The sequence below is a fragment of the Arachis hypogaea genome, chromosome 13, assembly GCF_003086295.3.
Source record: "Arachis hypogaea cultivar Tifrunner chromosome 13, arahy.Tifrunner.gnm2.J5K5, whole genome shotgun sequence".
NCBI classification, from domain to species: domain Eukaryota; kingdom Viridiplantae; phylum Streptophyta; class Magnoliopsida; order Fabales; family Fabaceae; genus Arachis; species Arachis hypogaea.
The window spans coordinates 46,257,910-46,328,906 of NC_092048.1; the positions used below are offsets into that span (position 1 = coordinate 46,257,910).

General features: G+C 35.4%; 6 protein-coding genes, 2 long non-coding RNA genes and 1 other non-coding gene across 11 annotated transcripts; 2 read left to right on the forward strand and 7 right to left on the reverse strand.

Annotated features, from left to right (window-relative positions):
* Positions 1-16,514: 16,514 nt before the first annotated feature.
* On the forward strand, positions 16,515-25,988 carry LOC112738279 (uncharacterized). 2 transcript variants are annotated; one of them, XR_011869702.1, is made up of 4 exons: positions 16,515-16,762; positions 16,900-16,988; positions 25,259-25,497; positions 25,631-25,988. It is a non-coding gene; the product is annotated as an uncharacterized lncRNA (long non-coding RNA). The 2 variants fall into 2 exon arrangements; XR_003169339.3 differs by having other exon boundaries at positions 16,516-16,762; positions 25,259-25,558.
* LOC112738278 (oleosin G) lies at positions 23,138-24,136 on the reverse strand. The gene has a single exon (XM_025788650.3). The coding sequence runs from the start codon at positions 23,924-23,926 to the stop codon at positions 23,459-23,461; it is 468 nt and encodes a 155-aa protein (XP_025644435.1). The 5' UTR covers positions 23,927-24,136; the 3' UTR covers positions 23,138-23,458.
* Positions 25,989-26,234: 246 nt separating the features above from the next.
* LOC114925032 (uncharacterized) lies at positions 26,235-26,924 on the reverse strand. Its single transcript, XR_003812855.2, has 2 exons — positions 26,667-26,924; positions 26,235-26,579 (listed from the first exon to the last, which is right to left on the reverse strand). It is a non-coding gene; the product is annotated as an uncharacterized lncRNA (long non-coding RNA).
* A 643-nt stretch (positions 26,925-27,567) lies between these two features.
* LOC112738280 (zinc finger BED domain-containing protein DAYSLEEPER) lies at positions 27,568-31,279 on the reverse strand. The gene is made up of 5 exons (XM_025788651.3): positions 30,892-31,279; positions 30,690-30,757; positions 30,058-30,276; positions 28,811-29,751; positions 27,568-28,630 (listed from the first exon to the last, which is right to left on the reverse strand). Exons 2-5 carry the CDS (start codon positions 30,730-30,732, stop codon positions 27,710-27,712), a joined length of 2,124 nt encoding a protein of 707 aa, XP_025644436.1. The 5' UTR covers positions 30,733-30,757; positions 30,892-31,279; the 3' UTR covers positions 27,568-27,709.
* A 6,170-nt stretch (positions 31,280-37,449) lies between these two features.
* LOC112738281 (uncharacterized) lies at positions 37,450-41,256 on the reverse strand. Its single transcript, XM_025788652.3, has 4 exons — positions 40,725-41,256; positions 40,265-40,386; positions 38,221-38,394; positions 37,450-37,880 (listed from the first exon to the last, which is right to left on the reverse strand). The coding sequence occupies exons 1-4, from the start codon at positions 40,941-40,943 to the stop codon at positions 37,787-37,789; spliced, it is 609 nt and encodes a 202-aa protein (XP_025644437.1). The 5' UTR covers positions 40,944-41,256; the 3' UTR covers positions 37,450-37,786.
* A 3,015-nt stretch (positions 41,257-44,271) lies between these two features.
* Positions 44,272-46,924, reverse strand: LOC112738282 (single-stranded DNA-binding protein, mitochondrial). 2 transcript variants are annotated; one of them, XR_003169340.2, is made up of 5 exons: positions 46,526-46,924; positions 46,158-46,384; positions 45,962-46,062; positions 44,519-44,659; positions 44,272-44,406 (listed from the first exon to the last, which is right to left on the reverse strand). XR_003169340.2 is itself a non-coding variant. In XM_025788653.3 (4 exons), the coding sequence occupies exons 1-4, from the start codon at positions 46,763-46,765 to the stop codon at positions 44,577-44,579; spliced, it is 651 nt and encodes a 216-aa protein (XP_025644438.1). In that variant the 5' UTR covers positions 46,766-46,923; the 3' UTR covers positions 44,381-44,576. The 2 variants fall into 2 exon arrangements, 1 of the variants encoding a protein (XP_025644438.1); XM_025788653.3 differs by having other exon boundaries at positions 44,381-44,659; positions 46,526-46,923.
* TRNAS-GCU (transfer RNA serine (anticodon GCU)) lies at positions 46,886-46,967 on the reverse strand. Its single transcript has one exon. It is a non-coding gene; the product is annotated as a tRNA-Ser (tRNA).
* Positions 46,968-47,551: 584 nt separating this feature from the next.
* LOC112738285 (peptidyl-prolyl cis-trans isomerase CYP26-2, chloroplastic-like) lies at positions 47,552-48,924 on the forward strand. The gene is made up of 2 exons (XM_025788655.2): positions 47,552-48,661; positions 48,745-48,924. The coding sequence occupies exons 1-2, from the start codon at positions 47,757-47,759 to the stop codon at positions 48,845-48,847; spliced, it is 1,008 nt and encodes a 335-aa protein (XP_025644440.1). The 5' UTR covers positions 47,552-47,756; the 3' UTR covers positions 48,848-48,924.
* Positions 48,925-48,966: 42 nt separating this feature from the next.
* LOC112738284 (uncharacterized) lies at positions 48,967-53,521 on the reverse strand. The gene is made up of 8 exons (XM_025788654.3): positions 53,276-53,521; positions 52,427-52,646; positions 51,784-51,907; positions 51,370-51,701; positions 50,407-51,189; positions 50,038-50,134; positions 49,701-49,900; positions 48,967-49,329 (listed from the first exon to the last, which is right to left on the reverse strand). Exons 1-8 carry the CDS (start codon positions 53,347-53,349, stop codon positions 49,231-49,233), a joined length of 1,929 nt encoding a protein of 642 aa, XP_025644439.1. The 5' UTR covers positions 53,350-53,521; the 3' UTR covers positions 48,967-49,230.
* Positions 53,522-70,997: the final 17,476 nt, after the last annotated feature.

Below are 70,997 nucleotides of genomic sequence, written 5' to 3' on the forward strand. Positions count from 1 at the left end.
TTGAAATGTTCAAAATTTTTTGTAACAAAAACAAACAGGTAAAAGTATTAAGGTGCTTAGATCTGATAGAGGAAGAGAATATCTAAATGATAACTTTCTTGAGTACTTAAAGAAGAATGAGATTCTTTCTCAAATGGACACCTCCTGGTACTCCACAACACAATGGTGTTTTAGAAAGGAGGAATCGAACTTTATTATATATGGTTTGATTCATGATGGGTTTTACTGATCTTCCATTAAACTTATGGGCTATGATTTATAATCAGTGACATATTTGCTACATAAATTACCTACTAAGACAGTTCCTTTAACACCATATGAGATATGCAAAGGATACAAACCAAGTCTCAAACACATTAGAGTTTGGGGATGTCCAACATATGTTAAGAGAATGTAGAATAATAAACTTGATGCTAGGTCCGATAAATATAGATTCATTGGGTACCCTAAAAAAATGAGTTATTATTTCTATCACCCTTCTAACCACAAAGTGTTTGTGGCAAGAGGTGAAACTTTTTTAGAAAATGAATTTCTTTGTGAAGAAAGACAATGTGAAGAAATAGAACTTGATGAAACTTAAGAAACCAATATAAGCTCAAGAATATGAACTTATGGGGCTATGATTTAGAATTAGCTACATATTTGCTACTTAAAGTACCCACTAAGGCAGTTTTTATAACATCATATGAGATATGCAAAGGACGTAAACTAAGTCTCAAACACATTATAGTTTGGGGATGTCCAGCATATGTTAAGAGAATATATAGTAATAAACTTGATGTTAGGTCCGATAAATATAGATTCATTGGGCACCCTAAAAAAATGAGTTATTATTTCTATCACCTTTCTTACAACAAAGTGTTTGTGTCAAGAGGTGGAACCTTTTTAGAAAATGAATTTTTTTGTGAAGAAAGACAAGATGAAGAAATAGAACTTGATGAAGTTTAAGAAACCAATGAAAAAGTACAAGCTTTAAGAATATGAAATTCAAGTTGAGCAACCAATTTTGGATGTACTCAAACTAATACCAAATTTTTCATCTTCAACAGTTATGAATAAAGAATCAATAGTAATCCAAAGAGAGGTTAATGAACCAATCCTTATACTACCCTTAGAACCGATTTAGTAACCTCTGAATTTAGTACAAAAAAGTACCTCTTCGATTGTCCACAAGAGAATATTGTCCACCATTGAGGCTAAACCTAATGGTACAAGATGATGTGAAAAATGGAATCGATTATAATCTAAGACCTATGAAAAGGTAATGCAAAGTTTTAAAAGTCTAAAATGGCAGAATGCCATGAAATAAATGGAGTCCATGAGAATCAACAATGTTTGGACTTTAGTTAAACCCTCAAAGGATATAAAATCTATCGGTTGAAAATGGGTTTATAAGAAAAAGATTGAGCAGATGGTAAGATGGAGACCTATAAAGCTCATCTAGTTGCCAAGAGATATCGTCAAAAGGAAGGAATAGATTATGAAAACACATTTTCTCCTGTGGTAATGTTCAAATCTATTTAGATTCTACTTGTTATATCAACATACTATGATTATGAAATATAGAAAATGAATGTGAAAGTAGCTTTCTTTAATGGAGAACTCCAAGAAAATATGTACATGATACAATCTAAAGATTTCACACTCCAGTTTGATCATAGCAAAGTTTGTAAACTACAACGGGTCATTTATGGGCTAAAGCAAGCTTCTAGAAGTTGGAACATTTTCTTTAATGAGATGATCAAAAAGTTTCTTTTTGTTCAATATGAAGAGGATCTTTGCATCTACAAAAAATTTAGAGGGAGTACAGTCATTTTTTTAGTACTCTATGCTGATGATATATTGCTTATAGAAAATGATATCCCATTATTATAAAATACCAAGACTTAGCTATGTCAACAATTCTCCATGAAAGATTTGAGAGAAGCAACCTATATTCTTAGAATTATAATCTATATAGATAGATTTAAAAAGTTGTTCGAACTCTCATAATTTATGTACATTAATACCATATTGAAAATGTATAACATAAAAAATTTTAAAAAGAACTATTTACCAATAGGCACTAGAATTACTCTCAGCAGGAAGGATTGTTCTGAGACTCTTGAAGAGAGAGTATGCATTATTAAAGTATCATATGCTAGTGCAGTAGGAGCTATCATGTATACCATGACATGTACACGTTCCTGATGTCGCATATGTGCTAGTTGTAGCCAGTCGATATCAGGCAAATTCCGGTAAGGAACATTGAAAGGTGATTAAATCCATTCTTAAATACTTAAGAAGAACTAAAGACCAATTCTTTATCTATAAAGATTCTGAACTAACAACAAAAGAGTTTACTGATGCAAGTTTTGCCTCAAACAAAAATGATAACAAATCTACTTTAGATTATGTTTTCACCTTAAATTGTGGTGCAGTGAATTAGAAAAGTTCCAAACAAGCTACTGTAACTGATTCAACGACTGAAGCTAAGTAAATAGCAGTAAATGAGGTTGCTAAAGAAATTGTTTGGATGAAGAAGTTCATAATGAACTTGGTGCGGTGCTTTCAATTAAAGAACCATTTCTAATACTGTATGACAATAATGAAGTCATTGCTTAAGTAAAAGAGCCAAGATCACATCAAAAGTTTAAGCATATTTTAAGAAAGTATCATTTGATAAAAGAAATCGTTGAACATAGAGATATTGAAATTCAAAATATTGCTGAGAAGGATAATGCAGCGGACCAATTCACAATAAAAATATGAATTTAATACCCATGCATCGTTCATAAAAAAATGTTTTGCATATAAAGTAATTATAAATTAATATGTTAATAAAAATAATTATTTTTTTACATATATTATGTAAATAGTTATTAAAAAAATTAACTGAATATATAATTTGTGTTATATATAAATTATTTTATATTATGTATACATCAGAATTAAACTCATAAAATATTTATATATTACTAATATAACTAAATATAATAGGAAATGTTAATATTATATATTTTTGAAAAATACTAAACAATTTTTTTAACCAAGTTTAATAAAGTCAAATTTATGTACGAGCATTATATTTAATATATTTATACCTTCTTCTTCTTAAGAAGAATAAAAATAAGAAAAAGAGATAAAAAATTAAATAAAAAAGATGTTCAATGATATAAAGGTAATACTATTTAATTAGAAATGTACATAATTTTTTTGTGAATGACACAAAAAGTCTTTAGAAGACCACAAGTTAAGAAATTTTTTAATAATTTTTAATTTGTTAAGAAATTTTATGTGTTAGGATTAAAAAAATTTTTGTGTTAAGGTTAAGAAATTTCAATGCTATTTTGTTTTTGATAATTTCTAATTCGTTAAAAAAATTTTCATGTCATGCTTAAAAAATTTCTATATCAAAATTCAAAAATTTTTTGCATCACACATAAAAGATTTTAGTGCTTTTTTCCAATAAATATATACAATTTAAAACTCTCCTTTTTCTCTTTTTCATCATTATTATTATATTATCCTTCTTATTTTATCCTCTTAAAAAAATAAAAACCAAAAAAAGAAAAAAATGAATTAAAAAAAAGAAAAATATTGTAATAAGAAAGAGGAGGTGAAAAAAACAACAGCATTAATAAAAGAACAATAAAAAAAATACACAAATTAAAAAAAAAATTGTGAAACAAAAGAAATGCGTTATCTACACATATTGTAATTGGGATTTTTTATTTAAATAAATAAAATAAATGTAATAATTATCGAAATAAATAATTTTAAAAATATTTAACGATTTAAATTTTCTAGTCTTATCTCGTTTACACTGTAAACGAGATAAGACACATCAGCTGCAACGTGTCTATCTCGTTTGTACTGTAAATGATATATATATATATATATATATATATATATATATATATACTGTAAACGAGATAGAAATATAGTGTAAACGAGATATATAGAAGACAACCACAGCAACTATAAAAGAATGTGTAACTCCTTGGTATTCTTCACAAATTTTTTCTATCCTTTTTCTGTCTCGTATTTCTCACGAATACAAGGCATCAATGGTCAGTAATAATCCATACATAGTTGTGCTTGCATTGTTTATCCCAATTGTCGTATGAGAAATGGCGACAACGGGGTGACATTTGAGTGTGAGGATCCGATATTGTTTCGCACTCAGCGTGTGAATACGTTGTCGGATTTGAAGAGTTTGATATTGAGCAAGCTCGGTGGTACAGAAGTGAGAAAAATCGGAAGGGTGGCGTATAGGTGCTGGCACCCATGGGTAATGGAGTCTTCCGGTTTCGACTATTCTGACTTCAAGGGGACGAACATGTGCGACTGATGTTCGACATCCATGGGAGGATCATGGTGGAGCAGGTAATGGAGCTTTCCGCAGAGGTGGGATACAGTGGTGGTGGGACTTCCGTACACTCGACCTATGTACAGAACGACCGACCTTTTGCACCACCACCCATTCATGTCACCATTCCAGTGGATGAGTGGTGCGGAATTTATAACCCACAAACTAACCGGCAAGTGCACCGGGTCGTACTAAGTAATACCTCAGGTGAGTGAGGGTCGATCCCACGAGGATTAATGGACTAAACAACAATGGTTGATTAATTTACTTAGTTAGGCAAGCAGAAAAGAGTGTTTTAGTGTTCAAAGGCATTAAACAATAGACAGAATATTAAAGACAGGCAAGTAAATAAGTTGGGAATAAAGTATGGAGAAGGCAGTTAAGGCTTTAGAGTTATCTATTTTTTGGATTGACTTTTCTTATTAATTTATTTTAATCATGTAAAATTTAATTCATGGCAAACTATCTGTGACTAGACCCTAATTCCTTAGACCTTTCTAGTCTCCTCTAAAATTCATCAACCGCCAATTCCTTGGTCACTTAATTCCAATTAGAGGGTGAAGTTCAATTCTAGTTTATATGCCACAAAAACTCTAATCACCCAAATATAAAAGGATTATATGTCACGTATCCCATTAAATCCAGATAATTAAAATTTAAGAGAATTTGTTTTCAAGTTGTTGTTCAAGTAAAGAGCTTTTTCAAGTTATACAAGAACTTAATTAGAACATGGGTCATACTTCCGTTCCACCCAAATTCATAAAATAAAGAACGAAAACAATTCTTGAAATATAAATCAAAATATGAATTAAAATAGAGAAAACAATAAAATCAATCCATACAAATAGACAGAGCTCCTAACCTTAACAGTTGAGGTTTAGTTGCTCATGGTTCAGAGAGAAAAATAAGGATTCTGATAAAATGTATTTTGGTAGAGGTGGAATGGAATCCCCCTCAAAGGGAAGTTTCTTTTCCCTTTTATATATAATCCTAATAAATTTAAAATATATTTTCTAAAACTAAAAATAATATCTTTTCCTATTTTAAAATAAAATTTTAAATCAGAATTAATAGGAATCAGCGTTTTTTGCACTTCGCGCTTGTCACGCGTACGCATCGATGGCCTTCTTCACGTGTCACGCGTACGCGTCAGGTACGCGCACGTATCGCTCCTCGCTGATCATCTCCTTTAATTCTTGTGCTCCTTCCATTTGTGCAAGCTTCCTCTCCATCCTCTAAGCATTTCTGCCCTATATAGCCTTCTTCTCTTTTTCTGCGGAAGCTCCGTCAAATCTAACCAAATACTATCTAAAATAAACATAATTGCACAAGACTCAAAGTAGTATTCATAGTGGCTAAAAGATAATTAATTTTTGATTAAACTCAACAAATTGAATGCAAATTCACTAGGAAAAGATAGGAAAGATGCTCACGCATCACAACACCAAACTTGAATTGTTACTTGTCCTCAAGTAACCAAAATTAGTACATGATTAGATGTGAATTTGCATGAGAAGTGAGAGTTCAATTAAGCTCATGTCTCTTCTTGAAGTGGGGTTTACAACTGCAATTCTAAATAGTTTTAGCATCTCACTCTCCTTTGAACCAAAAGAATGTTACTGTCATTCGGAATTAGAATCCGGATAATATTATGAATTCTTTGATTTTTTTTGTAACTCAATTTAACCCTTGAACACAGCAATTTTTTTTTAGCTGTTTCTTTTGCTTCAAGGATTAAATTTTTGTTTATTTCAGAGAAATCATAATAATTCTCTAAATCCTTGTTCCTTGTACATCAATATTCTTTGATTCAATTTTAAATATGCACTGTTCATGTCATGCATTCAGAGTCACAGAAAATACCACCATATTTGATTAAATGAGACTACTCTAAAAAATAAACTCAATTTCTCATGCATTACATCCTCTTTTTCTTTCTTTTTGATTTCAAGCTCAGTGGGTAATACATGAGACACCTTTCAACATTAAAGCAAATAATAGAAAATTTTAAAATAGAAAAACTAAACTAAAACCTAGGAATCTAATTAATAAAAGATCATGCAATCAACAAAGCAAGATAGCAGAAAACCAGAACATAACATAGTAAGAGCGGGAAGGAATAAAGAATGAAAAGAAATCAACCACCTCAGTTATGTTGGTGCCCATCTTATTCCTCCGGCTATGCTCCTCAGTGAAGATGATTCGCCTCCCTTTGGTCCCATAGAAAAGCCATAAGCGAAGCGACAACACCAAACTTAAAGGTTTGCTTGTCCTCAAGCAAAGAAGAACTGAAAACAAAAACAAATAGTATGATGAAAGAATAATAAAAGGATAAAAGAACAAGAGAGAATTAGGATTGGGGGGGTAGATGATTTGAAATCAGGCGCTGAGGGGTTTAATTTGAGCGTCGCATGCGACGCGTATGCGTAAGGCACGCGTACACGTGGATCGCGCTAATTTCAAGCAGCGCGTACGCGTCTGGGACGCATACGCGTGGATGGCCAGGATTGGAAAACGACGCGCACACGTCACAGACGCGTACGCGTGATGGGGCTTATGCGCCCAGCACAGTTCCAGCCCCACTCCTGCTCAACTCTCTGTCCAATTTTATTTTTCACGCACACACATATGACGCGTACGCGTCAGTGACGCTTGCGCGTCGTGTGCACGTTTGTTTTTTTTTTTGTCGCCTGAAGTGTTCGGTTCCTGTTATAAAATAGCTGCATGATCAGAAAAATAGTAAAAACTCAATAAAAATCAAACAAGCAAGAAAACTACTACTATAAAAAATAACTAAGGATACGAAATTATCAGGTTGTCTTCCGACAAGTGCTTCTTTAATGTCACTAGCTTGATACTTGATTGTTAAATTTTCTTCTTCTTCTTCCAGTTGGTTAAAAGAAATGTCTCCAAGGGGGGAGAGGTGAAAATTAGTGCCCCCTGATATAACTCCTCCGAACAAGCCTTCTTTTATTGTGATTAACTTGATTCACCTTGCTTGTTGGTGTAGAGGTTGGATTATTTTTTCTGACCTTTTCTTTTTCATGGATATTTTCTTCTGTTTCTTGATCACAATCCATTTTTCAGTGCTTTCCTTGGTTTCCTTCACTTCTTTGATTTCAAAATTTGGGTGTTGTGTGATGGTTAGAGTGCACCCTTCATCAAGAACTTCTTGAATTGGTGGTTCAATAAACTCACTTTCTATTCCAGTCTCTACTTCATTAGAGTATAGATTCCCATAATTATTTTCATCCCTTACAACCTCCCTTGTTTGTGCATCTTCCTCCTTTGTTTTTGCATCTTCCTCTTCTTCTATGTGTGGGGTGGAAAGTTCTCTAATTCATTGGAGTATAAACTCCTTTGATTGATTTCCTCACTTTCTTCTATGGGATCTTGCATTATATCTCTTGGGAAAGAATTTGCTTGTTCCTCTTCTTGGGACTTGATAATCGACTGCACATGTTTCTCTACATTTTGACACTCGTCTTTATATCATGTAGGAATTCTTTCATGAGAAGCTCAATATCTGATGGTATTTGATATGAATGAGGAGATGGTGGCTCTTGATATGAATAAGAAGGAGATGATGATTCTTGATAAGAGTAAAAAGATGATGGTTTTTGGTATGAATAGGGAGATAGTGGCTCTTAATATGGGTAGAAAGATGATGGTTCTTGATATGGATAGAGAGGTGATAGTTCTTGATATGAATATGGAGATGGTGGTTCTTGATATGAATATGGGGATGGTGGTTCTTGATAGTTGGAACATGGAGCACTGAAGTTTCTTTGGTTTTGACTTTGCAACCAAAATTTGGGTAGTTCCCTCATTCTTAATAATATGAATCACTTTTTGGGTGTGAGTAGTAACCCATGTGATCTCTCTCCATTATTTTTCTTAGCACAAAACACCAAAAAGAATTAAACGCACCATGTGGTAAACAGGAAAGTAAAGAAAAAAGAACAAAAAGAAAATTTAAACTCAATAAATAAAATAACTAGGAAGAATAAAACAACTAAGGAGACACCAAACTTAATTTCAAAAATTAAGAAAAATATTAGTGCTAAATTTTTTTTATTTTTTTTCGAAAATACTAGAGCAAAAATTTAAATAAAATTAAAATTAAAACGCCTAATCTAAGCAACCAAACAACTAATAGTTGTTAACCACTATCAATTCTCGGTAACGGCACCAAAAACTTGGTGCGAAATTTATAACCCACAAACTAACTGGCAAGTGCACCGGGTCGTACCAAGTAATACCTCAGGTGAGTGAGGGTCGATCCCACGAGGATTGATGGACTAAGCAACAATGGTTGATTAATTTACTTAGTTAGGCAAGCAGAAAAGAGTGTTTTAGTATTCAAAGGCATTAAACAATAGACAGAATATTAAAGACATGCAAGTAAATAAGTTGGGAATAAAGTATGGAGAAGGCAGTTAAGGCTTCAGAGTTATCTATTTTCCGGATTGACTTTTCTTATTAATTTATTTTAATCATGTAAGATTTAATTCATGGCAAACTATCTGTGACTAGACCCTAATTCCTTAGACCTTTCTAGTCCCCTGTAAAATTCATCAATCGCCAATTCCTTGGTCACTTAATTCCAATTAGAGGGTAAGTTCAATTCTAGTTTATATGCCACAAAAACTCTAATCACCCAAATATAAAAGGATTATATGTCACGTATCCCGTTAAATTCAGATAACTAAAATTTAGGAGAATTTGTTTTCAAGCTGTTGTTCAAGTAAAGAGCTTTTCCAAGTTATATAAGAACTCAATTAGAACATGGGTCATACTTCTGTTCCACCCAAATTCATAAAATAAAGAACGAAAATAATTCTTGAAATATAAATCAAAACATGAATTAAAATAGAGAAAACAATAGAATCAATCCATACAAATAGACAGAGCTCCTAACCTTAACAGTGGAGGTTTAGTTGCTCATGGTTCAGAGAGAAAAATAAGGATTCTGATAAAATGTATTTTGGTAGAGGTGGAATGGAATCACCCTCAAAGGGAAGTTTCTTTTCCCTTTTATATCTAATCCTAATAAATTTAAAATCTATTTTCTAAAACTAAAAATAATATCTTTTCCTATTTTAAAATAAAAGTTTAAATTAGAATTAATAGGAATCAGCGTTTTCTGCACTTCGCGCTTGTCACGTGTACGCGTCAGTCACGCATACGCGTCGATGGCCTTCTTCGCGTGTCACGCGTACGCGTCAGGTATGCGCACGCGTCGCTGTGCAACTTCGCTTTTCACGTGTACGCGTCAGGTACGCGCACGCGTCGCTCTTTGTTGGTCATCTCCTTTAATTCTTGTGCTCCTTCCATTTGTGCAAGCTTCTTCTCCATCCTCTAAGCATTTCTGCCCTATATAGTCTTCTTCTCTTTTTCTGCAGAAGCTCCATCAAATCTAACCAAATACTATCTAAAATAAACAAAATTGCACAAGACTCAAAGTAGCATCCATAGTGGCTAAAAGATAATTAATTATTGATTAAACTCAACAAATTGAATGCAAATTTACTAGGAAAAGATAGGAAAGATGCTCACGCATCAATGAGGCAGACAATGGCAAGGAGGAGTCGGATGAGGATTACGTGGCGGACAGTGTGGACAGCGACTCGTCCGATGGTGGGGATAAGGATGAGTGTGTTCTAGAGACACCTGTCCAGACTGTGGCGCGCTATGTCCTGCCTCCACCTCACCCAATTCCGGCGCTAACAGCAGTGCCATCTCACTATCACAGTCTGGATCTGGACGCCATGCATGAGAGGATTCTGTTTTCTAACATTGGTGAAGAGGATTACAACCTAGATGGTGGTGTAGAGTTTCGGGTCGGCCACAGATTCAGAAGCCGATAGGCAGTGCTTCAGGGTGTGAAGAACTACAATATTCACAGGAGTGCGGAGTACCGGGTGATCGAATCGAACCGGTTAAAGTACCATGTGCAGTGTTGTCAAGCTGAGAATGGGTGTCAATGGAGCCTCCATGTGACCTTTCGACAGAACCTCGAATACTGGTAAGCTCAATTTTACTTGTGCTTTTCAGTACTTCTGTACGATATATTAAGTAGGTTTGAGACATGGCTAAAGTAATATTGTTTTGTTGTGTTCAGGAAGTTTTGGAGGGTTGGTGAAGTACACAATACGTGTAAACGAGATACATTAGTTGTCATCTCGTTTACACTGTAAACGAAATATAACTTGAGAATTCAAATCGATAAATATTTTTTAAATTATTTATTTCAGTAATTATTACAATTATTTTATTTATTTAAATAAAAAATTCATTGTAACTGTGGGAGTGTTTTTTTTAATTTATACTAAATTAAATTTAATTGATCAAAATACTTAAATGTACAACCGAAACCATACTTTTGGCATTATTGAGCAAGGTTTAATTATTGCAATACTAATACAAAGTGATGAGTGACTAAGGTGATAGTCATCAAAGCTTTTAAAGTATAGATGAAATAACATTAAATTCCCATCTGAAGTCGGTAGAAGATTAATGATAAAGATTGATGATTGAGAGTTTTAATTTGTCGTCCTAATCATCTTTTTAATATTTAAATATGTAAAAATTTAAATATATATTATTTTTAAAAATGTATAGTAAAAAATTTAATTTTTTATTTAAATAATTAAGAAAATAATTAAAACTTAGGAAGATGAATTGTGACTTCTAAATAACTTTTCTTATTATAATTTCGTCAATAACAAAGAGTGATAATTTAATATAAATTTGACTAATTTAAAAATAATATTATATTTTAAATTTATTTATGTCTATATTTCACCATAAATTGTAAAAATGCACTACCTCATAATAATAATAATAATAATAATAATAATAATAATAATAATAATAATAATAATAATAATAATATAGTTCTCAAAAATTAATTTGGATTGGTCGAGTGTTAGCTTATTCGTCTGCTTAAGTAAGTGTTGGGGGTTCAAAATCTACCTTGTCCATGCAACAATCCATTGGTCACTAGACTCTTAAACAGAGCTCTAATTCACGATGGATTAATCCTAAACCTGTCGGGTTAAAGGATACCGTAGACAATAAAAAATATATTGTTCTCAAACTAGAGAAGTTGGATTTATATATTTTGGATGAAATATTTATCCACTCATCAACATCGTCGATCTTAAGTAATATGTGAAATAATTCAGTTTTCAATTCAATAAAAAAAAAAAAAAGAAACATAAACATTTTAATTTTTTTTCCTAAGGACATAATTTAGGAAAAACAGGCCTAATATATAATTTAGGATGGGCAATTATAAAGAATATTATAGAAACATGCATTAAATATACTACCAAAATTAAGACAAATATTTCCTAAACTAACACAATAATATCTCCCCAGTATGTACATGGAGAGATGCGATGAAATCCTGGGATTGTGCCACAATTAATTTGAACATAAATAAATAAATAATGCCATTATTGAATCAAGCAAGCTAGGTGGGGATGACCTCTTAGCTTGTTATTAATTGACAGCAAAAAATATCAGCTAGGAGTAGTTTGGTGATGATGTTGCTTCAACCAATAATGAAGATAGAGACTCAATTGATCAGTTAGTTTATTTTATGCGGATTAATGTTTTTTAAAACCCGTAAACCCAACCAAATCCTTGTTTCGTCTATTAGATTGAGTTCATGTTTTTTAATATAATCTTCCTATCACTTATTTGATGTCAAGTATTTTGTTCTTTTAAATAACCAAATATATTTCTAGGGATAAATTCTAAGCTTCTTAAAGGTAAAATATGCGAGGGGTGGAAAAACACAAGATGGGGTAGAGTTAGGCACCTATGTAAAAAATTTGTGGGTTTGGAATCGAGAAAAGTATCAATATTTGAAAAGTGAATCATTTATAATTTTTGTAGACAATTTATCGGAAGATAGTTTGAAAAAATAATTGTTTCATTTGTTTAAGTGGACATGGTGAATAAACAATATATATCTGTCGTACAGGCAAAGGAATGAACGGATCCACTTGTTTGTTTTCATACGGTATACTACGAAAGGAGGGGCACTAAAAACAATACAAGAGATGGACCGAATGCGATTGCGGGGCATGGAGATCTTTGTGGAAGAGGCTAAGTATCGAAGGAGGCTTGATGTTAAGACGAAGCAAGTTAAGGAAGATGCTGCTACTACTGGATATATTCAGAAGGGTTTAATTGGCCGTGAGAACCACTAAGTGACTGCGGTGGCTGGATTGAACAACTTGAAGCAGACAGCAGAGTCAAGTGGATTAGTATGCAGACCAGAGTTGGAGTTTCGCGTATGTGCTATTGATACTGTAGCTGAAGGGAGGCTTGATTTGGAACACGAGTATAGCAAAGGAATTGAATCACGAGAGAAACCATTGAAGCTGGGGTGGGACATGGCGGCGGAGATTATGACACAGGTGACACTGGTGGAAGAATAGGACAAGGGTAGAAGGGTCATTTCCCTCGAGGAACTAGATGAATGGCTTATGGAAATTTTGGAAAATTCAAAAAAAGCAACAGATGCTCCTACAATTAGATCGACAGTTATGGGATTACACTTAACTAATGAAGACGTTGCTCCTGAAAAATGTGTATCTTGAAATTCTGGGAGGAATAGGTGCGAAGAGGCTGATTTGGGTAACTTAATCTATGACATGGGTGGGGTAAGAGGCCCAATAGCATAGATCAGTATACAAAGGAGAATATGTGTGATGTGGGCCAAAACCACATAAGCCTACATGAGCTAGCTGATCTTGGAGCATGGGCGGGTTGAGTAACCCTACCCGGATGCGGAACATGGGCTGTAATCTCAGGTAGGAGTGTGGTGCTGTGTGGTGATGGGAAGGGGTTTGGTGTTGATCACGCTTGTGTTGCTGCTAACGTAAGGTGCGACGATGACTTCATCGTGCTATGCTTTCATAAGGAGTTCTTGGCGGCTGCCGCGGGTGGTGGTATAGGGGGTACGTGAACTGGATGGTGCAAAGGGAGGAAGATCCTGGGTATCACACAGCTGTTATGGAGAACGTGAATCACAGCAGCGATGATGGGTATGGTGGACGAGCGGTAAGGATGGAAGATGGCCGGCAGAAGGTCAGTGGGGGCGCTAGCGATGATGTTTAGAAAGCGGTCGCTATCATGGCGAGTGACGTGTATAACGTTGATGGTGCCACTGTTGAACTGCTGCGTGCCATGAAGGAGCATGACGATGATGTAGGGCACAAGCCAGAGCCAGCGGTGGGGAACTCTATGATAAGGAAGAAAAATGGAGTAGGGATGAGGGAATTTTCTTGTGGGGGATGCTTCATGTAGTCAATGAATCTGTGATGGATGGCGGCAATTTAACGGATGGGGAGAAAGGGAGAAGAATAATAGGGAGCTTGAATGAAACTAATGACATATCAAACCCGGTTCATGTAAGTTTCGATGGGAGTTGAAGAAGAACACCGTTAGAAGGTTGGTAAGGGATGATGGAGCAGAGGAATCAGATTCAAGGGTTAAGAATACTTTGATGGAGGGAAGATGCTTTGAAGAGGAAGGGGTGGTCAAGAACTTGGAGGATTCTGGGGATTCTGAAAAGGATGTAGTCAGTGATCAGAATCTTGTAAAGCAAAGAAGAAGTTGGGATGAAGACTTGGTTGAAAATAGAGCCACTTGGGCCTTGGTAGTGGAATCAGGGGTTGTCTTATATGACAAGGAAGATGACATTATGGTTGCTCTCCAAGCTCAAAATGAAGTTCTTGCACAGAAACGAAGGCAAACAAAGCAAAAAGAGAAAGCAAGAAGGAGCCGGCCTAAAAACTGGAATAAGGTGTGTAATAATGTGCTTAAATGATTTATAGTTTTTGGAATACGAGGGGTGTCTGGGGTGTTGGAAAAGTGGGTATGGCAAAAAAATTTAAGAGAAAAAATAATGTGAATATGCTAGGATTGATAGAGACGAAGAAAAATGAGGTTACTAAGTTTGACGTAGTGCAAATTTGAAAAAATGATGCGGTGGATTGGGAATATGTAGATTCTGAAGGTGCTTCTGGAGGTCTATTGTTAATGTGGGACAAAATGATATTTAAGTTGGGTAATTGTTATAAAGGGGAGAGGTGGCTGTGTGTGAAAAGGGTGTTGATGAGCAATAATTTTCATTGTGCATTTTGCTTGGTGTATGGTGCGTATGCCAAAGAGGAGAAACTAATTGTGTGAAAAGAGTTGAGTTTTATAGTTGGAGTATGCCAAGTCCCAATTTGTTACATGGGTAATTTTAATGAGGTTGTGAGAGTGGAAGAAAGGAAAGGAGCTAATTCTTTAACAGCATCAGTGGAAGATTTTAAAGACTGGATACAGGATATGGAGTTAGTGGATTTAGAACTGAATGATCGCAAGTTTACATGGTTCAGAGGCCAATCTTGCAGTCGCATTAATAGAGTTTTGGTTAGCGTGGAATGGCTTGAACAGTTTCCTAAGACGCGGCTTAAAGGTGGGCCAAAAGGTTTATCTGATCATTGTCCTTTGATAATGGAGGACACTAGATTGAGAGGGGGGCCGAGGCCATTTTGGATTCTTGGTTCACACATGACAATTTTATCAGAATGGTGAATGAGGAATGGAGGGGTCTAGAAGAGGTTCAATTTACTGAAAAGTTAAAGGCTTTGACGATACCTTTGAGTAGATGGCACGAGGAGAAGTTTGGTGATATTGATTTGAAGGTATAGCAGTTGGAGGATGAAATCAGGAAGTTAGATGATTTGGCTAGTGATGGAGTTTATGATGGGACTATGGAGGCAAGAAGGAGAACTCTAGTTAGCTTCTGTAAGCGTTGGTATATTAGAAAGGAAATCCATTAGAAGCAGATATCAAGGTCCTGACATGCTAAGTACATGGATAAGAACACTAGATATTTTCATGGTTTAATTACTCTGTTGGTCCCTATAGTTTCGCAAAATTTTCAATTAGGTCCCTATATTTAGTTTAAGTTAATTAATCAAATTAGTTTTATACGATAAAATTTGTTATTAACTGGTTAGAAAATTAAAAAATTTATTTTTAACCGCTTATAAAAATAAAAATTGATTTTAAAAAAAGAATAAAGTATTGTTTTTGTCTCCAACGTTTGGAGTTAGGTCTTAAAGTTGTCCCTAACGTTTGAATCGTCCTATTTAAGTCCCTAACGTTTTAAAATTGACTCAATATTGCCCTGCCGTTAGGAATCTGTTAACGGAATTGACGGCGGGACAAAATTGAGACGATTTTGAAACGTTAGGGACTTAAATAGGACGAACACGTTAGAGACAAAAACAATACATAGAAATAAATTTTAATTTTAATTTTATCCTTCAATAATATCAATTTTTTACGGTACATAGTTATTTAATTATTTTTTAATCACATCTAAGTAAATTATACTTAATCACATTAATTTTATTCTAAATAAATTTATTTTTTTATAATTTTACTCTTAAAAATTTTTACTCATCATAAAATATTTGTAGAATGACTAGTACATAAACCTATGGGAAAAAAATGATACATATACAATAAAGTAATGTGATTCTAGTCATTTACAAACATTTCATGATGAGTAAAAATCTTTAAGAGTAAAATTATAAAAAAATGATTTAGAATAAAAGTAATGTGATTAAGTGTAATTTAGTTAAATGTGATTAAAAAATAATTGAATAACTATGTACCGTAAAAGATTGATATTAATGAAGAATAAAATTAAAATTTATTTCTATGTATCATTCTTGTCCTCAACGTTTTCGTCCTATTTAAGTCCCCTAACGTTTTAAAATCGTCTCAATTTTGTTCTGCCGTCAATTTTGAAACGTTAGGAATTTAAATAGGACGATTCAAATCTTAGGGACAACTTTGAGACTTACCCCAAACGTTGGAGACAAAACGATATTTACTCTTAAAAAAATAATTAATTTTTATTTAAAAGACCGATTTCTATATAAACAAATCGATTTTTCCAAAAAAAAATTAATTAAAAACCAATTTTCACAAATAAAATTTGGTTTTAATTTTGATTAACTGGTTAAAAATTAATTTTTAAAATTTGATTTTAGTTAACTAATTTTTAATAATATGAATATAATTTTTAAAATTATTTTATTAAATTAGTTAGCCAAAATTTGATTATAATTTTTTATCTCATTGACAATATTTTGGATTTTAAATGTACTGCAATATGAGCCATCTTCATCTTGGAGTCTCTTCCTCTTGTCAGCGTATCCACAAGTTCAATCCACCACTTCCATAGCTCAAGAACTTGATTTCTAGGTATTAAGCTGGCCACGGATGATTTATTCCATATAGCTTTCGATTCTGGACAAAATACAAGGGCGTGAAGAAATTATTCCGGTGGAGTGGAGCAACGCGGACATATCGAGTCAGCGTGAGGTATGCGTTTATGGATCTTCTCCTTCATCGCTAGTCCATTATGTATCACTTTCCATATGAAGACTTTGATTTTTGATTGGCATATAAGCTTCCAAATTGCTTTCCATATTCCATTTTTACTTAAATTGTTCATGTAGGAATTCGATAGAGGGGTGGAAGAAATGATATGCAAGTTCATGGCTAGTTTTCACAGAGTACACTCCAGAGTTATTGTAAATCCATACCAGTAAGTGTTCTTCTCCTTCAATGTTTGTTTGGGAAATTTTCATTTATTTTTTTCAGATCGCATGAACTCGTTTCATCCATCAGTTGCCTCATCCAAAACTTACTGGTTTCATTCTTTAGAACACTGAAAGGAGGTTCGTCACCAAACCAAGAATCATCCTACCATTTCACTTAGCCATGTTTTGAAATTCTTCATTCCATGCCTTTTTTAAGTATCTTTCATCCCTCCAAGAGACTCTCATGCCTAGGAAAGCTTGTTCCCCTTCATTGCATAAAGAAGAGGTGAGCCTGAAGTATTCGTTTTTAAAGATTTTGTAGAATAGAGAATGAGGCTTGATTAATAATCTCCATCCCTGCTTTACTAATATTGCCAGATTGAAAACCTTTAGATCTTTGAAACCTAAGCCGCCTACAAACTTTTCTCTGCTCAACGTATCCCATCTAATCTAGTGCATCTTTCTTTCACTCTACCTTTAACCCCATCAAAAATTCATCACCAGTCTATGTAGCTCATCAATTACAGACCCAGGAAATTTAAACAACTAAGAGTGTATATAAGAATAGAAGTGCCCACCATCTTGATCAGTATTTCTTTTCCAATGACTAACAAAAGATTTCTCTTCCAATGGTTGAGCTTTTTGCTGACTTTGCCTTTTACATAAGCAAGCGTCTCATACTTCGATCTATTAACCATAGAGGACAGCCCCAAATACTTATCCTGAGTACTCCCATTCAGAATTTCAAGTAGATCAGCTAGCTCTGCGGAGTATTTTTATTAAAAAAAATAATTAATTTATTAGTTATAAAAATCAAATCAGGCCGGTTCAACCGAATTAATTGAGAATTGGTCACATGGTTGATTTGATTGACCTCCAAAATCTTCTAATAAAAAATCAGTCAGAGAACCGGTCGAACCGACAATTAACCTCTTCTCTCATCCGAGCTCTATCTCTTTGTCTTCATCGACAGTTCCCATTCTTTCGTCACCATCACTTCCCTTCCTCCCTTTGTGACGGTAAACACTGTTGCTTGAAATTATTTTTTGTTTATTTTGTAATTTGTACTTTTGTTAATAATATTGAGTTGCTGATTTTCAGAATTTGTTAATACTTTTATTAATAATATTGGGATCTCATTGTTTGTGGCAGATATCATCATTTCCCTTCTCACCCAAGCTCTCTATCTTCAATTTATTTTTGCTTATTTAATTCTAAATTGTTGAGTTAGGTTTAATTGTAAGTTGGGTTTAATTTTGAGTTGTTGAGTTAATTATAATGATTTGAGAAAAGGACAAATAGGTCCCTGACCTTTTGCCCCGCGGATATTTTCGTCCCTGACCATTGAAAAATATTTTTAAGTCCCTGACCTTCACAAAACTTAGACGGATCAGTTCCTGACAGAGGCATTTGGACGGATCAGTCCCTGACGGAAGCATTTGGACGGAGGAATTGATCCGTCCAAGTTTTGTGAAGGTCAGGGACTTAAAAGTATTTTTTAATGGTCAAAGACAAAAATGTCCGCGGGACAAATAGATAAGTCAGGGACCTATTTATCCTTTTCTCTAATGATTTTGTTGATGTTTACTTATTCTGAGTTGCTGATTTTCTGAGATGATGTTGCTTATTACGGAGGATGAATGATGTTTTTGCTTATGGTTAAATTTTTTTGGTTATTTATTGAGCATTATGTTTGTCATTTACGTGCGATTTCATCTAATTTAGGTTTAAATTTTGATGTTTAAAGTCATTTATGAATTTTTATTGATAAATTATAAATAATTTATTAGGTAAAATTGTAAAATTTTAAATTGAGTAAAGGACAATTTTGTCGCTGACCTTTTTTTTCGCGGACATTTTCGTCCTCAAGCAATGGAAAATACATTAAAGCCCCTGACTGCTGAAAAACGTGGATATTTATGTCCTTCCGTTGAATTCAGCCGTTTGCACTGGACGGAAAAGGCTGAGTTGGCAGAGGTGGCGCTGAGGTGGCACGTAACGGAGGCCAGGTGGCATGGAGCATTTCGTAACAGGACATATAAGTCCCTGGAGACAGTGGAGACGAAAACAACGTCGTTTTTTGTATCCTCCCCCATTCTTTCAAATTTCTCTACCCTTTTCTTCTTCCTTCATCCTTCTTCCCTTCCATTCTTCTTCCTCGGCCCTGCCTCCATCACCGCCGCACAGCCGCGCCTCTGTCAGCCACCATCAACGCCGGCGACCTCCTCCTTCCTCTCTTTTCGCATCTTCTTCCCTTTCTCACCCCCTTACTCCCATTAGTCTCTCTCTCTTCTTATCCTCCTTCCACCCACCGTTCGTCTGCGACAACCTTCTCGGTGACCCACTACCGCCGCGCCACCGCCTCTCTGCAAAAATTAGTCTCAAATCTTGAGGGGTTAGGGTTTTCCTCCGCACGAACAATAATGAACAGTGTCGGATCGGGATCCTCGAACCTCTGCATAAATGACACTCTCACTGACGACGAGCTTCGTTCGATCCTGGCGAAGCTGGAGAGCGAGAAGGACAAGGAGATCTTCGGGTTGGTGTGTAAGAGGTGGCTCCGATTGCAGAGCACCGAAAGGAAGAAGCTTGCGGCGCGTGCAGGTCCACACAGGCTTCGCAGAATGGCTGATAGATTCACGCGCTTGCTCGAATCGAACCTTGCCCAGTCCGTTTCGTGGTCATTCTATCCCGGCGTCACCGATTCCGACCTCAACGTCATTGCCAATGGTTTCACATGCTTGAGGGTCCTCAATTTGCATAATTGTAAAGGTGAACTCTTTTTCCCTTTTTTCCCATGTTGTTTTTGTTTGTTTTGCCAAAAAACTGTTGAAATTGACCTTTAAGATGTTGTTTTTCTTCTGATGGGGAGTGAAAATTTCAATGAGATTCACATGGAATGTTTTTGACCTTTTCAGTTGGTGAAGGATGCAAGGGGTATTGCCGATCCAAATATGGGGTTTGCTTGCCAGTTGTTGCAGTGCCAAAAGAGGGTGCATGCAGTTGGATTGGTATGAAGTGTGATCCCATCATGGAAAGGGATGCCAGAGGTGCTGTTGGTCAGATTATTCGCTATGAGAAAGCGGAAGGACCCGTTAAAGTGAGTAGGGAATCTCATGAACCTGCTAACTTCTGGGAAGTATTCTCAAGGTTCTTGCCTTTGATGGATAAATCTTACAGTAAAGTAGAAAGTTTCAAATCAAGTGCTAAGGTTCAGCCTGGTGAGAGGAAAGTGGGCTCCTATGATGTTGATTATGAAGTTTTCCAAAAAGCTATTGTTGGAAGTTTTGTGCCACCATTTCCATCATCAGAGGATGAACATGAAACCCATCTTCCTGCAAGAGAGAGTAGTTGGAGTGCCTTAAGGCGTAAAGTTTCCTCTTCTCATATGGAGGAGATTGTCACAGCCCCTAAGTCATCCCTTCCAAGGGTTTATTCCGATTCCGTGTTGTGTATTCATTCAACAAAAACTTCATCTCCATCCTCATCATCTTCGCCCTCGTATATCTCTCCAGATTCTATTTCTTCGCCCTCGTATATCTCACCTTAGAAGAAGAATGGAAGGAAAAAGGGACGAAGGAAGAAGAAAAGGGCAGAGAAATTCGAAAGATTGGGGGAGGAGACGAAACGGCGTCGTTTTTGTCTCCAGGGACTTATATGTCCTGTTACAAAATGCTCCATGTCACCTGGCCTCCGTTACGTGCCACCTCAACGCCATCTCTGCCAGCTCAGCCTTTTCCGTCCAGTGCAAACGGCTGAATTTAACGGAAGGACATAAATGTCCACGTTTTTCAGAGATCAGTGGCTTTAATGTATTTTTCATTCCTTGAGGACGAAAATGTCCGCAAAAAAAAAAAGTCAGGAACGAAAATGTCCTTTACTCTTTTAAATTTTATTAGATTAAAATTATTGAATTTAAATATTTAAAATCATAAGTTGAATTCAACTTATTTAATATTTAATTAAACTGGTTAAACTTTGATTAAACTTCAATCGAACTATTGAACTAATGAACCAGTTACCTTACTGGTTTATTGACCGATCCGGTTCTCGCAACCTTATTTTAAGAATAAATGACCATTTGTACCTATAAAAGATGAAAACGCTGACAGATGTACCCACATTAATCGAAATTAAACTTGTACCTACGCAAGATGTTCTCCGTTCTCCGTGTGACAAAAGTACTCTGTTTTTAGAGGATTGAAGTGCCACGTAAGGTACTTTTGTCACACGGAGAGCATCTTGCGTGGGCACAAGTTTAGTTTCGATCTAGTGTGGGTACATATGTCAGCATTTTCATTTTTTATAAGTACAAACGGTCATTTATTAACTAATTGTTCACCAAGTCTCCTGTATATATCTAGAATAAGCAGTAAATTGTTGCAACTTTGTTGCAAAATAACTGTCTGCAAATAAAATATAATTGATGAATAGACATCTAGTGTTCCGCCGAAATTCCTGTTCTCTCTTGTGGAATAGATACAAAAAAGGGTGGCTACTCCAATGAAAATTTAATGATTGTTATCATGTGAAGATACATCATTTTGACTATTAGATGATAGATTGTAGGGTTTGATTTTTATTTGAAGTAAAAGTGTTACTTTTATTTAAAGTGTTGCTAAACAAATAAGTTACATTTTTTAAACAATGATCATCATAAAAAGATGTTTTTGGCATTTTCATAAGAGTAGTTGCCACAAAAAAGACCCTTTGCACATATTAAGTATTGGTTTGGGCGCCATTAAATTCATACAAAAAAATTATCTTTTTTTAATAAAAAAAATTATTTTTTATTTTTTAATGTATTTGACTAAAAATACTAAAAAAAATAAAAAAAAAATATTTTTGTGAGAAATTACCATTAATAAAAAGATCTTTTTTTAAAAAAAAAATATTTATCACATAATAAATAAATAAAAAAATACTTTTTATCTTATTTTACCCAAACATTGATAAATAAAAAAAATTTTTATATAAAATATCCAAATATAAATTACTTTTGTAAAAAATCTTTTAAAAAATTATTATTTAAAAAAAAACTTTTTCAAAAATTACGTCCAAACATGTCCGAATGTCCGAAGAAAAAGAAGGGGAAGAAGGAATCTCCTTAATGAAACCCTCTAGTTGGCTTAAAAAAAAAAAAAAAAAAAGTGAACTTTCCACAATAATAAAATAAGAGATAATAGATACACGCTTCTTCATCCACTCTATCCATCTAGCACAGAACTCCAATTTCTCCAATAAAAACCATATAAAACTCTACTCTATCGGATCGTGTGCCTTACTCATGTTTCAGTGCTAAATCATTATGAACAAAAATTTTAGAGATAATTTTATAAAAAAATCGTGGCTAGACTAATAAACCTTATCTGAGACATTGTCATGGCGTTATTCACTTTGGGGATTAATAGATTTATATATGATAGAAACTTTTGAAAATTTTATTACCTCCAAAAAAAACTGTTGGCGGCTCTACATACTCATCTCCTGAGACTGCCTCAAGATTAAACAATGCCTTCTTAATCTCTTCATCAATAATCAGCCTTGGTAATCCCCTGTGTGTCGGCTGAGATCTTCCTTCTTGTACTTCTTAATGCCTTGGTTGGATCAATAGGATTGTCTATTAAGAATAGGTTCTCAAAGTATCTTTGAGCTCTAGCCCCAGTAGTGAGGAGTAATACACCATTGTCTATCCTCATCTTCTAATTTCCAAATTTTATTCCTTTTGTTTCTTGCTTGATGCTTGAAACGAAAGAACCCTGTATTTTGATCCCCCAAAATTGTTCCTCCATAGTATAGGCTTCAGTCAACTGATTTTCCAGCCGCAACATCTCCTCTTTCTCTTGCACATTCGGCCATTCTTTCATGATTGAGAGTGTTTCCTCCAACAATATCTCCAACTGTTCCTTTCTAATTTCCTTCTTCCTAAGAGAAGATATGTTGGAATAATCCAACAAATGATTAAACACTAATATTTAGAAAGAGACAATTATAGTGTACACTAATCTAGGACATTATTAGTTCCACGCTTCCACTTATCATGGATCAACATAAGGAGGAAAGGAACAAGGTTTTATAATTAAATTCATTACTTCCCAAATTAAATACATTTATTCCAAAACTTTGCGAAAAAAATTAAAACCCAACACCTAAATTAATATAACAGTGCTATTCGATATCATTTCTTCTTTGTGAAAAAAAATACATAATCGGATGTTGATGGCAATTCTCATGTCTTCATCAAAATTACACACACCCGAAAACCCCCATAAGAAAAAGGAAGAAATGAAACAACGCAAGAATAAAATAACAGCGGAAGGGAATAATTAACTCCTACAGAGTAGTAATAATTATACACCATACAAATAACAATACCAAAAATTATAAAAAAAACCGGTTCACCATTACCCGATCCAAATCGGTCCAAACAAACACCGGTTTGGTTCGCGTCCTGAATGAACGGATCAGAGCGAAGCTAAGCACCGGGTGCAGCATCTTTGACCTTACTCTGCAAGTAGCCACCGTATTCTCTAGCGTAGTCCTTGACGTGGGTGGCCGTATCGTAGATCCGGATCCGGGCGTAATCGACCCGGTCGGAACCGGGCGGGTGCATTCCCCGGAAGTAACGGTACATCCAAGACACGGCGGCGACGAGAACGATCCCGAATCCGCACATGGATAAGAAGGCGGCGGTTATGAGAAGAAATAGGGTTCCGATTGGGACCCAAACAGGGCTGGAGATGATTATCAAGGGGGAGAAGAAAATCATGGCGATTACGGTTCCGGTGACGGTTAGGCCGGTGAGGAGGAGCAAGATTGAACCGGTGATGAGAAGGGTTAAGAGGCCGGCGAGCTGGGTGGAGTTGGGAGTGTGATCTTGGAGCCTTCGGAGGAACACATGGTGCGGTGATAGCGGTGTTTGGAAGGTGGGTCTGTCTGCCATGGTTATTGAGAATGATGGTGAAGGAATGAGAGAGAAGAGTGGTATTGTTGTGTTGTGTTGTGTTGTGTAAAGAGAGAGAGAGAGTGAGAAAGACAAGTGTGAGAGAGAAGGTGGTATTTTGGTGACATGCAAGAAGGGTACGTGGAACGGTCGAAGTGGGGTTTCTTTCTTGCACTTTTCGGTGGGGGTGGATGGGGATCTCGTTTCCTTGCCTCGAATTAGGACTGTTTCTTTTCCTTTTTTTTAACTCATTTATTTCTCTGCCTAACAAATTTGTTAATTTGGACATGATTTTTAAAAAATATTTATATACTATTTTGTATCTGTCGATATTGTGGCATTAGGAGAGATTTGTATGAATAAGGGGTGTGGCAGCCAGAAATTGTTAGCGAAGCTTGCGTGTTTGTTTTAATGAAAACGCTGATATAAAATTTTGGTCTGCACCTCCTAACTATGCAGCAAATCTCAATCCCATCACATTTTAGAGTTTATCTCCATTTTATAAATTATATAAAAACAAAAAAATTAGTGTACTGGTTATGTTATTATTTATTAAATATTTATACTCTATTTTTATCAATAAATATAAATAATAGTGGTAGGCAAACAAATTTTATCCCTTATATTCTTAACTAAATTTTGTTTTTTTTTTTTTTTCTCTGATCTCTTCCTATTTTATTTTTTGTATAAATGATAGTACATAGTAGTAGGCAATGCCCTTATTAGGGATTTAACTTCAAAAATCAAGTTATGTTTCTTTTTTTCCCCTTAAAAGTGGACCACTTTCGATGAGCATGTTAAGGTTCATTTTGGATAAACAATTTAATTAAATTTTTTTTTAAAAAAAAATTTAAAAAATAAATATTTATATTAAAAATAACATATAAATAAAAATAAATGGTCAAAACGATCTCTAAAAGATCACGCGATCTCTAATTTAATTTTTGAAAAAAAAAGTTTAAATTAAATTCAACCCTAGAAGATTTTTAGTTAGTCAAGTTAGTCCTTTCGTCAATTCTTTCGCTAACACCGTTAACAAAAGCTAACATGGCACGAGGGCTAAACCAAAAAAGTTTTACTTTGGCATGAAAAACAATCTTTTGGCACAACCATGTGAAACAATGTATAATATCTCCATCAATAAATTTACTTGTATGATATTGTTTAGATAATACTCTTAAAGAATATAAATGCTAATTTTTCTTGTATGCTATTATTAATGAATTGAACTTTTTTTTTTTGTTGTCAAAACTCTTGTAATCAAATAATGTACATTATAGAATTGTTTGTCATTTTGAATTTAGGCTAAGTTTTATCTTTATTCCTTTGTAGATGGAAGGACCTCCCATCATCAGGTGCATGTTCTACTAGTAAAGTTGGTCATAACAAGAGAACTTGTAAAAAGAAAAAATAGATGGAGGGAAAGGAATAAGCAAGGCAAATGCAGCTGCAAGCCTGCAACTTGTAACTATTGCCGCCCCTCCATTTGATGCTGCCCCTGCTGCTCTAAGTACTGAACCACATCACTCACTCCCTCCACCATCCGCAGCCGAGCAAAACGCTCCAACTGAGTTTGTGCTTAACCAGATAGATGCCTATCCATCAACACAACACACACGAAACTCACAACAGGTTACATTTGTAACTTGAAAAAATTAAATGTTGTTGTTTATATTTGTAACTGAAATTGTTTTTAAATGTTAGATGAAATTCTTGTTGAAATTATGAAGAAAATTGTGCAAAGCCCGCAAAACTAGAAGTTGTCAAGGGAAGAGCCAGAGGAAATGCCTCCCCCCAAATTGTTGCAACATCAACAGCTTCTTTTTCTATTGAAATTATTAGGAAAAACTAGGTCTGTCACTGCCAAAAGACTTGTAGACTATATGACTTTTGTTCTTACTCTAGGATTCAAACCTTTTAAAAAAAAGGATAAACCTACTTAATGTTGATTTCTAAACATTATGTAATTAGGACTAGTGATATATTTTTTTGTATAAGACTTTTTTATTGCCATTAAAAATATTGTGGTTGGTTTCATTGTTAAATCCATTTTTTTGGTTTAGGCTTTTGATTAAGTTAATATAGTTAACTTTTTGGATATCAATTAGATAATTATGATCAAACAATATTGCTGTTTCAGTTTTAATATATGAAAATATTTAGTTTATCTACATATCATTGTAATCTTGTATAATTAGGTAAAATTGTGTAATGTGTTAACTGATTTCATAAAATGTTAATTTCAACCCCTACTTTTAAGTTTAATTAATCAGGTTACAATTTAAAGGATAATCTTGCTAAAATTAAATTTAAAAAAACAAGTTGTTCAATTCATTGCTAATTGAATACAATAGGACATATCAATTCGTTCTTGTTCATTACACATTACATGCCTAAGAACAAATTAATAGCACTATCACTTGAAAATACAAAATGTGCAAATTAATCCCACAACTAAAATTACAATTATCAATCCAATGAACATAGAGGTCATTAGCATTTTTGCAAATTTGACTTCTGCTTCCAAACTTCTCATTCTCCATGCAATGTATACTTTCTATTCATCATGATTGCTCTCTACTTCTGCATCTTCATTTTTTTCATCATATTCATTTTCATCAACTTACTTGAAGAAGTTGCAATGGCTGCCATTCTGCAGAAATTTAAGAAATCTTATGATTGAAAACCCTCACAACTAGTAAGAATATTAAAGATAAAGGAATTCATGAGAACAACTCACCCGGTATCTTGGATATGTATGGAACAATCTATCTGAGTTTTCTAAAGTTCCAGATTTCTCAATCAACTTCTTCAACCCACAATGACATATAAAGTCTTTATTTTTCCTCTTTCTTCGCATAAACGAATTAGACCCATAGTTACCAACTGAGTGACAAGAGATCCCTCTATGACGACCTCTGTTTTCACCACCCATCATGCCGGTGACCTCCAATATTGGTTTCTGAACCTCTGCAACTTAACTCCAACATAAGGGGACATATATGCACTATGATGGGATTAGGGTTTATTAGTTAGGGATTAATTTGACGAAATTTCGTAAAGTAGTCGTACTGACAGACAACTGAGATGGATAGGGGTGTGCTGACATGGATCCTAATGTGCCACGTTAGCTTCCGTTAACGCCATTAGCAAGAGAAGTGATGGAAGGATTAACGTGACTAAATAAAAATCTTTCGGAGATGAATTTGATTAAAACAATTTTTTGGAGACCAAATTGGAGATCGCGTGATCTTTCAGGAACCATTTTAACCATTTACTCATACAAATAAGTTATTTTATATTTAGTTTTTTAATCCTAAAAATATTTATTTTAAAAGTGATAAAAAAAATCTTTTTTATTATATAAGAAGCTATTTTTTTTAACTTTTTTATAAATACTTAAATAACTTTTTAAAAAATTATAATTTGGTTTTAAAAATTATACTAAATATTAATACTATAATTTTTAATAAGTTAAAAATTAAAAAGAAATTACTTATGGACCTATCCAAACTACTTGGAATGTAATTTGGTTTGTTAAGAGTTGTATAAGCCAAGTTGCCTTGAAGTTATTCCTGTTCTGATATTGACAGGTTCATAAGTGAAAAAATAAAAAATAATTGTTGCTTGCGACAAGGTGCTTGTTGAACGTGTTTCTTTCAAGGTTAAGTTACTAGCAGAATTCAACTGTACAAAATAATACATTACACTAATACATACAACAATAAGTTTTCAAAACATTCTTTGGTCCCAAATCAAGATATAATCTAAAAGTGACAATGTTTATTTTTGCTTCTTGTCAGAACTAGCAGGGCTGTTATCTGTTGCAGCAGCAGATGTTGCTGCAAGTTCCATCAACCTCTCATAATCTATCTCGGTCGACTTGAACTTGAACTTGATGCCAGCCTGAATCCACGACTTGATACACAGAATAGCTTGCGCGCTATCATGTGCGAGACAGAACCTTTGCTTCTCAATTTCGTCGCCCTTGCCGCAGAAGAGTTCTTCAGGCACAACCGAAGTTGCTTGCACAGCAAGGAAATCTCTAGCCATAACGGATAGCCGAGGATATCTTGTGCTATTAACCTTCCACCACTCCAAGACATCTGTTGGTATCGGGGCTGGAGCCTCCGCCAGGTACTGTGTAAGCTCGTCTGTGGCAGAGTTCATGCTTGCTCGGCGTTTCTTGCGAGCTATTTCCTCCGCAAAAGAGACGCTTCCTCCATCTTCCGTTTCTTGTGCATTGTAACCAGAACTCATGGATGGAAAATGACTGGTAGAATAGTTTCTCATGAAGTGTGTTCTCGCTTCATCCAGAAAATTTTCCGAGGTTAAACCCTCTGGGATCAGCTCTCCCTTGATTCTAGGATCTAGGATCGCCGTCATATATGTAAATATGTTAGAAACCTGACTAATATAATTTTTGGCTTTTTCTGTCATTCCTTCTGCAGCAGATTTTAGCCATTCCGGGCTGTGTCGCGATTCGCTGGACGTAGCACTTGTTTCTAATATATGATCCATGAAGAAAAGGACAAGCCCCACTGTTGGAACCTTAGTGGTGCATATGTTGTTTGTGGTCTTGTAGAATGGTTCAAGATACTGATGCATGATGTTAACCAAACTCTTGTCCGCGGAGCTCAGAAGCATTCTGCTATCTAGAATTTCATCATATTTACCGATAACATCTCCCATTGATTTACCTGCCTGCAAAATAAAAACAACAAAGATTGGTTTACACTTTTCCATCAGGTTTAGTTTTGAAGCCATCCATCATATTTCACAACATTGATTCAAACATTTTTAAATTTAAATCAGATGCCGCAAACAGATCAAGATTAACACAGGCAAATTCATTTAAAGCGGTTATAAAATATAACATGGTACCTTGCACACAAGATCAAGCATCTGGTAGTTTCCACTCCACCTTGTCGTAAAATCAAGAGGAAATTTCCAAGAACCTTCTTGATATGCTGCCGTCAGTTGAACAAAATCTTCAGAGATCACTGATGAAGCATTTAACTCCATTACAAACTCGCGGATCTTAGAAATGGCTTTTTTTGCAGATTTCAATCCATCGTCTATTATTGAATTCAAAGTTCGAGCAGCACATGGAATATAACAGAATGGCCCTATTTTCTGACCATCCAAGTTCTCTTTCAATGTATGGCAGGCCTGCATTGCACCTTGACTGTTATCATGGGTGCAGGACATGATTCTGTTTTCAATATTGTAGAATTTAAGAACCTTTATAAGCGATCGATAAATCTCTGCACCACCACATGGATAGGGTATGTACAAGATATCAAGAAGCAGTTTCTGGAAACACCAGTTTTCATCAATCCAATGACATGTTACACTCATATAGAAGATCTGTTCAAAAGAAGTCCAAAAATCAAGAGTAATGGAGAACTTGGAAGAAATATGTTCTAACATCGCTTTCACATCTTCCTTCATGCTTCTAAAAACTTCTCCCAGCACATTCTTGTACTTGTCACCTGACCAGAGCTGTATAGATGGATTTAGAAACTTGTAGGAATTTACAAGCCATTTCTCTTCCAGAGTTGAAGGAGGGAGAGAAGCTAAAACGAGCCACCGAATCAGCAACCAGTTTAGATGATCATAATCCACCCGGTTTGCTTTTACTTGAGGCTGAGACTGAGGCTGAGGCTGAGGCTGAGACTGAGGCTGAGGTTGAGGTTGAGGCTGAGTTTGAGGCTGAGACTTCTTGGCCACAGCCGTGGGCCGGGGTGCTGCATTATTGACAGCCTCTCCCGTTGACTTATCATAACCTGGATGGCGATTAGCAAGATGCCGTCCCAAATTGCCTTCATGAATAAAGGATATTTTAGTGAATGTATATATGAAAAAAGCGAAGCATATTTATGAAATATTGAAATCAAAAGCTTGAGATATTTAAACAACAAAGTTTCATAAGCATTTATCAGGTTTCAAAGCTATATGCCCATGAGGATTATGGTCAACTTAAGCTGCAATTAAAGACTATCTAAAGAAGAAATAAAAATACATTGGGGGACAGAAATCTATTTAGAGAAAGAGACATTCAAATATCTACATCTCAGAACAAATTTTCACTTTCTCTTTCTCCACAAAAGGTGGTGAAGACAGTTCACCTGTGGCAGTTGCAATAGAATAACTCTGTCCACAAAACTTGCATTTTCGAGTCTTCCCATCGGTGGCTGTCTCAAAGAACTTCAAAAAAACCGATGTCATTGTTTTCTTTCTTGGTTTCTGTGGATTAACAGGAACTGACTTATCTGAAGAACTCAGGTCAATGTTAACTGGATCCATGTTTGAAATGAGAGCCACATCCATCATTGGTTTTTGGTCGCCTACTCAAAACAAAAGAGAAGAAGGAATTCAGAGTCATACAAAATGCATCCTCAAGAAATTGATAGGATGTTGAAAAACAAGACTCAAACTGAGACATCATTTAACAACTAAAGTATGCCGAAGTGAAAAACCACTTCCCTTTCTTTGATTTCACATAGCATGTTATGCTAATTCAAAGTAGCTCAAACTGTAGTTCACAGATTTAATTGGAAAAAGGTGATCAAAGTCCACAATGTACAAGTAAATCCCTCAACAACAACCATTTAACTAAAGCATCACTTTTTCCCGCTATTTGAAAAAGGAACCATGATCATGCATTACACGAAGCTAAAATCCAATAATGTACAGAGTCTTCCAAAAGAAAATGTAAGAGGCTAAAAAACAGAAAACACAGTGGATATTGAGTAGGTACCTTTATAAGTTTTGTAGTGGTTGTTATTATCACCCCACTCCATGTAACTAACACCAACTGTCACCTGCCTAAAAATTCCGCACAAAAAATAGTCAGAAAAAAGGAAGATTTTTTGTTCTCCTTTAGGTATTTCAACGACCCAAAAAAAAAAAAAAAACAAAGTAAAATAAGCATGAAAAGGCAAAGAGGGAATTGGGTATACCGGAGAGGGGGAATTCATGAGAACCCAAGTCTCAAAATTCAATTTTTTTTTGTTCTTTTAAAGCAGAATTTGGTTGCTACGATGAAGAGAGAGAAAGATGAACGGAAGCTGAGGAAGATCGGCGTGGGATCTGAGCCGAGAGTGAGAGAGAGATATGAATGTTAGAGGCGCGTCGGCGTAGAGATTGAAGCTGCTGCAGATCTGAGAGTGTTGTGTTTCGCTGTTTTTGACGGCTTCGCTCAAACCACAAAGAAAGAAGGGAGTGAAACAACGCAAACCCAATTGCTCTTTTCTAAATTTTCTTTCTATAGACAAAGCAAAGAGGGTAAAGTAGTAATTAAACCAACTTTCTCCCACTCACTGAGTCATTCGCTCAGTTTGGCTCTACGCCTCTACCCAGTGGCTTGGTTCTGCACGTCATAAACACATGTGACTTCACTCACTCACTCATTAATGGGCCTTCTTCGTTATTCCTTAGCCCATATATAGCCCACTATGTTTTTCCCTTAATTCACTTTCTGTTTTCTCCCCACCTCTAATTTCACATTGGACCCAAAGTAAAATAAATCATCCTCATAAGAATTAAGATACATGTTTTTTTTTCCCTTAAGAGAGTTTAAAAGTTTTAGTTCTAAAAGTCAGGAGATGGTTACATTAATATCCCTAATATTGTTTAATGTTTCGACAATTTGGTAATTATTATGTAATTAATAATAACCTTAAAAAGCCAAGAAGCAATAGCTTAAATGACATAATCTCTCCATATTCAATTAAGAAGTTGCAGGTTCAAGTCTCCATATCTTCAGTAAAAAAAAAAAAAACCTTAAAAAGTTAATAGATGTAATATAATATAATGTCATATAATTAGTTGATAATATTTTCTTATTGAGGTGTTAATTTGGACTAATGAAAGTAATTAGGCTTGGACTGGGAGTGAATTTTAACTCCGCTGCTCGACACAAACTAGTAGTAAGGAATATCTATAAGGGACTTTGGTACTAAATTCAGTATCAAAAATATTCGTACACTAAAATTAGTTATTAATATATTTGTGTATAAATATATATGTGATTTAATTTATTTTTAATATATATTTATATTCTAGTATGTATTTTATACTGGTGGCTGATTTTGGTATACACATAGCATAGTCCATTAAGTATAAAACTATGATATGTGTAACTTGGTTTTAGATAGGACTGGTAATGGATAGGGTAGACTAAGGTTTGGACTCTATCTTAATTATATTTGTGGGTTGAAAATTTTTTTAAAACTCTACCCTACCTTATCTACGGGTTGAGAAATTCTCAATCCTAATCCTATCTGCACTCTAAAGTTCTAAATCCTATCCTACTCGCAGAAAAATCAAATTTTTTTAAGCAAATATAAAATTCAATCATTCCAAATTTTATACATATTAATAAAATAGAAAATAAAAAACTAAATTCAAATTAAAATTAAAAATAATAAAGTCTTAAAAAAATCCAATATAAAGTTACAAATAACATAATTATCAAGTTCTTCAGAAATGACACTTGGATGTTAAAATTTTTGAATGATATATGAATTTTATTTTTATTTTATGTTAACTTTATAAATATACAAATGTTTTAAATTTTTAATTTAACTAACTAATTTAGTGGTTACTCACTTACACTAAGTTATTGAAAGAAGTTGTAGACTCAACTCTCACCTCTTTCACTATATGTATGATTTTTAAAATATATATGATATATTAGGGGTGCGAATAGGGTATAATAGGATACACTTTGAACCATTCTTTACCCTACTTGCAGCGAACTATTCTCTACTCTACTTGCAGCGGATCGAGTAGTCTACCTTATTTAAACGGGTTGGATACTCGCAGATAGAGTATGTATTGCTAGCCCTAGTTTTAATGTAGGTGGACTTCACCTTCGGTAAGCAAAATTCTCTTGTTGGTAGGAGCCCTTTTTTTTATTTTCAATGGATTAGACTAGGGACGGACCTAGAAATCTAATAATGAAAGGGACAAAAATTAAAATCTTGTATAATCAAATATAATGTTATAATTATAATTAATTTTTTAATTAAAAAATTAATAAATACTTATCAAATAAAAGAATTATCTCAGCCTTTATAATTTTTTTCATAATTTTTTATGATTTTATATCTAACAAAATAAAAAAGTATTTATTTTTAAATATTTTATTAATTAATTTACTTTAGTAAGTATTTATGTGCCAGCGAGTTAAATTTTTATATTTTATACCATTGTAAAATATGACATAAAATAATATAAATGAATTTCACTAATAATTTTGTTGTGTGAATTTAAAATATACTAAAATATTTTTATATAACAATAGTGGTAAAAAATAATAAAAAAATAATAAAAAAATAACTAAATTGCCAATTAAAAAAAACAATATTATTATAAATAATATTAAAGTATTTTTTATATGATTATAGATGTTAAAATTAATTTTAAAAAATAAATATAAAAAAATTCTAAATCAAATAAAAAAATATACATAATATAAATGTATGTAGAGAAATTTAAACTCTAATACATGATGAATAATAACTCTTTTTATTATTACTATACTATTAAATTTTACTCTATATAATACATTTATTATAACCTCATGAATTTAAAATTTATTGGAGGGTCAAGAGCCACTACTTGCCTCCTCTTAAATCTATTTTTAGATTAGACAACTCTCAATTTTAGGTATTATAATACCACAACACACTTACACTACAGACCCACACACACAACATTAAAAGGTTCCTATTCAATACTTGGTCTATTAGTCAAGATTGGAACTCAAATACAGAATATTAAGAAGCATATAGTTTACCACTTGAACTAATTGGTGGGAGCTTCTAACATGCTCCCTAAGTCGAATTAGCTGCGGATCGACTCTTTGGATCGTGTGGACTGAAGTTTCCGAACCTAGGTCGACTAGGTCATCTCTTGGACTCTTGTTGAAAATCCACCTTGATTCAGGCAAGCAAGTATGACCAACAAGCAGTCTTTCTTCTTCTTTCTCTTTTGTTGATAGAAGCTTCCCCACCTAAGGAGATTGAGCTGCAAGTTTCCTCTAATACAAGCTCGATCGGATTCGATTTTCTATCTCTTCAAGTCCGGATGTAGAAAGTTAGTCAAGTATGGAATTAGACTTAGCAGTTATAGGGGACTGAAGCCTAAGAGAAGAGGAAGTCAGAGATTGATAGTCTTTTCTCTTAGGGCAAAAGCTCGTACTTGAGAATAAAAGTCAGACTCAGTCTTTGGAATTCCTTAAAGCAAGTCTAAAGGCTTACACACAGCTCTATTATTTGATGAAGTTGCAATTGAGCTTTGCCCATCTATTCACTAATCAGGGGACTATCAATGAAGATTCTCCTTTAGCACCTAGAGAAAATTTCGTAGGCTAGACTTTTCATTTGTGAGATTGAGTCATGTCAATATTCAAAGAAGAAGTAGAAAGATGTAGGGAAAAGAATCCATATCTTTATTAACTTCTCTGAATGTAGGGTTTGTAGTTGAGAAAAGTACCTCTAACTATCACTTCAAGCCGTCAGTATTAACTGTCCAATAAGCGAGTGAGGTGAGCAAAGGAAAGATATGAAACTTCAACAGACTCTTCAACAGTTGCGCAACCTTATCCTCAGTTTGACTTATGGTTTTAAAAGGGAAAATCAGATCGGATTGAATTCATTGAAAGTTGACCCATAAGCAGTCCCAGAAGTATCAGTCTAAGTACGTCTTACCAATCCCGACAAGGCTAAGATAGGTGAGAGCCCGAGTTAACTATTTAGATGAAGATACTGATCTAAAGGCTGAGTCAATGCCTTATTATAAGATAATCATCTCCTTTATCCGTGAACTAACTAAAGAATCAGCAGATTCGATAGCAGCTAACATTTCTGTGGACTCGGGGAATGCCTCTTCACCTTAAGCAGTCCATTAAGTAGCGGATTGAATTGCTATTGTATTTCCCCTGCAAACTCTTTGAAGTTAAGTCAGCTTAGCGCTTGAAGCGAGAGAAGATAGGAGGTCGTCTGCCCATGGTGGCTTAGTGCGTAGTGTTAGCTAACTCGAAAAAGAAAGTAGGTGGGGGCTATAGGTCTATATACCCGGGCTTCTCTTCTTGATCTTCTCCGGATTCAGAAGTAGAATAAGCTAAGCCAGGTAAAGTAGAATCTTCTTTTCTATATGATTTTAGAATTCCTGGCCGCCTTTACTACCTTATCTGAGGGGAGAAGAGGGTTGATCTTTAAACTTCCTCGCTAGCTTATCAATCAATCGAAGGAGGGGAAAGCGAGTAAGCAAAGGTAAAGGATTTTATTTTCTTATCTTATAAGGATTTCCCCACGGAAAGACAGGAACGAAGTCTGATTACTAGCTTTCTTTAGTTAGCTTATAGCTCTTATGCCTTGGCTACCATATCGGACAAAGAAGAGGATTTTACGCAACAATAGAAAACGGAAGAACTAGTACTTCCTTTGCATCAACCTTTTGACTAGCTTAAAGTTAGTCCCTGGCCTACCTGCCAATGGTTGAAACTAGAGAGTAACGGACTTCTTTTCAGCTATCCTAACCTTCTGGCATGCGAATATAGGAAGGATCAATTTGACCTCTGGCAAAGGCCAAAAGCGAAAGAATTTGTGATCCCTAGCTTTCCACTTAAACAAATGAAGTAGATCGGTCAATATCCATTGCAGGAGAAACCTCTTCAACAACAGTAGCCAACAATTGAAAGAAAACATTGACATTCAATTAAGTAGAAGGGGATTTGTCAGTCAGTGATTAGAGTTGTTGGCCTAAGGCGTGAAAGCCCGGAGGAATCTTGTGAATACCTGAAGCCCGAAATGTCAATCAAAATCATCTAGGAATTTTTCTTGGTTTGATGTCCTCTGCTCTAATAGGCGAAAGCAATCTTCCTTCCCGTGAACTCTATACACAACATGCCATTATTTATAGTTTTCCCAGCCAATAGTTTGAAGTCAGAAAGAGCACTGGATCAAATCTTAATCGATTCCATCCATTAGATAGACTTCTCTGACTCTATTCCTAGAGCTTTGGATGGACAAGTTGCCAAATGCTTTTAAAAGAGATACCTTAGATGGTGTACCACAAGCAAGAAGTTGGACTCCATTATCACTATAGTAACTTATAAGGGGTTCATACTCCTGCCAACGATTGGCCAATGCAACGTATATGACTTTAAGCTCTCACCATCAATCCTGACATAGAATAAAAGTTCAATAATGGAAACTCAAATCATATGAATCAAATTGGGATTCATATCAGGCTCTCAAGCCCACGGGGTCCTTGTACCCCGTTTATGTGACACATGACATGTATAGGCATTCTGAAACCAACCGGTTGAGAGGTCCCTCACTGATGGGACATGGTCCCAAAAAACTAACCGAGGTATCCACCAATTTTCTTAATGAATGTGAGCCATAAAAAGAGAAGCTCTGTGCTTTATTAGGCACAGTGCTAGAAGCAGCGAAGGCAGGAACCGCGCGAACAGCAGAGCAAGCAGCCCATGCGAGAGCGCGGTTATAGCGTTAAGGAAAGGGAGGGCGCTATTGCGTTGCGAGCTGCGGTGCGCTCTTTAGTATTGTGTGGCTTCTGAATTCATTCTTCTCAAAAGAATCGGTGGGTAGGTAAAGGCGAAATTTTTAACCGGAATCGTTGCCCGACCAGTAGTCGAGGATGGTGAGGAAGGATGAAGTAGAGGCTTCAGCCGAAGCTGCAACCAAAGATGAGTATTCGGGCACCGAACTATTGGCTTTAGCGACCCAATGTCTATAGATGAAAGACAAGTTCGGAAGTACTGCAAAGGTGCCTCTCCCACGAAATGTAGCTTATGTGGAACCTATTACTCCTCAACCACCAACTAGCAGCTCTTGATAGAGAAGCTCTGTAAGGGCTATTTTATTTTAAGGCAGGCCCCACTCAATGCGGTTTTTGTCTTTTCTTGATGAAATCCAATCCTTATTTTATTTATTCTTTGTGTTGATAGGGAAGCCCTTTCTTTTGACGACATAAACCTAAAAAATCCTCTTACTGGGCAGGTAGTAGCGTTAGCGTACTAAAAGCCCTCTGGTTGCATTGAAAAAAGATGAGCTTTTTCCCCCTAACTACGGTGGTTCAGAAGATGCCACATCTGCCTCAAGACCTATAGCTTATTCAACAGCTTACGCCCCACGATTTGTTGCTTCCAAGGTTTTCGATTGGTCTTATTTCTACCCGGCTTTCAAGCCATCGTCTCAGTCGGTAGCCTAATATAAGCCAACTGACAAGATCGGATTAGCAAATCATGAAACCTGCCAAAAAAGAGCTTTCAATCGCATATTGCGTCTATAGGAAGAGTTTCAAATGTATCGAGAACACTGGTGTTCCAGTTGTTTTAACCGTTGATTTGAATTATAAAAAATATATATAATATATATTAATTGATATCAACGGTTAAAACAACTGAAACACCGGTGACTTAAAAATTTTTCCTATACTATAAGGAGCCTTGGGCCTTTCTCTATTGCTTGGAACTCTCTACTCTCTAGGAATAATTTCCTACTCTTTTTTCTTCCATTATATACTGCTTTGTTTGGTAATGTTACGACAAGATCGTTTATACAATTAGAAAATTTTCAATACAAACAACCAAACTATGTTTTATTGCGCGTGCCAATTGCACTTTTCATTTGTATGTATCTACTATCTATTATCTACCATCTACGATTGAATAAAAAAGAAAAAAGAAAAGAAAAGAGTAGCCCAAATTTCAAAACTCCAATTGTTTGTAGAACCTTCTTAATATATATATTTTTAGTAACAAATTGACTTAAGTCAGCTTCCAGCAAGAGATGGAGGTGTTGACTGTTGACCATCCTACTTTTACCTTCTCCTTGACTTCTTTAATCTCCAAATAATTGCAGTCGGGTCAGGGCAAATCTGATATTTCACTTTCGGTGAAGGGGTATCTGGAACTCTGCAATACATATCTAAAAATATTACTACAAAAACATCCCTTAATATTTTTTATTATATTGTAATGTCAGCACTAACAAACTTAGAATTGAAGATTGTTTTATTAGGTGGTTGATAGGTAATTAATTTGAAAAAAAAAATAGTGTAATAATTTTATACCAGCATTCATTTATATTTATTTTTTAAATAATTATTTATAAAATAGATGTAAAAAAAAGTTATCTACTGACATAATAATACGTAATTAAATATATGTATTATAATCTTTTACACAGTCAAAATTAAATAAAAAAATAAAAGTGCCAAGAAATAGTATGAAGGTAGATTTTGGAGGAACTAACTGCAATCCAGAGATGTGAATATGTGAGAAATCCATGTTAGCTGAAGTGTCTAAGACACCAAGTGATGAAACCATGGGACTTTGATGAGTCTGTGGGGACATTATTGGAGGCTGATTTATGGCAATCACTCTGCAATTGAAGTACCTGGATATGTTGTTATTCCCCATTGCCAATCTATGCAAGTTCAAGAAATAATAAGAAACAAACTTCTTTCAATTATGATATTAATAAAAAGGTTTAGTTAAAAAAGAGTAAATTAGATATAAAAATGTATCCGAAAGGTTAAGAAAATAATTTTAAAAACCAAAGAATGACAAAATAACTCCTAAAAAATAATATTTGTTTGACAAAAATTATCAAACAGTATTTTTTAGAGGATTTTTTTGTCATTTTTAACTTAAAATAATAAAAGTATAATGCACCTAAAATTCAATGCATTAGCTATCTGATTAAGACACAAACTAAAATGAATGGATGAGTAGAGTTAGGGTTCTTGAATCACACTGTTACCGAAAGTGCTATCTGTGATACAAAATCTCTAATCTCTCACTAAAAAAAGAAAAGTTAAGTGTAGTTGAAAGGTTCTGTTTCAACTTTCAACCCTGTTAATAGCTTATCCTTATGTTTGCCAATTTGGCAATTTCCTGTATTGATAACATTAATTTTGGAGCTTTCTTGGCTCCATTATGCATAACTAACAAATAGTTTAATATCATATACCTTGTAAACTTTTATTGCTCTTATAAATTTTAATTTGACATCTATTCCAATCAATTGTATTGTTAGATTTTATTCTTAAATTGTTTTTGGTGTTTACAAATTATAGATATTTAAATATTTTTTTATTTCTTATTTATTGACCACTGAATTACTGCATGCATAATATAAGATTTGAACTCTCGATATTTGTTTAAACGAATGAGTGCTCTAGCCAATTTACTAATTCAAATTGGCTATAAATACTAAAAAAAATTAAATTCTAAGTTTTAAATTAAAAAAAAAAACATTTTTTTTTATATTAAGACAGGGCAGAGTCCAAAAAAAAATAACTACACTGAGATTAAACGAGGCAGAGATGCCCCTTGTTTATCATCTACTAATAATCTAAGCACCTCTCTAGGAGGAGTATCCCAAAAGTGAAATCTCGGGTCTAGATTCAAACTTTGCGCGCCAAGCAATCTGCACATCTATTGCCTTCCCTAAAAAAAATTAATATTTTAAAAGAAATAATATGGGGCTATAGCCCATACCAAAGTGGAGCCCAAATGCTTTTTAGGTTTTTCTTTGTATGGCCATTAAGAAGGCACGTGCAAGTGGCAAAGTTTTTCAAAAGACCAGTTTCTGACAATGCCAATGGCATGGCCATGGTCCTTTTCTAGGTTTAAGGATCACAATACAAATATAGACAATTCACCCAATGTCCCACTTATCATGTCTTATCAATTATCAAATACATAAAAGATTGAAAGATATATAGAGTTTATTTGAGTATTTAAAAATTAGGGTTAATTTAAGACATAATATAGTTCAAAATCTAAATATGTGAGAATCAGTACTAATGTAAAAGTCCATTAATACAAATGATAAAATATACAAGTGTCAATAGAAAATAGAAAATATAATAATATAGATGTTCAACCAAACATTTTTCTTAATACACTAATAAAGAATGATACAAGTGATGAATAATTAAAGGGTAAAATTCCCCAGAAATTTCAGGTACAAGTTGAGCTATAGGAATGGATGTTTCTAAATAAAAAGTTTTATGTGATTATTCGTGTATAAATTTCGATTGTCAATAGATAAAAACATAGATCCAAACTTGACTTTCACAAATGTAAAAAGTACTTGATAAAAAAGTTGACAATTTCCATATTATTCAATTTCAAAATTTCTTTCTCTGGAGCCAACTCCAGTGTATTCAAGCACACCAAGACCCCATATGCAACTATATCATATTTGATTCAATGCTAACAATTCCAATAATATGAAGACTCTTGAAACTGATTATCCAAAACCTTAGACATTAATTAATTGGACTTACTTGTAAAGAAAACTCTGATCATGGAGTCCAACCACAAGCATTGAGGCTCCAATGTCTCTTACAGTTCCCACAATCTTCATCCCTTCCTTGTTCTCTTGCGTCACAACAATCTCAACCTTTGTCTGTTAACACAATCCTATATAAGATTATAAACACACATAACCATTAATTTGAACAACCACAATATTTAGTAAGCCAAACAAATTGTAACAAAACAAACTAATAATAATTTCTTCATTCTTAAAATATATCCAATATAGTAACATTAACATTTTAATGTTAATATAATATTTAATCTAAATGGGCAATTTATATTTCCATTTTCAGTGTAAAAATAAAGAATTTCACAAAATTTAAAAAATAAAAAATATCGAAAATAAAGGGAAAAAATGAAAATACAAATTAAAGTAAACGAAAGCCTAAATGTCTAAACAGGAAGAAAGTGGAAAAAAGTGCTTACATTTGAGAATTTGTTACATATATCTTGGAATGAAAGTGCTAAATGAAATCCTTTGAGTCTAAGAAGACGAGACTTGGATTTAGATTTAGAAGTGAAAGGGTAGAGATGGAGGAGTGTGATTATGTCACCATAGCGAATGATGTTGTGAAGTGCCCATTGAAGTGCAGTTCTAGCTGCTTCCACCTCTTCCACCACCACCACCACCTTCCTCACATCCATTATTATTATTATTCTCTCTTGTTTTCTTCTTTCTTCTTTATGTATGTGTGGATGTTATTTAAGACATGATGAACAATGAACAGAGCTGGGAGAAGTTTCTCTCTCTTTCTCTCTTTAGAAGAAAATTTAATGTGACATTTATTATTGTGACGTTGATTTCCTCCAAATTAATTAGCCCACAACACAAGGCATACAAAGCACATAGGACAAAGTGGTTGCTCTATTAATTACTTATGCGTGTTATGTTCCTATAAAATATTTATAATAGAAAGTGGATCATGATGATGATATGATAAGGTCGGGTACCTAAGACATGTATAAAATTACATGTGTGTCTCTTATTTGTACTTGCTCATGAATACATGGACACCCTTTTCTCACATTTCTGGAATTACAAACGAAAAAGTGAAAGCTTTAATTATGTGCATCGTGATTCATATAAATATATAGGTAAAAAAGATTATACTATTATAATTAAGATTAAATAAAGAGACCTATCTCAGCCCAAAAATTAGGTCACAGGGTTAAGTATGTATTATATTTACAAATTCTTTAGATACTTTATTTTTGAAAATTATAAAATTTATAATAAACTCTTTTTACGTCCAAAAATAATTATTTGGAATATAAATTTTTATAGGCAAGTGATTCAACAATATTAGATCGAATATGTTTGATACTATATTATAAAATTATTTATCTTAAAAATTTAAGATAATAAAAGAGGTATGTGAATAGTTATATGTCTAACGTATATATAAAATTTATAGGGTTTTTTTTTAAAATAAACTAAAAAATTTTATTATTTCTTAAACATGATTTTTGGACTTTAATTCCTCAAATTTTTTTTTGACATTTGGACAAGTTCGTTAGATCCGGCGAACTCTATAAAAATTAGCAAGTTCGCCTTATCCCGGCGAACTCTATAAAAATTTGTATAGAGTTCGCCGTATCCTCCCCCGAACTCCCTTAAAGTTTTCAAAATGCACGTTTTTTAATCCATATCATCATCTCTAAAAGAGTATATAGATCTACAAACAGTATATAGGAGTACACGAAAATACACACAACAAGCATGGCTTCTTTCAGAATTTTTTTAATTATAAATTAGAAAAAGTAAGCCATATTTAACAATGACAATCATTATTATCGTCTCCAAAAATACACGGGTACACCGGAATAAGCCATATTTAACAAAGATTTTTTTAATTAAAAATTAAAAAAAATCTATTTTCCAAAAATAAAATACGTCTTATTTTTTGGATAGTTTATATGACTTATTTCCCAAAAAAACTATTTCCCAAAGAAAAAAGTATAGGTACCAATATATTATCTGCCAACTTATTGCTAATAATAATTAATTATTATATTTTAAAAACATGTATAAAGAGACACATCCAGGAAATACATCTATAAAGACACTTCTATTAGATACAATCCTAAAATAATATTTTTATTAGACACATCAATAAAGACACTTCTATTAAACACAGTCATAAACCAGAGTTGGCAGAAGTTGGCAGAAATATTGTTGGTAACGTAGCGAGATTATTTCCCAAGAAAGTAAAATACACAAGATTACAAGAGTACATAAGAATAAGTCGTATTTTATTTTTGGGAAATAGTTTTTTTTTAATTAAAAAAATTCTTGTTAAATATGGCTTATTCCGATGTATCCGTGTATTTTTGGAGACGATAATAATGGTTGCTATTGTTAAATATTCCTTGTTGTTTGTGTATTTTTGTATACTCCTGTATACTGTTTGTAGATTTATATACTCTTTTAGAGACAATGATATGGATTAAAAAACGTGTGTTTTGAAAACTTTAAAAATTATAGAGTTTGGGAAAGGTACGGCGAACTCTATAAAATATATAAAATTCGTCGGAGGTAAGACGAACTTGCTATTTTTTATAGAGTTTGCTGGGGAACTCGGTGAACTTGCCCAAATACCAAGAAAAAGTATTTGGGGAATTAAAGTCCAAAAATCGTGTTTGAGAAAATAATAAAATTTTTTATTTTATTTTAGAAAAAAAAACAAAAAATTATGTGTAAAAAATTAATTTTTTTTCCAATTTTCTTAATTAAAAATAAAGGATCGATCCTAAATTGGTCCGACAAATTAGTCACTCCTTTGTTTTAAAGGAGATTAATTTGTTTTATATAATATTTTTAGAAATTTAATTATTTTATAATAAAATTTTTTAAAAAATTATTTATTCAATATAAAAATAAATAATTTAATTGAAAGAAATGGATAGACTAATTTATAAAAATAACTTTTAAAGACTTCTAATAAATAAAAATTTATTAGGATTAAAGTATTCAATTTAAAATTCATTAAGAACTAATTTGGAGTTTACTTGATAAATAGAATTTAGTTATGCAGGTGGGGACTCTGGTAATTTTCTTTATGGTGATGAAACTTATTTATTTATTTATTTTTCTTTTTGGTCCTATTGTATTAACTAATCGTAATTCGTAAGATAGGGATTCGGTCCCCTCATATTCACCCCACTCCCATTATAATTAAAATAATAAAATAAAACATGTTTACCCAAATAAAACGAATAATAATAATAATACGAAAAATTTAGGAACCAACAATTTTATTAAATTCTAACTAGTATGTAACCAATAAAAGAAGAGTGATTAATTTCATACCATTGAATAAAATTTTACATCATTAAAAATATAATTAATAATTACTTAATAGCTACAAATTACAAAAATTACTAGCTCCTAACACTCCTCATAATAATATTTATGAGGACATACGGATTCATGTACGAATACCATTTTATAATTTCTAAATGATATATTGTTGCTTTCTTATCTAGAAACAAGGAAAAAGGGGCATTACTTATTTAGATTTCGATGAACCTGCCGAATCTGGGTATTAGTTGGGAGATTCATAGTATTCTTAAGTGATTCATTGCCCATTTTAAATTCAACGTTCAGGCATGTATTAGGTACCTTCATCTCTACTAAAAGAATATTTTCCCTATTTTCACCTTTCGCATAAAAATACATGCTATAATAATAGGGAGTGGAGTTAGGTACATCCTACTTTTAAACAATTCTCTTAATTAGCATTAGTATGTCATATCACATATGTGCCAAGATGTGACATGCTTTGTTCTCATCATATTCATCATCCCTGAAGTCACCATTATTAGTTTATTACTAATTTATAATAAAGGTGATGTCAACGTAAATGTTATGCTAAAACCTAATACCGTCCGAAAACAAGAACCTACATATCAATTTGATTAATGCTATTATACAGATCATGAATGCATTCAATAATGTTAATTTGTGTTAAAATTTAATTAAGGTATTGACTATGAAAAAGAATGGCACATAAAGAGAATCATTCTTCCAATTCAAAGCAAAAATAGACTGAAATGTTTGCACTATAACACGTTTAGCAGCATGCCATACATAAGCCCTTGAGATTCCCTGCATAACATTGCACATATTAAGGACAGTAATCATTCAATGTCAAATGTCCATGCAACAATTCGAACTTTGCATTAAAAAAATTATCAAAATCAGAATATAGTTAACAAACTTGAGATTTTCTCCGTTGCCAAGCGAATTCCACGTTGTACCTACAGCATCCATCTATATTAGTAATAACCAACAGTTCTGGTGGATTCATATTGTTTCTGTTGGTCATCATCACCACCTTGATTTATGAATACAATTCGACCTGTGTATCAGAACGAATAGAATTGCATTAAGCATCTTCATATTAGTTCTCACGCAATCTTCTGTCATTTGAAAACTACCATTTTAATCATGGATCATATCAACCACGGCTAAAGGGCAAGACTTGAAAGAAAGTATGTAGAAAGTGGCTTAAAATAGTTGTTCAAGAGCATTAACCCAATACACATATCAATGATTTCAGTTCCTGGAAGTTGCAAGAAATGCACCAGGCATAAAATTGTCATATCTCCTAGATCCATCAATTGACTGTTAGGGACTTTGGGTACTATGGGGTGCCCAAAGTTCAAAATCAGTAGTGTGGGAAGAGTGGTTCTTCCCCATTAAAGCTGGCTTTTAAGGTGCAGTTTTCCACTTTCCTTAGGTATTTAACATTGACAATCTCCAACATGTCATACACAATTAACAGTAGGTTGTACATTGCTGAGCTGAAAATAGGCAGTTGCTCAATAGAACCGAAATGAAGAACTGTTGGAAGTTGAATGCAAACACACTTTCACTTCAAGCTGACAACATATGGATTCTCCTAGCATATCATAATGAAAGGAATCTAGAATTCATTTTTTTAAATTTCTATGTTATACCCTCAACCAAGATAAATCGGGTGAAAATTTATGAAATATCCTATTCCTAATTTTAACATTTATATTTTCCACCTATTTTCTATCATCTATCAATAAGGATACTGTACTTTATTTCATCTCACTTTTCAGTAGCAGCGAATTTGCAGAAAGCTTTCTAACACTATTCACAATATATAGGTCCCTAATCTCTAATAACATATAAAAGTGTTAGTATGGTATCAAGTAGGAGCTGTGAGCTAGTGTACAAGACAGAACATTGAAACAAAAACAAAAACCTTCTGCATAGTCATCGAGTGGGAGTTTTGACCCAATTAGCTTGTTTAGATAATATCGTAAGCAACAATCCTAGACCATTTTCTTTTCAGTAGAACTCGGAAAGCCAGAACAAACCATGCCAGCGACACAAGTCACTATATAAACAATGCAACCCTACACTACAGAGCCACAAGCCCAAAATGACAACATCACAAATGGTTAGGCATCTTTATCATCCAAGTTCTGGCTACCTACCCACATTTAACTAATTTGCAACAGACAAACTGTATACAAGCATCACAGAAACGAAAGTCAAAACTGAGAAAACAAAAAGACCTATGGATTTATGAACAAAGAGAAGCAATTAAATACAAAGTCAACTAGGAAACAAACAGCAGAGAATTACTTAAGAAATCAAACCAGCACTAATGGGAAAAAGAAAATACCATTTCTCCGAACAGCAACCTCTCTAACTCGACGGACAAGACCAGTGACTGGATCTGCGAAAACCTTGGTCTCCAAGTTTCCCTCCACATACAAGATTGAACTAACAACAAATGAACAAACAATTCATCTATACATAAGAAGAATTATTTTGCCAGAATTTGTAAATATCCAAACAAGGGTTTGTTAATTGTTTACCCTGGAAGAACAGTTTTCATTGCAAGATTTCCAAGCCTCTGGGGATAAATGCAAACACGGTGCCACTGAACGGCGCCCCGGTTGGCGTAGTCAGAGGGTTTCTCACCTTCGAGAGGCCTTCGATTATTGCGGATCCCACCGGTCCCAATTGACAGCAGAGTCATCACTGTCCCACTCCTCAGCTTCTTCTGAACCGGCTTCTGCCCAGCCTCACCCACCAGTATAGCCTTTCAATAACAAAGCAACATTATTCAAACAAACGTATAACTAATTAATTAATTGATTAATTAATCACTTAACTAATTGATTAATTCATCCAATTGAATCATGATTAAGTGAAACCTAAGAAGAATTTCGAAATACCAGACCCTGTAAATGCCAACATCGAGGCCATTCTCGAGGGGGCGATCGAAGAACTTTTGCTGCTGCTGTTCAGAGGAAGAATCGGGTGATGTGTCTGAGTCAGGGAGGGATGACTCGTCCGAGTCAGAAAGGGGGTTGGTGGTGGAGAAGTGACGTGGCAGGTTGAGTGTGTAGGGGCTTCGGGCGGAGAGAAGAGAACGATAGAGCTTCCTTGAGATGGAGGTGAAACCGGAGGAGCTCGACATTTTTTTGGTTGAGTGTGTAGTTTGCTCTGAATTTCGATTGTCTTAAACCCTACACAACTTCCAAGCAAACCCTAAAACCCTTACGTTTCAAAACCACAAAAAAATGAAAAATAAAAAGAACGACGCCTGAGAGATTCGAACTCTCGCGGGGAAACCCCATGTACTTAGCAGGCACACGCCTTAACCACTCGGCCAAAGCGTCGGTTGGAAAGTTGGCACCTACAAGGCTTATTAATTTCAATTTGATGATTGAAAAATCAGATAAATCATTTTTAAAAAAAAAAGACAAATAGATTATAGGTCTTTTAGCTGAAAGATATATAAGTTCTTAAAATACAATAATATCTTTTATTTTTTAAAAAATGAGACATCTAATCTAAGTCTCTTGAGACGACTTATCTATTCTCATATATTTTAGATATAAAAAATTAAATATTTCGTGTTTTAGAAGTTTAAGGATATTTTTGCATTTTTAATTAGTTAAAAATTTATTTGTCTTTAAGTTAAAAATTTGAGAATTTTTTTCTCTTCATCCTATCAATTAAATTATAATGTATTACAAAATACTTATGTCACGTATTATTAATTTTTTAAAAGAATTTTAAATATTCTTAAAATACCAATATATCAATATTTTTAATCATTGATCTTAATTATAAAAATATATATAATATATATTAATTAAAATCAATGTTTAAATTACTGAACACCTTTCCTAATTTATTATCTAACAAGAGGAAAAATTAATCTTATTTTTAGTGTGATATGGAACAAGGTTTAGCCTTTAGAGTAAGTTATGAGCAAATAGCTGCCATAAAACATAAACCATTTCCACGTTTCTTATCCACAAAATCTCCTCAGTATCCATCATTCTATCTATTCTTCTCCCTCCCTTTACTTTTCCAAATCCCATAATCTCATTGCACCTGCTACAACTGATGCAGACACTAACATAAACCAGTTCCTAAGCAGTGCCAAAACCACCATAGAAATGCTACAAAACACAAGAGCATCATTACCTTCCCCACAACCATTCAACACTCCAACCCGTTCTTCAGCACCAACCCCTTTGCCATTTCATCTCCAACCCACATCCAAATCTTTCCCAACAATCAAACAGCAATGCAGTATATCGCGTAGGGATCTCGCAATCTACGGCAACTCTTGCTTGCTACTTCTGTTGGGTTCTCAGGGAGTGGAAGTTTCCAAAGCAAGAGCAGAGGAAGAAGTTGCTGTTACTACCAACACAAGCAACATTGATCAACAAGGAGAAGAGAATAATTTGAATGCCACCACTCCTAACTGCACCGAAAGAAAACCAACCAAGCAAGTGTTCTTGGATGTATCTATTGATGGCGAACCTGTTGGAAGGATTACCATAGGTCTCTATGGAGATGATGTTCCAATAGGGGTCAATAGGTTCAGCAAGATTGTGAGTGGAGCTGCTGGCATTAGCTACAGAAGAAAAGAGTTTGTGAAGATCATGCCAAATTACGTGCAGCATGGTGGACTTAGATCCTATGGGGTGGACGCCGAAATTGCAAAAGGGACAGGGGGTGATTTGGCTGCTGATACTCTGGTTGGGGAGTGGGAGAGACAGTATGAGACATGCTCTGGGGCTAAGAATGTTGCTGGGAGTGTTGGAATTGTTGTGAGAGACCCTTCAAAACCGCCTCCGAAACTGAAGCTGGTTGCAAGAAAAGGGAAGCTGGAGATTGATCAGGAAGAAGTTGGAGCTGATCCTAACGGGACAGAGTTTATCATTGCCACAAAGGATTCACCAGAGTTGGATTCTTCTACTCTGGTGATTGGAAGAGTAGTAGAGGGAATGGAGGTTGTGAAGAGGATTAGTCAAGTGAAAACGGTACAAGAGAATACAAGCTCTCCTTATTTCAGGTGAGTCAAACAGACAGACTTTGCAATTTAACATAAGTAAATTACACTAATTCTCCCTATAATATGTAATATTGATGTAACAGGGTGGCAAAGCTAATAGGAGACAAGAGAGCTGTTGTAGCAGAAAGAGGATTCAACAGGCCTTATTCAAAAATCATAATTACAAACTGTGGTGTATTAGCCTAGCACATCTTCAGTTGATTTTACAGTGTCAATGTAAGGGAACATATAATCGTTCAATAACAATCTCCTTTATCATCAAAGCTGATCGTAGTGTCTGCCATAGAAAAATGAGGAGAAAAAGATTTACAGCCCAATTCCAATGGGCAAAGTAATTGAGAATCATAAGAATTAAGATGTAGCAAATTTAGTTTCTTTCGTTATGAGGGGGATTGGCCGAGATATATTATCTCTAAAACAATATTGAACTTTTGTTACAACCATTACACAAGGTTTAAAATGGAATAACATGCTATTGGTAATTTGGCATGTAATTACACAAAGAAACTACGGTGAGGAAAAGAGGAAGTATGTCAGAATTGGAACACCCTCTTTTACCCAAGCCCAGACTACCTATGCTCTGTATTTTGGCTTGCAATGTGAGCAAGCTTTCTTCTAGTAGATGGAGATAAGAAAAGCTTCTTAACCGAACTTACAGGGTCATCCACCTGCATAAACACACACAATTTGGTAAGATGCTGAACTTCCTCATGTGACAATTCCACTAAAAAAAGGGCAAACAATAAAGAAAGAAGAGGGGAGGAAAACTCTCATTTCCATGATTTTTATTAATGGGATTGGCAACATTCACTTTGCATAAATAGACAAAAAATGCTCACGTTAATCTTGACTCTTCTATACCAAATTCAAACCCTTATATTTTAGTAATTGGTTTCAAGTATCAATCATAGGTTTGTCAAAGTTGAATGCATCACTTTTCTAATGAAATTAACATAAGGTCAAACCAAGCACTCTTATTCATGATGTTGCGAACTACCAAATTATTATAGTATGCAATAGTCTGATTCATAATAAATACCTTAACAATGAGCATAGATGTTGGAGATCTATTTGGTGAATGTGGAAAATGATTTTGCTGATGAAACAAAGCAGATAATGTTTGTTTCCACCCTGGCTCCATGTCATCTATGGATGCAATCCAGGGGCAGAAGTATCTGTGATGCCTGATTGGATTAAATTCCATTGTTTTATCAGCCGTGGTTGGTTTCATGTCTCTTTCTGTGTAAAACAAAAGGAGAAAAAAATATTCTTAAACATTTCATTTATCTTACAATATCTACAAATTGTCTCTCACATAGTCACATTTACAGTCAATGGTAAAAATTTATCAGGGGAAAAAAAACCAAAGTACTGACCTAAACTACAATGTTGATCCTCCCTGTTGACAAAATTTTCTACTTTGTCTTTGGCCCCATAGTTTGAAAGACGATTTACTACTCCATCCAAATTCTTCTGTGAAACAGAAAGAGATTACCTTCAGTCAATCTTTCTGCACAGCAATATAGTTATGTTTTACTCTGTCTAACAAGTTAACCCCACTTCCAATTTCCAAAAATACATCACATCATAAGTGCTTATGATCAAGCAAAGAAACTCTATCACTTGCTATACTTTCTTCAGTTTGTTATAAATTATGAATACATGATGCAATGATCTAGAGATAGAATTTTCTCTCGTTGATCAAATAAATTGTCCATCTGACAGAACAGAAAATCAAAACTAACCTGCAAGCTACTAGGGTCACCTTCAGCCGAACTGTTCAATCCATCACCCTCATGATGGGTGCTCTCTATAACATTATCCACTACAGAATCACGAGCACTAGCTTTAGAACCAGTTTGATCATGTGAACTTTCCCTAATTTCAGATGACATGGGAACAATTTGTTTATTTGAAGCATCAACTATGTTATCATCAGGATTCTCCTGAATCCTGATCTTCTTCCGTGAATCTGCCTGAATACCATCTCCATCAACAAAGACATGATCTCTAAAATCCGAGTCATAAGAAAGACAAGCCCTTAAATTCTGACCAATAACAGGCAGAGATATTATGGCTTTAAAATTTTGCTTTGTTGGCGGAGGACCCCCTGCAATCGTCATATTGAGACTAGAAGACATATCCTTTGACGAAGTTGCAATGTCAGACACATTATTATTTACACCCTGACCCTGTCTGTCTTGGATCACAGAATCGTTTTTGCAATTTACTTCTGCATACCCCACTATTCTGAGTGATTCGACAGGCCGAGGAATTGTGCTGAATGCCCACAATCCAACAGTAGCTCCACACAGGGTACATTCTAGAACTGCAGAATTGGGATCTAGTTGTTCTCCATTAGAATCCTTGAGGTTTTCATTCGTTTCAAAATTGTTGTTATCAGCAACTACTTGAGAACGGTCCAGAATAGTTGTACTTCTAACAGATTGCTCCTTTGTATCCTTGCAATCGACTATGTAAGGTAGAGGGCGAAGATTCCAACCACATAAACTTATAAGCTTTTGAGACTGCAAATAAACACCAATAAATTACATTAAAAAGGTAGGAATGAAAGAAGTGCCAGCATAGACAAAGATGTTTTCAAGAGAATAAATGAGAGAATTGAAATTTGTTAATATAAATAAAGATCATTCATCTAATGCATTTATCATTAAGTCACTAGAACACAGAAGTACACTTGTTATTACCTGGTAATACAATTTGAGTTCCTCTTGACTACTAATAATTTCTATGTCAGAATTTCTGGCAGATCCATTTCCAAAATCAAGAAACAATGATTGTCCAAGAAAGTCTTCCAATAGTGGACTGTGCATGTGCTCTATAACTGAAGATGAAATATGTGGAAGAGCTGAGAGTTGCAAAAGAGAAGAACAGCGTTCTCTGAAATTGTCAACTAACACTGGAGGAGCTGTAGGAGGAAACCGTGCCAGTGTTTCACTGCAGGCATTGTCGATCCATGGGCAAAGTAACTTATGTCCATTATCTAACTTTAAGCTAAATACCCGGGCAGCTTTCTCCACTGAATTAATGGAACACTAATTAGAAAATCATAAAATTGATTGCTCCAGTGAATTATATAACAAACATGAAGAATGGCATACCCTGCTGCTGGTTCCAAGATGCTGGTGTTGAGAAAAGCAGACGTGCTCCACATGCTTCACAGGCTATAGTGTCAATATCCACATTTATCCAACCCCTTCGAGCACAATTTACAGCACTTACAACCTGTAAATGGCATAAGTCAAAGCATAAGCCACCGTAGTTTAAATGTTACAAATAATATATCTATAAAGAAAGTTGGCAAACGGAAGTAGGAAACGTGAGGCAAGGGGCTTTCTTTGGTAATGGAGATGCCGTGCCATGATAAAATTGACGTCTAAAAATTATAATTATTCTTCAAAATAAATTTTATAATAATATTTCAGTTGTCGAGTTTGAATTCATTTGTTTCCTCAATAGTAATTTTTTTTAACACTAATATCAACAACAGTGTATCAAACAAATATATTCTGGTCGTGAATAAAATTGATCAATTTATTTGCGCCGTCACAGAGGTTTTTCCTTCCTTAAACGAATGGAGAGTTCATTAAATTTCTGCAATACAAGCATAATGTTCCTTTTTTATTCAAGGGTAAATATAAATAGAAAAATCATATAATAATATTAAGAAAATGTTAAAAGTAATGATAAAGTACACCACACTAGAAAGAGACCATGATATATAGATGGAAAATGAAAAGGTACCTTGGGTTTAGCAAACCATGATATAGATTTGAATGTGACCAATCTTCTCATAAAGTCACCACGATCCCATGGACGACAAAGCGCTCCTTCAGTTGCTCCCACTGCGGCTGACAACGAGTGTGGTACCTCAGCAGCATCCCCTCTCAGATTCAGCTCCATTGTCCCCAATGAAGTTGAGTAAGGACGCTTCTTACCACTCAAAAGTTGCATGCCAGATGAACTGCAAACATATAAACACATTATTAGTTATCAAACTTAGATTCAGAATATGGATATCAGAGAAACATGAGAATCCACAAATTCAACTATCAGTGAATGAGTTTATATGCATGGACGAAGCGCAGCGCAACAAGTGCTTCCAGCTCAGGCACTAACTGATTCTAACTAAACAACTGGAACTGCTGCGAATCTTATATTATCTATAACTACCACTAGCAAATCCTCAACTAGCAATCTAGCATAACTGAATAGATAAACACACAATTCCTAATATCAATACCTAGTTCAAACAAAACCTGATTTAAAAAATAAATAAATAAAGATTCAGAAACAAGGAATTAAACTAAATCCGCAAACAAATCATTACACAGGCCAAAAGCTTCAAATCTTACGATGTCATACATCTCTTACGGTTACAGCTAAATTAAAAAATTAAAACAAAAGAAAAATTCAAAATTCGGACAAACTAATTGAGCATTCATCTGTGACACTATCCAGCATTTCATGAATGTTGCCAAACGAAACAACAGAATCAAAAGTTTCAAGCGAAATAATAATAATAAAACAGAATCGAAAGATTCAAGCGTAATAACAATAATAATGATAGAAAGGAAGGAAAAGAAGAAGAACCTGGAAGGTGATTTAGGAGTATGGAAAAGCTTATCCATGATTGAATGGAACTTCTTCTCGGAATCTTGCGCCATTTGGGTCGGGAAACAATAAAGGTTTTAAGAAGCAAAGGAGCTTAAAGAGATTCTTATCATGAATTTGCGTTTTTCTTTTATAATTAATTAAAAGCGTCTAAAAAGTAAAAATAAATGGTAGCGGCCACGGTGGTGCTGCTGCCTCTAGCGACGATGATTGAGTTCCAGACCCATTTTTGGTATTTTTGCTTAATTGGGCTTTATTGGGTTGGGCTCCATTTTTTATTATTAAAATGTTGTTATTCTTGTTGTTAGGAAATGTGCTGGCGACGGGCCCATTACCCATTTCGAAAGATTAGGCAGAAGCCAGACAGTCTGAGAATCAATGATCTATTACCCAAAAAACATAAAGTTACTCAAGGATCAGTCTGTTCCATGACCAAAAAAAAAAAAAAGGATCAGTCTGTTCACTACTCTTCTGATAAATATAGCTTAAAGTCAATATTGTATTTCCGACCAAAAAAGAGTCTATTATATTTGATATATCTAACATCTTGATTAATTCCACTCAAATTGGAGGGAAGAAACGGTATTATAATGTAAAGTTAAATAAAATAATTGTATATTATTATCTCTCTAATATTATTCTTATTGAATGAAAAATAGTTTCAAAATATTTCATATAATTTAAGTTCTGTTAAATTTTAAAGCATATAATTAAGTCTAAATTATTAGAACTCATTATTTAGATATCGTCGTTATGTCATTGTGTGTATGTTATCATTGTGTCATTGTATGAATATATAACGAGAGATGTTTATTTATAGGACAAGAATATAATCTAATCATAATAATTAACAAAATTAACATAATATTAAATTTAACCAAATTGTGTTATAATTAAAAGGATAGGAAGAAAAAAGAGTTAAAAAGAGCAATGTAGATCTCCAATAGAGTGATGTTGGGAATTAAGGGAGTCCATATATAGGACATGGGAAAAGAAACAAAACATATTAATTAAGATAGATAGATAGATAGATAGAAGGCATGGGAGAATGAAGATGAAGGTTGTGTAAAGTGTACGGTAACAATGAAAGGACATAGAGGAGGGAGTGATTGAGCTGGCAAGCATATAGTGATAGTACCTCGCTCTTTTACCCTTTCTTATTACTACCCTTGTCCTACTTCTATCTAGGGTGGTCCATACACTTATTCATCTTCGTACATCTTATATTATATAGGTCAACTGTTCTAGCCAGCGGCCACCCTTTAATTCAATTCTTGTACCACTCTCTTTCTACACAACATCAATTATTATATTATATACGGGGTAAATTCTAATAAAATTATGTTACGGTAATTATGATAATTATATAAATATTATTAAAACTAAAGTTATCTTTTTTATTTTAGTAATATTTTTTTAATAATATATTTTAAAAATTATTATTTAATATTAAAAATATTATTTTAATTTTAATAAATACTATAATTATTATACCGTACTCATACTAAAATATATATGTATAAATATTTACCAGCCATTATTCTATATATATATATATGTGGAGAGAGAGGGAGGGCATGTGTGGTTTGAAGTGTAAGTGTGCAACTTGTACGTCTTAACTATAATTTAATTTTTGGGCATTAACTCTCTCTAACAATTTGGTAGAAATTTAGACAAAAACGTTTAAAACGTCTTTCTAAAAATGTTTAATCTTATTTATTAAATAAATTATTATGTATTAAATTTTTAATATATGATATAAATTGAAAATATTATTTTTATTAAAAAAAGTTGCTAAATTCTTAAAATTATTACTTAGATTTTAATATTATTTTATTTATTTATTTAAAATTTAAATTTTTAACAAAAAACTTATTAGAAAATTGTTTTATTTTTATTATATTTTATTATTATTTTGATACTTTTTTTAATATTTTGCGAATTTAGTAATTTTTTATGAGTTGATTTTTATTTATAATTTTTATAATTCTTTTAATATTTTCATTTTTTATTTTGAGAATCTATATTTTAATCTACTAATTTTTATTATTAATGGTTCTATTTTTAGTCTAATAATTCTTATTTATTTTGGATTTTTTGAATAAATTTATTGTGAAATTAAAATTAAAAAAATTATTTTGTATAAATTTAAGAAATTCAATATCATTTGAATTAATATTAGTTAAAATTATTAATATAATTATTTTTTTTCTTATAAGTTATATTTTTATTGTTGATCCACATTTTTTTAAGTATATTTTTTTTACTGTAACTAAATAAATAACTTTTTTTTTTGTCATTTTTACATGAGTAGTGCTCTAATAGTTTTACTATTCATGGCGTATATATGAGCTATGCTGTTTTTAACATTTTTACGTGTTTTTTTCTTGTCCCCTTCTTCTTTTAATTAATAATGTATGTATTTTGGTAGTGTTTGAGACGAGTTTTAAGATATAAAAACAAAGACAACGAGTATAACGATTTATTTGGAGGATGGGGGCGACAGAGATACAACTATTAATAAATATAGAAACTTTTTGGTTTTAATTTTGCCTTAATATCCTTCAATAATGTTATATATTGTGTGTATATGTATATCAAGGATAACTTGTAATTTGTAAACACTAGCAGGTAATAAGGAGAAAAATACATAATATATAAATATTATTTAGGTTTTAAAAATAATTTCCGTATGAAAATGGGGCCTAAAATTATGATATCGATAACAGTGCATATTGTGTAGTCACAATTTTGTCTTAAAATGTGTCCATGTAAATATTGAGAGGCACAAGTTTACATACTAGTTTGTAAACCAAATTGGTCTATTTGGCAAGCAAGGCTAGTTTGTTTCATTCTTATCCTCTTTTTTGGATACTAGCTTAGTATATATGTCAATTTGTCTGCTTACTAATCAAATTTCAATGTGCTCTTATTTAATTTTGTTCAGTGTGTACGTACAATAATAGCGAAATAATAGTTTATTATTATATATATTGCTTCCGATTTTTTTCCCTTCTTATACTCTCCTCAATGTCCTTTTGTTTTTTTAAAAAGAATATTAAGTGATGAATAATTATTTTCTTATTTTTATCTTACACTTAAATTAATATTAGTTAATTCTATATAAAATTACTAAAAGCGTCGGCAGTTAACATTCCTTTGCACATAAAAATTTAGCTACTGAATTAACAATATATATATATATATATATTATTTTAGTATGATTATATTATAATAATTATAATATTTTAAAAAGTAATGTTAAAATTAAAATAATATTTTTCTATTATTAAAGTCTCTTAAAAAGTATTACTTAAAAAAAGTATTACTAAATTATAAATTAAAAGATGTGATTTTAATTTTATATCAACACTTGTATAATTATCATAGTATAGTCATATTAGAACTTACGTGTGTATATATATATATATAATCAAATTAATTATCTGTATAACAAGGTTTTGAAAATTAAATCATTTATTAAACGGATAAATTTAAAAATTTAAAATTTAAAAAATTTAACCGAAATTGAAGTGAATATAGTAAAATATATATTTATTTTTAAAAAGTAATTTTTTTATATTTTATTATTTTAAATATGATAACCGTTAAAAAATCACATTGAATCCGACAGATAATTAATTCTTTGACCGATTTTTCTGAGTTTTTGACGATTCTTTGTTAATTGGTTTTTTATTTAAATCGATTGGTTTGATGACCAATTTTCTTTTAATTCATTTAAATTTGTTGGTTTGGTTCGGTTCTTAAAATTATGCTATATAAAATATATATTAGCATATAAAATATATATTAAAAATAAATAAAATAATATATATATATAAATATATAATAATTAATTTATTAATTTTTTTGTATATATAATATTTTTATTTTATGTAAATGACTAATTTACTGCTTAATTTTTTATTTACACAATTACACACAATATGATTCTTAATTATTTTCTTATAACTGTTAATTCCTATATATTCGTACACATTAATTAATTTAAGAATCTAGTAAAAAGATGACAGCAGCATTTAGAGATTAAAGAAACTGAGAAAATAATTCAGCTAAATAATAGAATTATTGCAGCCGCTGTAACTTTTTCCAGAACAGTTGAGGATCATTAACTACATGCATGTAACTTTAATAATAGAAGAGATGGCAGTAAATCGCGGTGCATCTATGAATATATATTTCAATGAACGACTATATGTTAAGTATATATTAAAATTAATCACTAAAATTTGTTATTAATATAAAATATATATTAAAATATAAATATATATTAAAAATAAAATAAATTATATCTATATAAATATATAAATATAATTTATACATAAATATATTGATAACTAATTTTAATGATTGATTTTAGTATATAAATAATATTTTTGTTCAATAAAAATGCTATTTATATACTAAAATTAATCACTAAAATTAACCACTAATATATTTATGTATAAATACATTTGAGGTTTAATTTAGTTTTAATATGTATTTTATACTAATAATTAATTTTAGTGACTGATTTTAATGTATACCTAATATAGTTGTGTTCGGTTAGTTCCTGAATGGGTCGTATGTGCTGGATATACGGGAGTAATGGGAAAACCTGGATTCGAGTCGTTCGTGCGTGATTGGACCTCCTGGGCAAATGTTGAAGGGAAAGGAATGGAGCTCGAGGATCTCCTGGGCTGATGAAGTGGTGAGGGGGGAGCCACCTGCAAAAGGGACTCCGACGCTCAAGTCAGAATCCATACAAGGTGGCAGAAAAAGTGAGGGTTAGATGACGTACCTCTGGAGGAGGGGTAGGGCCCTCTCCCTATATAGTCTGTACTAGGGCGGGTCTCACATTGGGGAGACCCACCTTCTGAGAAGCTTCCTTGCCCAACTGTCAGGTGCCAGGTGAAAGGGGTGACGACGTCTGGGTCGCCTGGTTCGGATCTTTCCAACTCGTCGGGTCGACGGACCCGGGCACAGGGCCAACTGGGCCGGGCCAGAACAGTGCCTCCAACGTGTCAGCTATGGCCGCATGCACCGTTGTTGGCGTGTTTCATCCTACTTTCTCCCTGGTTGGGGCCTCGCCGAGTCGGCCGCTCGTGACAAGGGCGTGTCTCCTATGCGCGGGTGAAGTTCGTCTGCTTCGGGGGCGTCTCTCGTCGCCTCGTTCTCCGCACCTGACATTAAATGCCATTATGATTAATTTGAAAACCTTGTGAAAAGTGCACTCTACCCCTGACTTTTGCGTTTCTCTGTGGAAGTTATTCTTTTGTTTCCAGTTTTTCTTCCTTATTTTCACGTTCCCTTTCCTCATTCCTAAATCATTCCTATGCTACTTCTTCTCATTTTCCCTTCCAGCTTTCTGGATTCCACTGCATTGGTCCGCCTTTGATTCCTCAGATGTTTCTGAAATCATTTGACAACTTCCTTCCTGGTAAGCATCTCCTTTTTAATGAATGATTGCTATTGTTATCTACTATTGCCATCCCCTTGCGTTTTTGTAGCTTTTAGGCTATGCGTGCGTTTTGTTTGAATCACGCCACTGTCAGTTAGGCTTTAGAGGGGGTTACCATTTAGATTTTTGGTTTTTAGCCTTTGTTTAACTGTAGATAGGCTTACTGTGATATATAGTGTTAGTTCCGATTTTCCCAGCTTCCCGACCTATTAGTCTGACTTTGAGTAGTGCCCCCACTGTAGGTATGGCGCAACTTCCTCTTCCGAGGTCCCGTGTTGACCGATACGCCTGGTTCACCTCAGACATGAAGGATACACCCTCTCAAATAACCTTATAAGAGCTCATGGATTTCCGCCAAGCCGATCAATTATGTGGGGGAGGTCCCGAGGAGGAACGCTACGAAGTGTTCATTCCCGCAGACCACGAACAAATATGTCATCTTAACTTGAACACCCCCCGAATTGCCAACTTGATTTGGATGTATAAGGCAATGTTTACCGTCCTGGGGGTTCGCATCCCCTTTTCCCCCTTCCAAATGGCACTTCTAAACCGGTGCGACATGGCGCCGTCACAGCTGCACCCGAATAGTTGGGCCATCATCCGATGCTTCGAGATGGTTTGTGAGTACCTGGAGTTGCCGGCCTCCGTAGAAGTGTTTTTGTGGCTCTTCGTTTTGGCAAACACTTCCAAAGAGGGAAGGCATAAGAAGGGGTTTATGTCCTTTCGGGCTGCCCAGGGTAAGCGAATCTTCGGGGTGTTCGAACATTCGTTTCATGGCTTCAAAGACAAATTCTTTAAAGTACGGCCTGCCGAAGGCCAGCACCCCTTCTGGTTGACCTTGGAAGGGGAACGGCGGATTCCGACCTACTGGAACTTCGGAGCTGGGTCCAGTTCCTTTCCCAAGGTAACGTACAAAGGGCTGACCCAGCAGGACAAAAATATAGCTGACGTGTTGTTGGCTGTTTTTAATTTGATGGGTGACCAAGAGATGGGCAGGAGCTATGTAGGTGAGTGGTCGGCTAGTTCTTCTCTCTTTTTTTTTTGACTAACGAGTTGTTGTGTGTCATTACTGCAGTGTCTATGGCAGCCGAGAAGACCGGACTTGAAGATTTAATGACCCAGTTTCTTCCCGGGCATAGCGAGGACAGCTCCGCCACCCCCACTGCCAACCCTGCGTCCTCTCCTACTCCTGAAGTGCAATCAGCTCCACCTCCGCCTCTGGGGCCTACCGGCCTTACCGCCATTGCCGCTCCCAGCAGCAACGTGGTCCCTCCTGAGGTAGAGCCTAGTGGGGAAGGCCCCGAGGTGGTAATAGTCGAGAACCCCCGTATGCGGAAGCCGACCTCCAGCCCTGAAGGGTCGCTTACCATTATGGAGAAGAATTTTGATACTGGGGGTTTTATCGACTCGCATATCATGCCGGGCACCGATGAGTTCTTCCATGATGGGGATCTTGGCGCTCAGGCTAGGTGGATCTATCGGTGCATGCTGACAGCTGCAACCGTCCCGCCAAGGAGGGCGGAGCCCATCCTAACCCAAGCTGGGGTACTAGACGGGAAGTACCGTCAGTCCTTGCGAGAGGTCGAAAGCTTGAAATCCGAGGTGCGGATTGATAAACCACTATTTTATGGTTTATCTTGTGCTAATTTTAGTGGTTTTATCAAGCATTTGCACACTTATTCATACAATTTGCATGAGTTTACAATTCCTTCCCAATTTTGTTCTATGGTTGAAAACTTGCTTCCTAAGCCTTTAATTTGTGTATTTTAATTCTCCTTTATACCATTCGATGCCGTGATCTATGTGTTAAGTGTTTCCAGGCTTTATAGGGTAGGAATGGTTTAGAGGATGGAGAGGAAGCTTGCAAAAATGGAAGAAACACAAGAAATAAAGGAGACAACCAGCGAGAAGCGAGGCGCACACATGGCTCACGCGTGCGCGCGAATTGGGGTTTGCACGGTGACGCGTGCGCGTACCTGACGCGTACGCGTGATGCGCGAAGATGACCAGCGACGCATACGAGTGACTGACGCGTACGCGTGACATGGGTCACCTGCAAAAATCGCAGAAAACGCTGGGGCAATTTTGGGCTGAGTTTGGACCCAGTTTTCGGCCCAGAAACACAGACTAGAGCCAGGAGATAAGCAGAGATTCAACACACATTCTCATTCGCATAGTTTTTGAGTTTTAATTTGGGAATCATAGAGAGAATTCTACTACTTCCTTTAGGTTTCTTCACATTCATAGTTTTTAGAGTTTTATGCTTTTGATTTGGATATTGAGAAGAGTCACTACCTCCGTTGAAGTTTTCATTATTCTAGTTTGTTTCCTTATTCCTTTACTCTTTTATTGCCCATTAACCTTGTTCAGATACGTATGTTTATGATTTTGGGATTTATTAATGCAAAGAATTATTTTTACCTTTAATTAAATTTTCACAGTATTACTTTATTTAATTTATCATGTCTTCTTCTTATATGTCTGTGAACGTTGTATTCATGTCAATGGACTAGGCTCCCAACTTGACTTAGGAGTTGATTGAAAGGAGACCCTTGAGTTGGAATACTCAAGTGTTGGTTTTAATTGGAAGTTGTTGGCTAATTTTCTAGTCACTAACGCTAATCCTTCCATAAGGAGAGGATTAGGACTTGTGAATAAGAGTTAGCTTAATTACTTTACTTTTCTTTATTCGGTAAGGGTTAACTAAGTAAAAACAACAACCTTTTACTATCATATTCGAGAAAATCCAACAAGGATAGAACTTCCGATTAATCTTCTCCTGGTCAAGGTTTTTTTATTTTGAATACATAAATCTCTTTCAATTTACATTGCTTTAATTTGTAATCATTTATTTTTCTATCCCCTAACTCTTAAAATTTCTCGGAAAATTCCTGACTAATGAAATAGCACTCTTTTGTCAACTCGTTGGGAGACGACCTGTGATTTCTACTCCCAGTATTTTTATTCTAATTTTGTGACAACCCTTTTTAAATTGATAAGCGAAATTTTTGTCAGTTAAGAACTGTACTTGCAACACTGTTCTTATTATAAATTCTTAATTGGCAATTTTCCGTCACGTCAATTTTTGGCGCCGTTGCCGGGGCGTTGCAATTGTGTGCTAAATTATTGGTTAGTGTACATATTTTTAATTTCTGCATATTTTATTTTATTTTATTACCATGAGCTATATGTTTCTTTCATTGAATGACGCGTTCACTACCTGACTCGAGCTTAGCCGCGTTTGATCCTGAAATTGAAAGAACTATTTTTACGTATTAGGCGAGCTCGGCGTCGGTTAGCCTCTGAGGGTGGTGAAGTGGTTCTTACTAATTCACCAATCTCATCAGAAGGCGAATCTGAAGCACCATCCGAGGAAGAAACAAGCTCCTTTTCTACTAATTCTGCTAATTTACGTGCAGGTAATATGGCGGAGCCCAGAAGGATTACTCTCCAGGAGGCAGGAGCTCCAGACTTTACCTTGCAACCGTATTAAGCGCGTCACCCAAATCTGGCTACATATTTTGAACTGAAGACTGCGCTAATCAACTTACTGCCCAAGTTTCATGGCTTACCTGCTCAAGAGCCTATCAAGCACCTCAGAGATTTTCAGACAGCCTGCTCAACTACTAGGCGTCATGGTGCAGATGAAACTACTATTTGGCTGTATGCCTTCCCGTTTTCTCTTGAGGAAAAGGTAAGGCAGTGGTTCTACACCCAAACTGAAGCAGTCGTTGCCAATTGGGATCTACTCAGAAGGGAATTCCTGGAAAAATACTTTCCAGCTGAAGTTACAGATAGGCTGAGGAAAGAAATTTCCTGCATTATCCAAGGCGAGTCAGAAACTCTTTATGAATATTGGGAACGTTGTCCCCACCACAAGATTGACCAGTTGGTGTTGATCAGCTACTTCACACAAGGTATGAAGCCTCAGGATAAGACTACATTAGATGCTGCAAGTAATGGCTCTCTGAAGAAGTACAAGACGGCGACAGAAGCTTGGCAACTGATCACCGATCTAGCTGAGTCTACCCAGAATGTCAGGCACAAGAACAACCATCCCAAGGCTATTGCGGAAGTTTTCTCAAGTAGCGAGACTACTGCTCTCACACAGACTCTGGGAGAGATGACCAACATACTGAAGCAGCTACAGCTGAATCAACAACAACAACAGCCTCCCCCACAACAACAATGTCAACAGTTGGTTCCTCAGAGAGTGTGCGGAATATGTGTCTGTTATACTCATTACACTGATGAGTGCCCGCAGCTCCAACAAGAAGACAACATCTTGGCAGCTACTCACAATTTCTATGACCGCCCAAATCAAGGATACTATCAACAAAGCGGCAATTATAGCCAAGGTGGAAGCTACAATCAAGTTGAGAAGATAACTCCAACCAAGGCTGGAGAGATAATTCCAACCAGGGGTGGAGAGATAATTCCAACCAAGGATGGAGGGACAACTACAATCGAGGAGGCAGAGACAACAGTGGGAATCAGAGGTGGAACAACAACAACAACAAACAGCAGAACCCTCCTTACCAACAGCAAAACCAAAACCAGCCTTACAGAGCACCTCACCAAAGGCAACCCCAAGCGCCTCAGAACAACCAACAGCAGGCCCCTCAAATTACTTATCCCCCTTCTTCTACCAATGATGAGATGCTCCACTCTATTGTACAAGAACAAAAAGACCTTCAGAATTCACTTACCTCTAGCATCACTGCTCTTACCTCCACTTTACATGCTCTAATCTCCCGGCTAGAACTACCTTCTACCTCCAACAATCAACCTTCAACCTCCAGTGCAATTCCTTCTCAACCCTTACCCAACCCCAAAGGTGGAATAAATGCCATCATTTTGAGGTCCAGAACCACACTGCAAGAGAGAAGTCATGAGGAGCCAAGCTCACAGGAGGACATTCAAGTTGAAGATATTGTTGAGGTAGAAGATGCTGAAGAGGAGGGTGAAGTACATGACAGGGTTGAAACAGAAGAAGTTCAACCAGAGAAAAGCGCACAAATAGAAGCTGAAGCTACAAAGGACGCCATCCCCATCCCCTTTCCACACCTTGCTAGGAAGTCCAGGAAGCAGATGGAGCTCGACCCAAAGATGGTGGAAATCTTCAAAAAGGTTGAGGTAACCATTCCCCTTTTTGATGCTATTAGCCAGGTACCTAAATATGCGAAGTTTCTAAAGGATTTATGCATGCATAAGGATAGAATACAGGATTTAGAAACTATTCCCTTAGGTAGCTCAATATCTGCTTTAATGGGTACCATACCAAAAAAATGTGGGGATCCGGGACCATGCATGGTTACATGTATCATTGGGGGTGTACAATTTTTTGACTACATGTGTGATTTAGGCACATGTGTTTGCATTATGCCATTATCTGTATATGATGCTTTGAGGCTCCCTTCCTTAAAAAGGTCGGCAGCACGTTTTGTTTTGGCAGATAAAAGTATAATCTCGGTGGTAGGAATTGCTGAGGACGTGCTGGTGAGCATTAAGGGGCTCACATTTCCAATTGACTTCTACATCTTGGAGATGCCCCCTAATGACTCAGGAAGACCATCATCCATCCTGCTAGGAAGGCCATTTCTGAAGACTTCGAAGTTCAAATTGGATGCCTTCTCAGGAACTTATTCTTTTGAGATAGATGGCAAAGCAATGAGCTTCAACCTGGATGAAGCCATGAAGCACCCTCCGGAAGATCATTCCATCTTCTAGTGCAACATCATTGATGAGACTATAGCTGCAGTTCACCAAGAATGAGTAGAAGAGATGCACATGGAGCAGGGTGCAAGTGTGGGGAGGCCCCCTAAACACGATGACGACACATTGCCACCATCACTAGCTCCAGAAGATCAAGTGCCTAGCCATGAGAAGAAAATGGAATTGAAGCCCCTTCCACCCCACCTCAAGTATGCTTACCTTGAGGATGATCAGAAGCTCCCAGTTATCATTGCAAGGGAACTCACTTCCCAACAGGAGGAGCAGCTGCTTAGTGTGCTGAGAAGACACAAGAAAGTAATTGGGTGGAGCTTGGCGGACATAGTAGGCATCAACCCTCAAGTTTGTGAGCACATAATATTTTTAGAAGAGGGAGGAAGGCCTGTTCGTCAGCCTCAAAAGAGACTGAACCCCACCATCTTAGAAGTTGTCAAGAAGGAAGTGACCAGGTTGCTTGAAGCTGACATCATCTATCCAATCTCGGATAGTGAGTGGGTCAGCCCAGTACAAGTGGTGCCCAAAAAGTCCGGAGTCACAACAGTGCAGAATGAGTATGGAGAGCTCCTGACAACTAGAGTGCAGAATTCCTGGAGGGTGTGCATTGATTACAGGCGCCTCAACCAGGCTACTCGCAAGGATCACTACCCCCTACCATTTATCAATCAGATGCTCGATCGCTTGTCAGGTTTCTACCGGAGGTTTATCAAGGAGTTCAGTAAGGTAGCATTGCCTTTATCCAGACTGCTGCAGAAGGATGTTGAGTTCGAGCTGAGTGAGGACTGCATGAATGCGTTTGATAAGCTGAAGATCGCCTTAACTCAAGCTCCGATTGTGAGAGGACCAGACTGGAGCCAGCCTTTTGAGATTATGTGTGATGCCTCCAACCATGCAGTAGGCGCAGCGCTGGCTCAGCACGAAGGTAAGGACCCTTTCGTAATTGCTTATACTTCTAAGACCTTAGACGCTGCTCAGTTGATGAGCGGATATTCTATACGCTTTTTGGGGTTAATTTCATATAGTTTTTAGTATATTCTAGTTAGTTTTTAGTTTATTTCCATTAGTTTTTAGGAAAAATTCATATTTCTAAACTTTACTATGAGTTGTGTGTTTTTCTGTAATTTCAGGTATTTTTTTGGCTGAAATTGAGGGAGCTGAGCAAAAATCTGATTCAGGCTGAAAAAGGACTGCTAATGCTGTTGGATTCTGACCTCCCTGTACTCAAAGTGGATTTTCTGGAGCTACAGAACTCAAAAATGGCGCGCTTCCAATTGCGTTGGAATGTAGACATCCAGGGCTTTCCAGCAATATATAATAGTCCATACTTTGCCCAAGGATAGACGACGTAAACTGGCGTTCAACGCCAGTTCTCTGCCCAATTCTGGCGTCCAGCGCCAGAAAATGATTAAAAGTTGGAGTTCAACGCCAGAAATGGATCCAAACCTGGCGTTGAACGCCCAAAACAGCCTTATGCACGTGAATTGTTTAAGTCTCAGCCCCAGCACACACCAAGTGGGCCCCAGAAGTGGATCTCTGCACCACCCATCATAGTTTACTCATTTTTTGTAAACCTAGGCTACTAGTTTAGTATTTAAACAACTTTGAGAGACTTATTTTGTATCTCATGACATTTTAGATCTGAACTTTGTACTCTTTGACGGCATGAGTCTCTAAACTCCATTGTTGGGGGTGAGGAGCTCTGCTGTGTCTCGATGAATTAATGCAAGTATTTCTGTTTTCCATTCAAACATGCGTGTTCCTATCTAAGATATCCATTAGCGCCTAACTATGGAGAAGGTGATGATCAGTGACACTCATCACCTTCCTCAATCCATGAACGTGTGTCTGACAATTACCTCCGTTCTACATCAGATTGAATGAATATTTCTTAGATTCCTTAATCAGAATCTCCGTGGTATAAGCTAGATTGATGGCGGCATTCATAAGAATCCGGAAAGTCTAAACCTTGTCTGTGGTATTCCGAGTAGGATTCAGGGATTGAATGAATGTGACGAGCTTCAAACTCGCGAGTGCTGGGCGTAGTGACAGACGCAAAAGGAGGGTGAATCTTATTCCAGCATGATCGGGAACCTCAGATGATTAGCCGTGCTGTGACAGAGCATTTGGATCATTTTCACAAGAGGAGGGGATGTAACCATTGACAACGGCGATGCCCCAACACACAGCTTGTCATAGAAGGACGTGCAGGTGTGAATCAGAGGACAAAGAAAAGCAGAGATTCAGAAGACAAAGCATCTCCAAAACTCCAACATATTCTCCATTACTGCATAACAAGTAACCTTTAACCCATGCTCTCTTGTTTATTCGCAATTCAACTGATAAATACAATTGACTTCCTGACTAAGAATTGCAAGATAACCATAGATTGCTTCAAACCAACAATCTCTGTGGGATTCGACCCTTACTCACGTAAGGTATTACTTGGACGACCCAGTGCACTTGCTGGTTAGTGGTACGAGTTGTGAAAAGTGTGATTCACAATTCGTGCACCATCAGTCTAATTATACTACCACTGAAAAAGAACTTCTGGCTATTGTTTTTGCTCTGGATAAATTCTGAGCCTATTTACTTGGTACTAAAGTGGTAGTGTAATCAGACCATGCAGCTCTAAAATATTTATTAGCTAAAAAAGAGTCAAAACCAAGGTTAATACGTTGGATATTATTGCTGCAAGAATTTGATTTAGAAATTAAGGATAGGAGTGGTTTCCAGAATTTAGTGGCGGACCACTTGAGTCGCCTTGAGTACATTAAGGATGACTCCACTCCTATCAATGATGCTTTTCCATTGGATAGCTTACACGCAATATCTGAAGTAGTTCCTTGGTATGCACCTATAGCTAATTATCTAGTCAGTCATACCTTCCCTCCTAATTTTACTAAGCACCAGAGGGATAAGCTGAAAAGCGAGTCCAAATATTATATATGGGATGACCCATATTTATAGAGGTATGGTGCTGACCAGATAATTAGAAGGTGTGTGCCTCAATCATAATTCCAGTCAATTTTAGAGGCCTGGCACTCTTCTGAGAGTGGAGGATATTTTGGCCCTCAAAGAACAGCTAAAAAAATTTTAGACTCTGGATTCTGGTGGCCCACTCTTTTTAAGGATGCTACTGCCTTCTGTAAATCTTGTTTTCCATGCCAAAGGTTTGGTAATATATCCAAGAGAGATGAGATGCCCCAACAGCTTATACTATTTTGTGAAATTTTTAATGTTTGGGGCATTGACTTCATGGGTCCATTCCTAAACTCTAGTGGTTTTTTATATATATTGTTAGCTGTAGACTATGTTTCTAAATGGGTGGAAGCAATTCCTACCCGTACTAATGATGCTAACATTATTGTCTCATTTGTTAGAAACTATATTATCTGTCGTTTTGGATCACCACGAGTAATCTTGAGTGATCAAGGCACTCACTTTTGTAACAGGAGATTAGCAGGTCAACTGAAGAAGCATGGGATTGTCCACAAGGTAGCAACAGCTTACCATCCTCAGACCAATGGGCAAGCCGAGGTGTCTAACAGAGAGATAAAGTGCATATTGGAGAAGATAGTCAAGCCTCATAGGACGGACTGGAGCACCAGACTTGTTGATGCGCTTTGGGCTTATCGGACAGCATACAAGACACCCATCGGGATGAGTCCCTTCCGCCTCGTATACAGAAAGGCTTGTCACCTTCCCGGTGGAGGTGGAACATAAAGATTTATGGGCTGTGAGGGAATTCAACATGGGATTTGAGAAAGCTGGTGCTGAAAGGAAGCTGCAACTAGTAGAACTGGAAACCCTTCGACTCGAAGCATATGACAACTCCAGATTATACAAAGAGAAAGTGAAGGCTGTGCATGACAAGCATATTAAGAGAAGAGAGTTCAGACATGGGGAGCTAGTTCTCCTTTACAACTCAAGGCTGAGACTCATGCCAGGAAAGTTGAGATCAAGATGGGAAGGCCCCTATAAAATAGAGAAGGCAGAACCATACGGAGTCTTCCATCTGAGTCATCCTTCAAGTTCCAAATTCATCAAGGTCAATGGACATCACTTAAAGCTGCATCATGGTGAGAAGATGAAGGACAATAAGGAGCTAGAGGTCTTCATTTTGGAAGATCCACCAACAGAAGCAGACTGAGCTTATGGACCGTCCAACTTAATGATGTAAAAGCAAAGTGCTAGGTGGGAGACAACCCACCATGGTATGATCGTTCCTTTTTGTTCTTAGTTTTATTTTCTTTTGTTTTCCACAGTAGTCATTCATAATTTCTGCATATCCATCTGCATTTTACACTTTGCATTCTGCATAGAAAAGAAAGGGTGCGCGACGCGCAAGCGTCGCTGATGCGTACGCGTCATGCGTGAATACGCAACACCCAGGAATTGAACAAAGAGTTGGACAGGACTGGTGCTGGACACGTGCCTTGCGCACAAGCAAGACCACGCGTACGCGTCCCTCACGAGTGCGCGTTGCTTGCGATTTCACCAGTCCACGCGTGCGCGTCCTTGACGCGTATGCGTGACCCTGAAAATCGGCGTAAATGGTGTTTGGCTAGAGAGTTATGTTGGTGTGGGGTTGAAACTGTGCTGGGAGCACAAGCCCCATCACGCGTACGCGTCCTTGACGCGTGCGCGTCGTTTTCCCATAATGGCCATTCACGCGTGCGCGTCCCTGATGCGCACGTGTCGTATGTGATTTAGGCCTCATGCGCAGAACGAATAGAGAGTTGTGTGTGCACGTTGATGCCTTCCCGCCATTCGCACAACCCATATCACGCGTACGCTTACGCATCGCTTGGAATTAGCGTGACCTACGCGTACGCCTCGCATGCGACGCCCAATTAAACTCATTCACCGCCTGATTTCAATTCTCCCTTCCCCCAATCCTAATTCTTTTCCAATCCTAATTATTTCTTTTCTTTTCTCCCTCCTTTCTTCTTTATTCCTTCTTACTATCCACTACTCTTTTCTTCCCTTCTTTATTTTCCCCATCAGGTTTCTTTTCTTCCCTCTACTCTACTCTTTTCTTTCTCTTTTAATTATTGCATTTACTTACTTTTCCTTCTTCTCAATTTTTCTTTTAACTTCATTATTTATGGTTTCTTTTTCTTTCTTTTTCATGCATTCTTATGTTGGTATTGGAGTTTTAATTGGGTATTACCTTTTTATAATGAAGCTTGTGGATATTATGAGGAGTAATTTGACAATTGACATTGCATTTTGTCTCTCATATACATTTGGATTATATTATTTTCATTTCTACTTTAACTGCACACCAAGTGTTTGTGAAAAATTACTTATGCCATCTTGAACTCTATTTTGTTTTACTCTTTTACTTGAATGCCTCTTTTTCACACTATTTGTCATCCATATGTAATTGGGATTATCATTCATAATTTTCATCATTACAAGTACTCTTTAATTTGGAACATTTAATACTTGATGCTTGAGTTATGCTTCTCATGCATATTCCTTGCATGCCTTTACTCTCTTGCATCTAATTATCATGAATTGCCTTCTTGATCTTAATTGCTGTCTTACCTACATGTTGTAGCTACCATGTATTTAAGCTCTAACCTTTCTTTGGCATTCATTATCACTTGGAATTTTCTCCATCTTGTTTTTTTAGTTATATATATATATATATATTTATCTTTCACCGTCTTCCTCTTTCTTTCTTCCTTAAGCATGGGTACCAAGAAAGGCACAGAGAAAGCCACTGACAAGACACCAGCAAGGAGAGGAACCAAGAGAGTTCCGGCAAAAGCGCTTCCATCTACAAGCGTAACACCACCAACAAAGTGGGTAAAGAGGATCATTAAAGTTGATGAATCAGAGAAAGCCTTTCCCGCATGGGACTCCACACGATTCACTAACCGTTTTTGCAAATAGATGTTCCCCATCCTAGCTGAGAGGAACTACAACAATGAGCATCTACTCATTGTTCCAACACATTTTGTTGATTAAGTGGAGCCCCGAATCGAGAGGAGACAGTGAGGATTTCTGAAGAGGCAGCCACGAGAGGCCAACTTATCATGGGTAGTTGAATTCTACTCCAACTTCCACTCGCCCACCCTGCAGACTGTCTATGTTCGTCAGCACCAAGTCCCTATCTCTGAGAGTGCCATACAGTGAGCACTAGATCTTCCACCTAGTCCAGAGGAATTGGATGCATATCAAGAGGCCTCTCTTAAGTGCCAGATGTATCATTTTGACTGGGGTAGTGTCCTTGGAGTTATCGCCCAACCTGGCAGCACCTGGATCTAAAGCCAGCATCGTTCAAAACCCAAGAGCATCTCAGCCCAGTCACTCACCTTGGAGGCTCGCGTGTGGGCACATATTATGTCCCACTATATCTTTCCGAGCACTCACGAGTCGACCTTCACAGCAGACATGGCTGTTCTCATCTGGTGCATCCTGATAGAGCAACCCCTCAACCTGTCCTGACACATCCGGCAAGCCATGGGACACGTACAGATTGCGGGTAACCTGCCTTTC

What these genes read in the sequence shown, in the direction of transcription:
- LOC112738284 (XM_025788654.3), bottom strand. Translation starts at nt 53,349, where the DNA reads ATGGCGCAAGATTCCGAGAAGAAGTTCCATTCAATCATGGATAAGCTT. An exon ending in ACTCCTAAATCACCTTCCAG is followed by an intron (nt 52,647 to 53,275) that starts GTTCTTCTTCTT and finishes ATATGTTTGCAG; the next exon opens with TTCATCTGGCATGCAACTTT. An exon ending in CATCTATGCTCATTGTTAAG is followed by an intron (nt 49,330 to 49,700) that starts GTATTTATTATG and finishes GTGTTTATGCAG; the next exon opens with GTGGATGACCCTGTAAGTTC.
- LOC112738280 (XM_025788651.3), bottom strand. Translation starts at nt 30,732, where the DNA reads ATGGAGTGGGGTGATAATAACAACCACTACAAAACTTATAAAG. An exon ending in CCACTACAAAACTTATAAAG is followed by an intron (nt 30,277 to 30,689) that starts GTACCTACTCAA and finishes TGTTTTGAGTAG; the next exon opens with GCGACCAAAAACCAATGATG. An exon ending in TTCTATTGCAACTGCCACAG is followed by an intron (nt 29,752 to 30,057) that starts GTGAACTGTCTT and finishes TTATTCATGAAG; the next exon opens with GCAATTTGGGACGGCATCTT.
- LOC112738285 (XM_025788655.2), top strand. Translation starts at nt 47,757, where the DNA reads ATGCTACAAAACACAAGAGCATCATTACCTTCCCCACAACCATTCAAC. An exon ending in ACAAGCTCTCCTTATTTCAG is followed by an intron (nt 48,662 to 48,744) that starts GTGAGTCAAACA and finishes TTGATGTAACAG; the next exon opens with GGTGGCAAAGCTAATAGGAG.
- LOC112738281 (XM_025788652.3), bottom strand. Translation starts at nt 40,943, where the DNA reads ATGGATGTGAGGAAGGTGGTGGTGGTGGTGGAAGAGGTGGAAGCAGCT. An exon ending in TATGTAACAAATTCTCAAAT is followed by an intron (nt 40,387 to 40,724) that starts GTAAGCACTTTT and finishes TTGTGTTAACAG; the next exon opens with ACAAAGGTTGAGATTGTTGT. An exon ending in ATTCACATCTCTGGATTGCA is followed by an intron (nt 37,881 to 38,220) that starts GTTAGTTCCTCC and finishes TATGTATTGCAG; the next exon opens with AGTTCCAGATACCCCTTCAC.
- LOC112738278 (XM_025788650.3), bottom strand. Translation starts at nt 23,926, where the DNA reads ATGGCAGACAGACCCACCTTCCAAACACCGCTATCACCGCACCATGTG.
- LOC112738282 (XM_025788653.3), bottom strand. Translation starts at nt 46,765, where the DNA reads ATGTCGAGCTCCTCCGGTTTCACCTCCATCTCAAGGAAGCTCTATCGT. An exon ending in TCGATGTTGGCATTTACAGG is followed by an intron (nt 46,385 to 46,525) that starts GTCTGGTATTTC and finishes TGTTATTGAAAG; the next exon opens with GCTATACTGGTGGGTGAGGC. An exon ending in ATGAAAACTGTTCTTCCAGG is followed by an intron (nt 46,063 to 46,157) that starts GTAAACAATTAA and finishes ATTTGTTGTTAG; the next exon opens with TTCAATCTTGTATGTGGAGG.